The sequence below is a fragment of the Schistocerca piceifrons genome, chromosome 2 (assembly GCF_021461385.2).
Source record: "Schistocerca piceifrons isolate TAMUIC-IGC-003096 chromosome 2, iqSchPice1.1, whole genome shotgun sequence".
Classification (NCBI taxonomy): domain Eukaryota; kingdom Metazoa; phylum Arthropoda; class Insecta; order Orthoptera; family Acrididae; genus Schistocerca; species Schistocerca piceifrons.
In genome coordinates, this window is record NC_060139.1 from 950,580,029 (window position 1) to 950,652,117 (window position 72,089).

Here is a 72,089-nt window from a genome sequence, read left to right on the forward strand (position 1 = left end):
TTCGTTTCCGGAACTACGAGGGTGGGGAGCCGAGCCTTGCTGGGAGGCCAGCGGTGGAGAGACGAGGTCTTCCACTGTGAGCGCCCGTGTGTGACGGTCGCTCGGTATCAGCTTTGTTGGTACGGACGGACTTGCTGTCTTTGCTCTCAGGGCAGTTTATAGTTAGAACAGTTAGGCACTGTACTGTTGCGAACCTATACGCTTCTGGACTTCACTTCCGGGTTGGAAGCCGTCGTTGAGTACGCGGCATTGAGTAATTGAGAGCACTTCCTCTGCCTACACTTGCGTTAAGACGTTATCTGAACTCCGTCATTGTGGCTGGGAATTCGCGTTTCTCGCCTATAGAACACAGAGAGGAGAAAACAGTATTCGAGTATATTAGTCAGAGGACCGCCTTCTGCCGTCCTAGTGTTTGAAAGAGTTTATTTGTGGCTGGAGTTCTTCCACCGTCGCAGACGAGTACGAGAACCATCACTTCGACGCACCGGACGCAGTACATACGGTGATATCGCAAATTGCTTCGGCTTATTAGGGCTGTAAAAGCTAAACAGCTGTGATCACCTTAGTTTATTTCCACTGATGTTCCACACCACCGTAGAGCATATTTGAAAGTAGTGTCTTATAGTGTTTAGTACGTAGATGATGTCAGTTGTTTCGCGTTATTGATACTAGATCGCGCAGTCATAATAAGGCACAGAGTTGGGAAATTGATTAGTAATTTTACTTAGGAAATGTGAAATTTGTAATATAAAGGCTTCTTTAATCCACAATAAATATATAAGTAGGAACAACGTTTATCATTTAGTATGATTAGTTGCCTTTATCATTCATTATGTTTAGATTGCAATTTATAGAATTAAGACATCCTTAAGATCTGCTTCAGGGGGTAATCAGACAGGGCTAAATCTTAATTTTAGCGTCTTGCAATATGGGATGCCCTATGCATCTAGCTCCAACTACCATTCCGCGTTCAAAGTTTATTAATTCCCGTCTAGCAGCTGTAATCACGTCGGAAAACCGTCCACACGGGTCACCTGAGTACAAGTGACACCTTCGCCAACGCACTGCCCTTTTACAACTTGTGTGTATCTTGCGAGTGTCGGAAGTTCCATGCGGCTTTTCGGGGATGATGATGTAGAAATTGCAGCATTAGAAAATTGCAGTGAAATGCAGGAAGATCTGCAGAGGATAGCCACTTGGTGCAGGGAGTGGCAACTGACCCTCAACATAGACAAATGTAATGTATTGCGGATACATAGAAAGAAGGATCCTTTACTGTATGATTATATGATAGCGGAACAAACACTGGTAGCAGTTACTTCTGTAAAATATCTAGGAGTAAGCGTGCGGAACAATTTGAAGTGGAATGATCATATGAAATTAATGGTTGGAAAGGCGGGTGCCGTTGGGAGACTCCTTAGAAAATGTAGTCCATCAACAAAGGAGGTGGCTTACAAAACACCCGCTCGACCTATACTTGAGTGTTGCTCACCAGTGTGGGATCCGTACCAGGTCGGGTTGACAGAGGAGATAGAGAAGATCCAAAGAAGAGCGGCGCGTTTCGTCACAGGGTTATTTGGTAAGCGTGATAACTTTACGGAGATGTTTAGCAAACTCAACTGGCAGACTCTACAAAAGAGGCGCTCTGCCCAGGTTTCGAGAGAGTGCGTTTCTGGATGAGGTATCGAATATATTGCTTCCCCCTACGTATACCTCCCGAGGGGGCCACGAATGTAAAATTAGAGAGATTCGAGCGCGCACGGAGGTTTTCCGGCAGTCGTTCTTACCGCGAACCATACGCGACTGGAACAGGAAAGGGAGGTAATGACAGTGGCACGTAAAGTGCCCTCCGCCACACACCGTTGGGTGGCTTGCGGAGTGTAGATGCCTGGCGCGTTCGTTTCTTTCGGCACGCGCATGCACAACGCACGGTCCGTATCGACCTCTCGCAGCAGGCTGCCGTGTTGAACACGTCGCTCCTGCTGCGAGCTGACTGCGTTATAGCCCGCCACACCTCCCACCTACGCCTGTCCGTCACCCGCACAGTGGCGGCGTGGCGTTTATATGACGCACGTAATTCGGCAGTGTAGTGGCCTGAAGTGGCCCATTCCACTTTCTGTCCAGCCTTACAGCGCTGTCGGCTTTCGCGCCAATTACTGTTTGTGAAGCGTAGGTACAATTTACAGCAACATTCGCTTTTATAACCCACAGTCTGCAGGTTAATAGGGACTGTACGTCAGTGATGTTGCTTCGGTCGTCATCCATAAGGTAGATTGCTTTTTCCCATTCCTGTCACTTGCCAGTTGTCTATCCTCTCAACCTAACTGCTACATTGTTCTGTACTCGAATCTAGGTCTTCTCCTTGTGTTCTTCCCCTCTAAGATTCCTTAACAACCCTTTATGTCGTAATACCCTGGCACTTTAATGTGACCACCTGTCAGAAGCCTGAATATCCACCTTCTGCAAAAATGGTTTAAATGGCTCTGAGCACAATGGGGCTTAACATCTGAGGTCATCAGTTCCCTAGAACGTAGAACTACTTAAACCGAACTAACCTAAGGACATCACACACATCCATGCCCAAGGTAGGATTCGAACCTGCGACCGTAGCAGTCGCGCTCTTCTGGACTGAAGCGCCTGGAACCGCTCCGTCACAGCGGCCGGCCCACCTTCTGCAACGCGAAACGCTGTGAACGGGGCAGGAAGACTGTTAGTGAGGGTCTGTAAGGTGTGGTGTTTCAAAATACTAATCTGGAAACATCGCGTTTCTTTACCGCTTGAGCGACGCGAGGTAAGAAATGTTAATATATATACAGGGTTATTACAAACGATTGAAGCGATTTCAGAGCTCTACAATAACTTTATTATTTGAGATATTTTCACAATGCTTTGCACACACATACAAAAACTCAAAAAGTTGTTTTAGGCATTCACAAATGTTCGATATGTGCCCCTTTAGTGATTCGGCAGACATCAAGCCGATAATCAAGTTTTTCCCACACTCGGCGCAGCATGTCCCCATCAATGAGTTCGAAAGTGTCGTTGATGCGAGCTCGCAGTTCTGGCACGTTTCTTGGTAGAGGAGGTTTAAACACTGAATCTTTCACATAACCCCACAGAAAGAAATCGCATGGGGTTAAGTTGGGAGAGCGTGGAGGCCATGACATGAATTGCTGATCATGATCTCCACCACGACCGATCCATCGGTTTTCCAATCTCCTGTTTGAGAAATGCCGAACATCATGATGGAAGTGCGGTGGAGCACCATCCTGTTGAATGATGAAGTCGGCGCTGTCGGTCTCCAGTTGTGGCATGAGCCAATTTTCCAGCATGTCCAGATACACGTGTCCTGTAACGTTTTTGTCGCAGAAGAAAAAGGGGCTGTAAACTTTAAACCGTGAGACTGCACAAAACACGTTAACTTTTGGTGAATTGCGAATTTGCTGCACGAATGCATGAGGATTCTCTACCGCCCAGATTCGCACATTGTCTGTTCACTTCACCATTAAGAAAAAAATGTTGCTTCATCACTGAAAACAAATTTCGCTCTGAACGCATCCTCTTCCATGAGCTGTTGCAACCGCGCCGAAAATTCAAAGCGTTTGACTTTGTCATCTGGTGTCAGGGCTTGTAGCAATTGTAAACGGTAAGGCTTCTGCTTTAGCCTTTTCCGTAAGATTTTCCAAACCGTCGGCTGTGGTACGTATAGCTCCCTGCTTGCTTTATTCGTCGACTTCCGCGGGCTACGCGTGAAACTTGCCCGCACGCGTTCAACCGTTTCTTCGCTCGCTGCATGCCGACCCGTTGATTTTCCCTTACAGAGGCATCCAGAAGCTTTAAACTGCGCATACCATCGCCGAATGGAGTTAGCAGTTGGTGGATCTTTGTTGAACTTCGTCCTAAAGTGTCGTTGCACTGTTATAACTGACTGATGTGAGTGCATTTCAAGCACGACATCTTTCTCGGCTCCTGTCGCCATTTTGTATCACTGCGCTCTCGAGCGCTCTGGCGGCAGAAACCTGAAGTGCGGCTTCAGCCGAACAAAACTTTATGAGTTTTTCTACGTATCTGTAGTGTGTCGTGACCATATGTCAATGAATGGAGCTACAGTGAATTTATGAAATCGCTTCAATCATTTGTAATAGCCCTGTATTTATTCATTCGTAGTATTTCAAGTGGAGACTTGCGATTTAAAAAGATGTTGCTTCTTTTCTTTCATGTCGAGCGTGGAAGCAAGATGATCCAGTGGGGACCCCAGGCGCGGCGGACGACGAGAGCTAACCACTATTGCATCGTAGTCACCGGCCGGCGGCTGGGACAACCGTTGAAACATCATGCTGATCATTATTTAAATACGTTCTATTTTCTTTTTTTTTATAAAATGAAGAGAAGATCAATGTTGAATGTGGAAGGATAAAGTTTGTAATTGGATGTCGATTGGTTATCCACTGTAAATAAATCTTCGAGTTGGAAGCTGCAACAGTCAGTTGACTCTATTGTTACGTCATGCAACGGAAATATTACTAATGTGTGAGATTACCAAGTTTTATTAAAATTCAAACTTCTTGAAGTGGTTCTGGCAGGGTTTTGTCGAGAGTGTGGACGATCTTCAATGGTTGACTGGTTTGAAGTTTTATTGGTGAGAGGTCGACACGTATTCATATTCTGAAAATAATCGATACTGTGAAGTGTGTTAGGATTCTCTTTTGAAACTTTATCGGCGATTGTGGTCGGCAGGATCGGTTTCAAAGTGGAATATTTCATTGAATGAGAACAGGATTGATTCTTTAGTGACATTAATTAATTATTTGAGGAAAAATCAGGAGATTTCGATTTATTCTGGCAAAGATATCAAGGAGTGTCAGACCGCACAACGAATATATAGACACTTTGTGACTTTGTTGAACTGTCATTTTTTTTTTTTACGACAAAACTTGTCTACAACAGGGACTGGTGAATTTTGCTGCGTCTCTCATTATCTTCTAGGTTGAACCCGCTACAGCTTAATGTTTTTCTTTATGGACTTATCAAGTAACTGGGAAAGAACTTATAATTTGATCTGTGGCGGACCGTCGATATTGGGTACACGGTTAGGCAGTTGTGAAGCCTGTTGGTTTGCAGATTGCCTTTCTTTCCCCTGCTGCAGACATCGTTGCTGAGTTGCTGCGACAGGATCGGCGGTTCAGCGCAAAGGTACTGACAGAGAAGTGGAACCATGTCGACTCCAGTGCCGTGCCATCTGCGCTAGCTGTCTCCGTTGAAGATCAATGGCGCGAGTAGCACGATGGAAGTAGTCCCACAGATTCCCGATTGGGTTTATATCCAAGGAATTTGATAGCCAGGGGAGTATAGTTAACTCATCCTGGTGCGCTATGAACCACGCACGTAGACAGCGAGCTGTGTGACACGTTACATTATGATGGTGGTGGATACCATCGTGCCAAGGATAAACGAACTGCATGTATCGATGAATATGGTCCCTAAGGATACACGCATACCTGTATTCATCATTATGTCTTCCAGAACGGCGGTATCACGCAGGGAATGCTACGAAAACATTCCCCAGAGTATATCCGTCGGCCTAGAACCTTCGAACGATTGTTTCGGGGTGTTTCCTTTAGAAGTTTCACGATCCACAGCCCAACAGCCATCTATCCAATGGAGCATAAAACGCGGATCATCTGAAAAGGCCACCTCTCGGCAGTCAGTGGACGACCAGTACTGTCGTGGAAATTGCAGTACTCTTTGCCAATGAACAGTAGTGAGTGTGAGTGCATGAACCATCTGGCCACAACGCAGGAGTCGACATGGCTGCACGTCCATGACGGTGCCTTCCAGTACCTCGCTGACAGGCCTCCTGCACATCTCTCAGCGATACGTGAGGCAGAAGGTCGGTTATTCAGGTTTCTGACAAGTGACCACATTAATGCTCCTGCACACGGTTGTTAAGGAATCGTAGATGGGAAGAACACAAGGAGAAGACCTAGATACGACGCCCTGAACGATTGTTGAGGAAACACTGTTGATATCCTCTTGGTTCATCTGGGCAGACAGACATCAGGTGCATGTCTTTTCGCCCGTACACATATCTACAGCCGTCGATCACCCTTGTCATCTATGGCCCGTAGTGCACCACAGTTCCCTCGGCACGGGTTTTTCATAGCGCCATTTTGGCATACACGGTATACTTCAATCGTTCGAATGGCTCTAAGCACAATGGGACTTAATATCTGAGATCATTAGTCCCCTAGACTTAGAACTACTTAAACCTAACTAACCGAAGGACATCGCACATCCATGCCCGAGGCCCGATTCGAACTTGCGACCGTAGCAGCCACGTGGTTCCGGACTGAAGCGCCTAGAACTGCTCGGCAACAGCGGCCGCCGGTCGTAAGCAGCTCAACTGAATTGCCACATACACTGAAGTGCCAAAGAAACTGCGATAGGCATGCGTATTCAAATACAGAGATATGTAAACAGCATACGGCGCTGCGGTCGGCAAGTGTCTGCCAAGTGTTAGATCGGTTACTGTTGCTACAGTGACAGGTTATGGACGATGAGACACAGCATCTCCATGGTAGCGATGAAGTGGGGATTTTCCCGTGTGATCATTTAATGAGTGTACCGTTAATACCAGAAATCCGTTAAAACATCTAATCTCCGACAACGCTGCGGCCGGAAAAAGATCCTGGAAGAACGGGACCAACGACGCCTGAACAGAATCGTTCAACGTGACAGAAGCACAACCCTTCCACAAACTGCTGCAGATTTCAATGCTGGGTTATCAGTAAGTGTCAGCATGTGAACCATTCAACGAAACTTCATTGATAAGGGCTCGTTTACCCCTGATGAATACCCGACACAAAGCTTTACGCCTCGGCTGGTCCCGTCAACACCGACATTGGACGAGTCTCGTTTCAAATTGTACCGAGAGGATGGACATTACGGGTATGGAGACAACCTCATGAATTCATGTTCCCTGCATGTCAGCAGGGGACTGTTCAAGCCGGTGGAGCCTCTGTAATGGTGTGGGTCGTGTGCAACTGGAGTGATACGGGACTTCTGATTCGTCTAGATGCGACTGCGGCATGTGACACGTACGTCATCATATTGTCTGATCACCTGCATCCATTCATGTCCATTGTACATTCCGACGGACTTGGGCAATTCCAGCGGGCCGATACGACACCCAACATGTCCAGAATTGCTACACAATGGCTCCAATAACACTCTTCGGAGTTTAAACACTTCTGCTGGCCACCAAAACTGAACATTATTGAGCGCATCTGGGATGCCCTGCTACGTGCTGTTCAGAAGAGATCTCCACCCCCATCGTACGTTTACTCATTCATGGACAGCCCTGCAGGATTCATGGTGCCAGTTCCCTGCAGCACTATTTCAGACATTAGTGAAGTCCATGCCACGTCGTGTTGCGGCAATGATGCGTGCTTGCCAGGGCCCTAAACGGTATTAGCCAGGTGTATCAGTTTCTTTAGCTCTTCAATGTATAATGTCGTTTCATAGCGAATATGCAGTACCCGTCGTTTATGCGAATTGAGAATTCTCATCCCTTGTTTCTGTCAATCCCATTCATCTTAAAGGATTATAACAACAGATCTCTAGACAATCTCTTTCTGTGCAAACGACCACTGGACCTGCAAATGTCGTTTACACCACTGTAATATTTCTGGTTTAGTCAGTCATCATATTAGACTCCAAGAAGCTGTTCCCAGAGCAGTGTAGATGCAAGAAGTATATAGATGACGAAATGTGGTGTGAGGTACCTGTGGCAGATGTTAGATTCGGTACCAATCCCGTGAGAAAGGCCGCCTTCATAATGCTACTGCTCTGTGATTGGCTGCTGTATTCGGAGCAAGGGCGCCAAAACGTTAAAGTATAGTTATTATTATTAGTTAAACTACTCATTGGAATGACTTCACTTTTTAATATAAATATCTCTGAACAGCTGACTATCAATCAGTCATTTTAGAATTATTAAAAACAATTTAAATCTATAACAAAAAAGTGAAGAAACTGCAGACGTTGCACTTCAGAAGCGTTCGGGTCACGCCTTTTCTGGTATGGCACGCGAAGTGTTTCGGGCTGTTCGTCACTCTGGATAAGGCAGTCGAGAAGAACAGACATGTTGTCTGCCGTAGGATGTGTTTCCAATTTTTATTTAAGTTCCTGTCCGTCACTCTGGATTAGGCAGTCGAGACGTACAGTCATAATGTCTGTGGCAGGATGTGTTTGCCAGTATCCAGTATTGGCTCTGAGCACTATGGGACTTAACATCTATGGTCATGAGTCCCCTAGAACTTAGAACTACTTAAACCTAACTAACCTACGGACATCACACAACACCCAGTCATCACGAGGCAGAGAAAGTATCCAGTATTAAAAGATTCACTCCGGTAGTCATGAGGCACAGACACGTGCCACACATAGTGTAAAGATACATTTTCGTAAACATTGTGTTTGATCATGTACTTTGCTGTATCAGAAGGTGTTGTATTAAGATTATGTAGTCTTCTCGTGTGGCTACATTAAAATCCGCGAGTGGCATCCCAAAGAAGTTATACATTATTTCAGAACAGAACCTCGCTAAAAGTCAGTTTCAGCCTCAAGATACAGAACCTTCGAACTGCGTGCTGTTTCACTGCACTGGGGACACCAACTTGAAGACAGCAGGTTAGTGAACTATAACAGAAGCTTCGTATTCTACACAGTGCAGTGGAAACATCTAGGCGCCTCACGTGTACTGAATGCACAGAACAAATGTGCTCAGTGGCACGTCATCTGCAGTAATGCACAGGAGGTAAAGGAGGATGATCGTTACTAACACCAACAACCAATTCATTCTTCCTTTCTTGATGTACCACGATAAAATAGTGAAGGGTAAACAGCGCTGACAACACTATTCTGCCTAACTCAGAGAGTTGTGCCAACCGAAAAACGTAGCACCGCAATGCGAAATGAAATGTGGCGGTGTTGCGGGTACTTCGGAGTAAGACGAACCAAAGCCGAGTAACAAGCCGGGCCAAGCTCAGTCGCGGCCAGCACCCACTGTACGCCTGTAGTTCGGCACGCCTTGGACAGCCCTGGTCTACAAGCTGACTAGTCCCATGTTGTTGTTGTTGTTGTTTTTGGTTTTGTTGTTGTTGTTGTGGTATTCAGTCCTGAGACTGGTTTCATGCAGCTCTCCATGCTACTCGATCCTGTGCAAGCTTCTTCATCTCCCAGTACTTACTGCAACCTACATCCTTCTCAATCTGCTTAGTGTATTCATCTCTTGGTCTCCCTCTACGATTTTTACCCTCCACATTGCCTTCCAACGCTAAATTTGTAATCCCTTGATGCCTCAAAAAATGTCCTACCAACCGGTCCCTTCTTCTTGTCAAGTTGTGCCACAAACTCCTCTTCTCCCCAATTCTATTCAATACCTCCTCATTAGCTATGTGATCTACCCATCTAATCTTCAGCATTCTTCTGTAGCACCACATTTCGAAAGCTTCTATTCTCTTCTTGTCTAAACTATTTATCGTCCATGTTTCACTTTCATACATGGCTACACTCCATACAAATACTTTCAGAAACGACTTCCTGACACTTAAATCTATACTCGATGTTCACAAATTTCTCTTCTTCAGAAACGCTTTCCTTGCCATTGCCAGTCTACATTTTATATCCTCTCTACTTCGACCATCATCAGTTATTTTGCTCCCCAAATAGCTAAACTTCTTACCTACTTTAAGTGTCTCATTTCCTAATCTAATTCCCTCAGCATCACCCGACTTAATTCGACCACATTCCATTATCCTCGGTTTGCTTTTGTTGATGTTCATCTTATACCCTCCTTTCAAGACACTGTACATTCCGTTCAACTCCTCTTCCAAGTCCCTTGCTGTCTCTGACAGAATTAGAATGTCATCGGCGAACCTCAAAGATTTTATTTCTTCTCCATGGATTTTAATACCTACTCCGAACTTTTCTTTTGTTTCCTTTATTATTTGCTCAATATACAGATTGAATAACATCGCGGATAGGCTACAACCCTGTCTCACTCCCTTCCCAACCACTGCTTCCCTTTCATGCTCCTCGACTCTTATAACTGCCATCTGCTTTCTGTACAAATTGTAAATAGCCTTTCGCTCCCTGTATTTTACCCCTGCCACCTTCAGAATTTGAAAGAGAGTATTCCAATCAACATTGTCAAAAGCTAAGTCTACAAATGATAGAAACGTAGGTTTGCCTTTCCTTACTCTTCCTTAAAAGACAAGTTCAAATGGTTCAAATGGCTCTGAGCACTATGGGACTCAACTGCTAAGGTCATTAGTCCCCTAGAACTTAGAACTAGTTAAACCTAACTAACCTGCCCGAGGCAGGATTCGAACCTGCGACCGTAGCGGTCTTGCGGTTCCAGACTGCAGCGCCTTTAACCGCACGGCCACTTCGGCCGGCAAAAGACAAGTCGTAGGATCAGTATTACCTCACGTGTTGCAACATTTCTACGGAATCGAAACTGATCTTCCCCGAGGTCGGCTTCTACTAGTTTTTCCATTCGTCTGTAAAGAAATCACATTAGTATTTTGCAGCTGTAACTTATTAAACTGATAGTTCGGTAATTTTCACATCTGTCAGCACCTGCTTTGTTTGGGATTGGAATTATTATATTCTTCTTGAAGTCTGAGGGTATTTCGCCTGTCTCGTACATCTTGCTCACCACATGGTAGAGTTTTGTCAGGACTGGCTCTCCCAAGGCCGTCAGTAGTTCTAATGGAATGTTGTCTACTCCGGGGGTCTTGTTTCGACTCAGGTCTTTCAGTGCTCTGTCAAACTCTTCACGCAGTATCGTATCTCCCATTTCATCTTCATCTACATCCTCTTCCATTTCCATAATATTGTCCTCAAGTACATCGCCCTTGTATAGACCTTCTATATACTCCTTCCACCTTTCTACTTTCCCTTCTTTGCTTAGAACTGGGTTTCCATCTGAGCTCTTGATATTCATACAAGTGGTTTTCTTTTCTCCAAAGGTCTCTCTAATTTCCCTGTAGGCAGTATCTATCTTACCCTTAGTGAGATAAGCCTCTACATCCTTACAGTTATGCTCTAGTCCCATACTAGTGCTAAATATGAGAAAGGCGAACAAACGAAGCTCGGAGGCTGCCCCTGGGAAGACTATTTGTTTATCATCAATCTCACAGGTGGAGCGAGGCCATCGATACGGAAACAATGGGTCAGCCTTCTCGGCTACTGCTAGCACGGCCGGAGGCGGGGATGCTTCCGTATTCATGGGGGCTCCCTTCCGCGGCGCGACTGCCTTATCGATAGGGGCGAACCGGCGACCGGGCCAGGCACGCCCATTTCTCAACCCGCGCCAGGCTGCGCAGAGCCGCACAATGAAGAGCTGATACAAGGGGCACCGCCCGACAGAACAAATAACTTCGGAGAAACTCGCAAGCTTTTTCGCGGGCCGCCACGTGCTCTGAGGCCGCTAATCTTTCTTCTATACCGTGCTACAGCGAACAGTTCGCCAAACAATTTACAGATTAAATACTAACCGCTTTCTTCATATTCTGTCTTAAATACGCAAACCGAAATTCTGAGACACCTCGTAACTCATTCATACCCATGGTTTCAGGTATACCCTTGAGACAAAGCGTCTGACTCAAAATTACTCAGTGACAACGATTAAGTTTCGGTAACACAACGTGAAATGTGTCAGAAGCAAACAAATTAGTTAATATATCTAGAGGAGATTCTACAAGCTAGTAGACACCTAGAAAGAGACCACAAGGCAGTCGCACCATTTCTATTTTTTATACACTACTGGCCATTAAAATGGCTACACCACGATAACGTGCTACAGACGCGAAATTTAACCGACAGGAAGATGATGATGATGATGTGATATGCAAATGATTAGCTTTTCAGAGCATTCACACAAGGTTGGCGCCGGCGGCAACACCTACAACGTGCTGACATGAGGAAAGTTTCCAACCGATTTCTCATACACAAACAGCAGTTGACCGGCGTTGCCTGGTGAAATGTTGTTGTGATGCCTCGTGTAAGGAGGAGAAATGCGTACCATCACGTTTCCGACTTTGATAGCGGTCGGATTGTAGCCTATCGCGATTGTGGTTTATTGTATCGCGACATTTCTGCTCGCGTTTGTCGTGATCCAATGACTGTTTGCAGAATATACAGTCGATGGGTTCAGCAGGGTAATATGCAACGCCATGCTGGATCCCACGGCCTCGTATATCTGGCAGACGAGATGACAGGCATCTTATCCGCGTGGCTGTAACGGATCGTGCAGGCACATCTCGATCCCTGAGTCAGCAGATGGGAACGTTTGCAAAACAACAACCATCTGCACGAACCGTTCGATGACGTTTGCAGCAGCATGGTCTATCAGCTCGGAGACCATGGCTGCGGTTACCCATGACGCTGCATCGCAGACAGGAGTGCCTGAGATGGTGCAGTCGACCACGAACCTGGGTGCACGAATGACAAAACATTATTTTTTCCGAAGACTCCAGGTTATGTTTACAGCATCATGATGGTCAAAAAAATGGTTCAAATGGCACTGAGCACTATGGGACTCAACTACTGTGGTCATAAGCCCCCTAGAACTTAGAACTACTTAAACCTAACCAACCTAAGGACAGCACACAACACCCAGCCATCACGTCATGATGGTCCCATCCGTCTTTGGCGACATCGCGACGAACGCACATTGGAAGCGTGTATTCGTCATCGCCATACTGGCGTATCAACCGCCGTGATGGTATGGGATGCCATTGGTTACACGTCTCAGTCACCTCTTGTTCGCATTGACGGCACTTCGAACATTGCACGTTACATTTCAGGTGTGTTACGGCCCGTGGCTCTGACCTTCATTCGATCCCTGCGAAACCCTACATTTCAGCAGGATAATGCACGACCGCATGTTGCAGGTCCTGTACGGGCCTTTCTGGATTCAGAGAATGTTCGACTGCTGCCCCGGCCAGCACATTCCCCAGAACTCTGACCAACTGAAAACGTCTGGTCAACGGTGGCCGAGCAACTGGCTCGTCACAATACGCCAGTCACTACTCTTGATGAACTGTGGTATCGTGTTGAAGCTGCATTGGCAGCTGTACCTGTACACGCCATCCAAGCTTCGTTCGACTCAATGCCCAGGCGTATCAAGGCCATTATTACGGCCAGCGGTGGTTGTTCTGTGTACTGATTTCTCAGGATCTATGCACCCAAACTGCTTGAAAATGTAATCATATGTCAGTTATAGTATAATGTATTTGTCCAATGAATACCCGTTTATCATCTGGATTTCTTCTTTGTGTATCAGTTTTAATGGTCAGTAGTGTACTTACGGTACGTAAGTTCAGAACTCATAGATAACTCTCCCAAAGCAGTCCCATGCAACATTTAAAAATACTCGATCAAATCAACTTTGAAGTTTTGCGACCTTTTTCTTAATATGCTGAACTAGCAGAGCCGCTATGTGGTACAGTGTCTGCCTGCTGTGTAATAGGGCTGGTTTCAAATACTGGCAGAACAAAGTTTTTGAACGAAAGTGCACTTATGGTGCATTTAGATCAGGGCCAGTCACGGCGTGCCAAACCTCACATGTGCAGCGTGTACATGCCGCGGACGTCGCTTGGCCTGTCACTGGCTTTGCTCGGTCTTTCTCCGAACTACCCGGAACAGCGGACATTTGTTTAGAATATTGTTGTGCGAAATTTTTCGGTCGGCACAGCTCTCTGACTTCGGCAGAATCGTGGTATCAGCGCTGTTTAACTTTCGAAATTTATTCGTGGTATGAAGGACATTCACAGGTCCATTGGCTGTTTGCAGTAAAAGAGACATTCTACCGAGCTATCGTCGCAAGCCTTTAAAATGAATGGGAATGACAGAAGAGAGAAGAGAGGGACGAGACCTCTGAATTTGCTTAACGACAGGTACTGAATATTTGGTATGAAACGGCATTACAATACTATGACGAAGCAATCTGAAGATTTATTTGACAATGAAAGAACAAAAAATTACAACGATCGGCCGATGGGATTCACTGTTCTGTAAATAAAAAAATCACTTTGTGCTAAATCTGCATGCTTGGGGCACGTGAAGAAACCGATCGTACGAAGAGTAAAATTTCCGAAGTCGCGCGCATTATTCCCTAGCCAGCCGCAACCGTTTTCAATGGAACTGAACGAAGAGTATGAAGACTTCACATATTACTGCAAAGTACATTGGGTAATTCAAGGGGCATATCTGGAATAATTTGTCGTTTTCAAACTCGCTATTGTTGAATTTTTGCCAGCGGGCTTCCCGCATTTGTAACACCGATTCCCCTCAGATCGCCGAAGTTAAGCGCTGTTAGGTTTGGCTAGCACTTGGAAGGAAGATTGGGTTCAACGTTCCGTCGAGATCGAGGTCATTAGAGACGGAGCACGAGCTCCGATTCTGTCAGGGATGGGGAACGAAATAGGCCGTGCCCTTCCAGAGGAACAATCGCGGCATTTTCCTGGTGCGCTCTAGGCAAATCACGAGACACGTAGCTCTGGATGGCCGGACACTGGTTTGAACCGTCCTCCTCCCGACTGTGATAATCACTGCCTCACCTCGCTCGGTGCTAGAACTTGGACGGGAGTACAGATGTACACGAAATACTAAGAAAAACTGTTCATCATCACGGTCTGGATTCAGAAAATTATAAACTTTGAAAACGAAAATGGTTCAAATGGTTCTAAGCACTATGGGACTTAACATCTGAGGTCATCAGTCCCGTAGACGTAGAACTACTTAAACTTAACTAACCTAAAGACATCAAACACATCCATGCCCGAGGCAAGATTCGAACCTGCGACCGTAGCAGCAGCGGGTTTCCGGACTGAAGCGCCTAGAACCGCTCAACCACAGCGGCCGGCTTTCAAGCGAACTGGAGAGACTTATCCGCAGGGCAATCTAATAACCTGTAGCTTCACAACGGATCTAGTGCACTATTTCAAAGGATTCTTTCAAAGTGTTTCATTTGTGTGCTGTTTCACCGTTCTGTCGAAACAGTATGCAAATATTTAACAACGCGTGCCACTTGCAACGTGCGGAATAACTAACTAGCAAACCCCATTACGCTTCAAGTCACGAACTTGTTCCAGTAGGAATTGTACAGATCTTGGGAGAGAGCTCCTTACTTGGCTGTAACAAGCCTCCACTGAGAACAAAGAGAAACCCCTCGGCAAAAGGCATCTCTCGCAAACTTCACAGCTGTCCCTGAGATGCAAATCGAATCAGCATATAATATCGCTTAGAGGCACCAGTCGCTCCTTCTACTTGTGTGGAATTTTGTAAATTCGTTTAGTCGCGGAGCTCCTGAAATCCAGAGCTTTGCGGGTGGTGGTGGGGTAGGGGCGGGGGGGGGGGGGGGGGGGGGAACATAGGTCCCAAGTCAGGAAGATTACATTAATGTATTCTCCAAATCCCTCGTGCAAGATACGGTGAAGGAACTGGATTAAGTTACAGCAGGCGTACGGAAAAATGGGGCACTCAGAATGAGTATGAATTTCCGTTTAAGCCGATGAGAAGCAGCCCTCTTAAAATGTAATAAGCTTTCGTCCGTGGAGGACCGGAGCATAGCGTCTTTCTAAATGCTAAAGCTCGGCAAATTAAAAGGGCGTTACATACCGTAAAGTCGCCACCAGCAGTAATTATATTGTCAACGTGTCCAAAAGGCTAAATAATTGCTTAAATGCAGTTGTAGCTCTTGAGAAGTTCTTGCAATTCCCGTCGTAATCTAAGGATATCGGTGTCTTCGCTACAGTTAAGAAATTCAGGCAATGAACATTACTGTTAAAGATGAATTCCTGTTTTTGTTTTCTTCTCGTTTCAGAATTAGCAACGTAGAGACATAGATAAAGGAAGTACCAACACCAGGTTACAGCATTGGTAGCCAATATAGTGGAATCTCTGAAAGTGTTTTGTGTGCGATATTTATGCTTGACATTATTTGACAGTACAATGGTCGTTGTTAGTAATTTGTGTCCCTTTTCATAATTTGTGACCGATGCTATATTGCTGCAATCCTTTGTAGCTGTGATCGTATATAACAGAACCGCACAATTTATATTTTATCATTCACGAGATGTTCACGAGATAGTGTTCCAATTTAAGTGTGTTAGATTGACATCTCACAGTGCATTGTGATAACCTTAGTGATCGAAATAACAGGTAAATATTTATTGTTTTGTTTTGTTCCATCAGCAGCATATCTTTGTGCGTATGGCGTTCTTTGAACATTCACAACCTGTGGGGCATCTTCGTGGAACATTCAAGCAAAAATATCTTTCAACGTGTTTATTCAAATGGACTTTACAATTATTTATTTCGTATGTTATCCATAACTCTTACCACGATTTGGTGATAATCATTTGGGATAGAATTGACAGATACAATATTTAGTTTATTTTTATGCTGAGACTGTCTTTTTTTTCATTATTGTTGCATAATAAGTGCTTCAGATGATTCTCGAAAAACCTGACGGTCTTGAAAATGAGAATTACGGGCCAAGTAATGAGACTTGTAAATTCTGAAAAACCCGTACGAATGCATTTACAAAGTTAAAAACGTCATTAATAACAGATGAAAAATATTCTATAACTTTTTCCCTTAGTTACATTTCATGATAACAAAAAATATGCCCAATTTTCGACCACGTCACTCATTGATTTCATCACGTGATGAAGACACCGAGCCACATTGTCGAAATATTGTGCGTGGATGACACTGATATTTGGCAGAACATCCAATGTGTCAACAGATCGCTGGGACTGTGTGGATAATTACAATACATACGAACTTCAAGTTAAATTACTTGTTTTCTGCCGTACCAATCATAAATTTTAAATAACTTACCGAACAATTCTAATAAGGACCTGATATTAGGTACATTTAAGAAAATACACGAATAAGATATATTTATTACTTTCACCGATCAGTGTACGGTAGGTGACGCGAATAACTGTAAACTCAGGACTACTGAATGAGCCCAGAGTAATCAGTGACCATAATCTCGTGAGTTATACATGAGAAACAAAATCGTCTTTATGTGAAGAGAGAGTGACGCACAGGTATAACTACTAAGCAGTAAAGCTTCCAAATCGCATGCAATTACAGGGAAGTTAATTATTAATGGTGAATTAACAGTTAACAATGAAAGAAATCATCTGCAAATGAAAAATACAAACAATGAAAAGATTACCTTCCGCACCTAGAATTGAGAGCCCACCAGTGAAATTCCCGCACTCGAATCCTGACTAGAAAAATGAAAGATCCGCTCCAATGCACTCAAAAGGCACCCAACGAGCTTACAGAACAAAAAAACCTACCACAATAAAAGTCACATAGTAAAGACGAACTGCAAATAAAACTCCTGGGCCGTAAAAAAGGGCCCAAAAAATGCTGCGAAATTCCTTCAAATACGCCTGATAATGCTTCAGGTTTCAAATACGTAATCATAAAAAAAATGTGAAACTTACAAGAGAAGGAATAAATGTTGCTAGCTGCCGCACTCTAGTGTACACTTAGTGCTCCGTTATCAGACGAGTATTCGAATATGCTGGCCCTATATGTATGTCTCAGTACTGAACAAAACCCTCTCTGGATAGTAGCCCAAACAAGCCAGCCCACCAGCAAACAAGAACCACGACTGAAGTTTTAGAGATGTTCCCTTCAGAAGTTAAACGTCAGGGTTCTCAGATTTTCTCCCGTCCAAAGGAAGAAATTGAGATAACAACTCAAAGGAAGATTCCGAAGTGTCAATAAACGATATTGATAAAAATTGGTGGGTATGTAGAGGGGGCAAAATAACACATATGTACTTTTTTGTTCGTGCCCGATTTGAGTTTAAGTGGTAAAACGCACAACGAAAAGTAATTTGACATATTAGGTTTGTGGGCATCGAAAAGATGACATACAAAAATGTTTCTCATATAAAAGTTGATATGTAATTAATGATCTTGAAGACAGTATAAGCGAATTTTTTAATTTTGGAAATTACCCCATCACCATTAATTAGTTTGGAAAAATGAAACCATTTCTTACAGCATAAATTAAAGAAGATATCAAGCTACATACATGCACACGTAGTAAAGCCTGTTTCTGAAATACCATTTTTGGAAAAGACGCTACACACAGTGTGCTGTCGGAGTATTTTCAACACACCTGATTAAAATATAATTATCGTAGTTATTCTGTTTTCTTGTATTTGCTTTTTGTTTTAAATTGTTATTTTACTTTTTACATTCTTCCGTTTTGATTTTATATACCGTTTCACATATATGGTATTGTTAATTGAAAATACAAAGTAACTCATTATTATGACACAAAATTATTACAATAAAGATAATCTCTAAATAAACGCTTAAAACATAACGTTTTCTTATACTGCGCACATAAAACAATCGAAATTTCTCCACATGATGTACACTCCTGGAAATGGAAAAAAGAACACATTGACACCGGTGTGTCAGACCCACCATACTTGCTCCGGACACTGCGAGAGGGCTGTACAAGCAATGATCACACGCACGGCACAGCGGACACACCAGGAACCGCGGTGTTGGCCGTCGAATGGCGCTAGCTGCGCAGCATTTGTGCACCGCCGCCGTCAGTGTCAGCCAGTTTGCCGTGGCATACGGAGCTCCATCGCAGTCTTTAACACTGGTAGCATGCCGCGACAGCGTGGACGTGAACCGTATGTGCAGTTGACGGACTTTGAGCGAGGGCGTATAGTGGGCATGCGGGAGGCCGGGTGGACGTACCGCCGAATTGCTCAACACGAGGGGCGTTAGGTCTCCACAGTACATCGATGTTGACGCCAGTGGTCGGCGGAAGGTGCACGTGCCCGTTGACCTGGGAACGGACCGCAGCGACGCACGGATGCACGCCAAGACCGTAGGATCCTACGCAGTGCCGTAGGGGACCACACCGCCACTTCCCAGCAAATTAGGGACACTGTTGCTCCTGGGGTATCGGCGAGGACCATTCGCAACCATCTCCATGAAGCTGGGCTACGGTCCCGCACACCGTTAGGCCGTCTTCTGCTCACGCCCCAACATCGTGCAGCCCGCCTCCAGTGGTGTCGCGACAGGCGTGAATGGAGGGACGAATGGAGACGTGTCGTCTTCAGCGATGAGAGTCGCTTCTGCCTTGGTGCCAATGATGGTCGTATGCGTGTTTGACGCCGTGCAGGTGAGCGCCACAATCAGGACTGCATACGACCGAGGCACACAGGTCCTACACCCGGCATCATGGTGTTGGGAGCGATCTCCTACACTGGCCGTACACCACTGGTGATCGTCGAGGGGACACTGAATAGTGCACGGTACATCCAAACCGTCATCGAACCCATCGTTCTACCATTCCTAGACCGGCAAGGGAACTTGCTGTTCCAACAGGACAATGCACGTCCGCATGTATCCCGTGCCACCCAACGTGCTCTAGAAGGTGTAAGTCAACTACCCTGGCCAGCAAGATCTCCGGATCTGTCCCCCATTTAGCATGTTTGGGACTGGATGAAGCGTCGTCTCACGCGGTCTGCACGTCCAGCACGAACGCTGGTCCAACTGAGGCGCCAGGTGGAAATGGCATGGCAAGCCGTTCCACAGGACTACATCCAGCATCTCTACGATCGTCTCCATGGGAGAATAGCAGCCTGCATTGCTGCGAAAGGTGGATATGCACTGTACTAGTGCCGACATTGTGCATGCTCTGTTGCCTGTGTCTATGTGCCTGTGGTTCTGTCAGTGTGATCATGTGATGTATCTGACCCCAGGAATGTGTCAATAAAGTTTCCCCTTCCTGGGACAATGAATTCACGGTGTTCTTATTTCAATTTCCAGGAGTGTATATGATAGCGAACACAACATGAAACGACATTCAACAGGATTCCCAATTGTCGCAGGCGATCCAATACATCCTGATTTGTATCAGGAATATTTCACTACATTGTTAAGCTATGTCAAAAGAATTAATTCTGTACTAGTGACTGGAGCTTAAACATACTGTTTATCACTTGGAGATTGACATCACAATCATTCAACAGAACCAGATACAAAAATCTTCTCACAAAGTTCTTCCAATATCAAAATCTGCTCACGTCTCTCGATCGTACCTATTCGAAATTAATCAGTGGTAGTGGGGTATTCTACAAAATTTCAGATTATTTCAAACTTCGATTATATGTTTTGCAAGGACGTTAAAGTGACAAACATTCTTATATGCATCGTTTCCATGACACTACCTCCAAACCTAATATGCCAAATTATCTTTCGGGGTGTGTCTTCCCCCTTGAAACTGAAATAGGGCACATACAAAAAGATTCTATTACATTATTTTGCCGGCTCTACACACTCACGAAGTTTCATGAAGTTCGTTTATTGAATCTTGAGGATGTTCCCTTGCGAACATTACTCAACTAGAAACAAATAAAGAGATTCAAACCGCTCACTTATTGAAATCAGCGAAATTTGTAAAACGAATCGTTCCTCTCCAGAGGAAAGCATTGTTTCAAATGCTGGACCATGAACAAACAGAACGTTTAGATAGTCTTCCTCTTCTGCATTCAATATTATTTCTCTAGAGCAGCTTTCGTGAGTGATATTTGTCACACCTTGTACCAATTTTTCATCCACCTTATTTTTCTGCTTGCTGGAAAGTAGAGAAATTATCATAGCAGCAGAGTCTTTATTGTCCAACATTCCGGATCAGGGTACACTACCGGCCATTAAAATTGCTACACCAAGAAGAAATGCAGATGATAAACGGGTATTCATTGGACAAATACATTATACTACAACTGACATGTGATTACATTTTCACACAGTTTGGGTGCATAGATCCTGAGAAATCAGTAACCAGAACAACAACCTCTGGACGTAATAACGGCCTTGATACGCCTGGGCACTGAGTCAAACAGAGCTTGGATGGCGTGTACAGGTACAGCTGCCCATGCAGCTTCAGCACGATATCACAGTTGATCAAGAGTAGTGACTGGCGTATTGTGCCGAGCCAGTTGCTCGGCCACTACTGACCAGACGTTTTCAATTGGTGACAGACCTGGAGAATGTACTGGCCGAGCCAGCAGTCGAACACTTTCTGTATCCAGAAAGGCCCATACAGGACCTGCAACATGCGGTCGTGCATTATCCTGTTGAAATGTAGGGTTTCGCAGGGATCGAATGAAGGGTAGAGCCACGGGTCGTAACACATCTGAAATGTAACGTCCACTGTTCAAAGTGCCGTCAATGCGAACAAGAAGTGACCGAGACGTGTAACCAATGGCACCCCATACCATCACGCCGGGTTATACGCCAGTATGGCGATGACAAATACAAGCTTCCAACGTGCGCTCACCACGATGTCGCAAAACACGGATGCGACCATCATGACGCTGTAAGCAGAACCTGGATTCATCCGAAAAAATGACGTTTTGCCATTCGTGCACCCAGGTTCGTCGTTGAGTACACCATCGCAGACGCTCCTGTCTTTGATGCAGCGTCAAGGGTAACCGCAACCATGGTCTCCACGCTGATGCAAACGTCGTCCAACTATTCGTGCAGATGGTTGTCGTCTTGCAAACGTCCCCATCTGTTAACTCAGGGATCGAGACGTGGCTGCACGATCCGTTACAGCCATGCGGATAAGATGCCTGTCATCTCGACTGCTAGTGATACGAGGCCGTTGGGATCCAGCACGGCGTTCCGTATTACCCTCCTTAACCCACCGATTCAATATTCTAACAGTCATTGGATCTCGACCAACGCGAGCAGCAATGTCGCGATACGATAAACCGCAATCGCGATAGCCTACATTCCGACCTTTATCAAAGTCGGAAATGTAATGGTATGCATTTCTCCTCCTTACACGAGGTGTCACAACAACGTTTCACCAGGCATCGCCGGTCAACTGCTGTTTGTGTATGAGAAATCGGTTGGAAACATCCCTCAGTAGGCGTCGCCACCGGCGTCAACCTTGTGTGAATGCTCTGAAAAGCTAATCATCTGCATATCACAGCATCTTCTTCCTGTCGGTTAAATTTCGCGTCTGTAGCACGTCTTCTTCGTGGTGTAGCAATTTTAATGGCCAGTAGTGTATTATGGCAAATATTATTGACAATTTAACTGCCAATATTATACAGTAGGCTAGGGATAACATCAATAATATTGCACAATGTTAGTGCTAAATATTATTGACTGTTTACCGGCCTATTTAGTTGTGGTAGGGTCGGTGATCTTCGACAACTTCCACTAAACCGTGTGAAGTTTATTCAGCCGCTCTCTCGCACACCAGAGCATCAGTGAATGCCACGCGCTGGCAGTGTTGCAGGATGATACGCTTTGTGGCAGCGCGGCGCAGCTGCAGGGCTGAGGCGTCGCCACCGCCGCCGACGCGAGATTCACTTAGCGGCGTGGCTGCTGGCCTAGCCAGCGACTCCGCCTTCGCCATCGCCATCGCCAGCGGCAGCGTCTATCCTGGGCGTTTCTCGGGCTGTGCGCTCCGCTCCGAGCCGCCCTGCTACATCGATCGCCGGCGAACCCGATCGGTGGCCGGTGTTAATCGCGGGCCTCCGGGGGAAGGCCGTGCCACGCCACGCCACACCACGCCGGCCTGCGCTGGACTATCGTAACGCAGGGCGCGTGGGCTCTGCGCTACCCGCATATCACCGCGGCACAGACCTGACTGCTACCACACAGAATGTTAGGAGTGTAGGTCCAGAGATTGTCGCACTAGTTACTCAGTTCTCTGTGTTAGTACTTTATTCTCTACACGGTTCCCGTGAGATCACCGAAGTTGAGCGCCGTCGGGTGTGGTCGGCACTTGGATGGATGACCATCCAGGACGCCATGCGCTGTTGGCCTTTTTCGGGGTGCACTCAGCATCGTGATGCCAATTGAGGAGCTACTCGATCGCATAGGAGCGGCTTCGGTCAAGAATACAATCATAACGGCCGGGAGAGCGGTGTGCTGACCCCATGCCCATCCTATCCGCATCCTCAGCTGAGGATGACACGGCGGTTGGATGGTCCCGGTAGGCCAAATGGTTCAAATGGCTCTGAGCATTATGCGACTTAACTTCTGAGGTCATCAGTCCCCTACTTAAACCTAGCTAACCTAAGGACATCACACACATCCATGCCCGAGGCAATATTCGAACCTGTGACCGTAGCAGTCGCGCGTTTCGAGACTGTAGCGCCTAGAACCGTTCGGCCATTCCGGCTGGCAGAACGGAGCTATAATGAACGCAATAATGTGGACGCAAGAACAGGGTGATAAAACAAAATAAATTCAATCAAATTTAATTCACTCGTGGCTTGACGACGAAGTGTTTTTTTTTTTTTTTTTAAAGTCTTCCCACAAACACACCACATAATTTTCTACCTGATCTTTTTCTGCAGGATCATAACTGTGCCGTCAACTGTACTACACCTGTCAGTACCGACTTCCTGCTTCCCGTCCACGCGTCCTCACTTCGACACCAGGACTGCTGCCCAAGGGAAAGTAAACATTAATACACTGAAGCGCCAAAGAAGCTGGTATAGCCATGCGTGTTCAAAAACGGTGATACGTAAACAGGCAGAATAGGGCGCTGTGGTCGGCAACGCCTATGTAAGACGACAAGCGTCTGGCGCAGTTGTTAGATCGGTTACTGCTGTTACGATGGCAGGTTTTCAAGATTTAATAGAGTTTGAACATTGTGTTGTAATCGGCGCACGAGCGATGGGACACAGCATCTTCGAGGTAGCGATAAAGTGGAGGTTTTCCCGTACGACCATTTCAAGAGTGTACCGTGAATATCAGGAATCCGGTAAAACATCAAATCTCCGACATCACTGCGGTCGGAAGAGGATCCTGCAAGAATGCGGCCGACGACGAATGAAGATAAAGTGAATGGATTTGTGATTTCCTGTCAGAGAGGTCACAGTTCGTAGTAATTGACGGAAAATCGTTTAGTAAGACAGAAGTGATTTCCGGCGTTCCCCAAGGTAGCGTTATAGGCCCTTTGCTAATCCTTTTCTATATTAAAGATTTTGGAGGCAATCTGAGAAGCCGTCTTCAGTTGTTTGCAGATGACGCTGTCGTTTATCGGCTAATAAAGTGATCAGAAGACCAAAACAAACTGCAAAACGATTTAGAAAAGATATCTGAATGGTGCAAAAAGTGGCAGGGACCCTAAATAACGAAAAGTGTGAGGTCGTCCACATGAGTGCTAAAAGGAACTCGTTAAACTTCGGTTACACGATAAATCAGTTTAATCTAAAAGCCGTAAATTCATCTAAATACCTAGGTATTACAATTACGAACATCTTAAATTGGAAGGAACACACAGAAAATGTCGTGAGGAAGGCTAACCAAAGACTGCGTTTCATAGGCAGGACACTTGGAAAATGTAACAGACCTACTAAAGAGACTGCCTACACTACACTTGCCCGTCCTCTTTTAGAATACTGCTGCGCGGTGTGGGATCCTTACCAGATAGGACTGACTGAGTACATCGAAAAAGTTCAAAGAAGGGCAGCACGTTTTATATTATCGCGAAATATGGGAGAGAGTGTCACAGAAATGATACAGGATTCGGGCTGGAAGTCATTAAAAGAAAGGTGTTTTTCGTTGCGACGGAATCTTCTCACGAAATTCCAATCACCAACTTTCTCCTCCGAATGCGAAAATATTTTGTTGACATCGACCTACATAGGGAGGAACGATCACCAAGATAAAATAAGGGAAATCAGATCCCGTACGGGAAGATAAACATGTTCATTCTTTCCGCGCGCTATACGAGATTGGAATAAAAGAGAATTGTGAAGGTGGTTCGATGAACCCTCTGCCAGGCACTAAAATACGATTTGCAGAGTATCCATCCAGATGTAGATGAAAGTAACAGAAGTGCAACCCTTCTGCAAACTGCTGCACGTTTCAGTGCTGCGAGATCAATAGGTGGCAGCGTGCGAACCATTCAACGAAGCTTCATCGATATGGGCTTTCGCAGTCGAAGGCCCACTCATGTGTCCTTGATGACAGCACTGCACAAAGCTTTACGCCTCGCCTGGGCATGTCAACACCGACAGTGGACTACTGTTCACGACTGGAAAGATGTTACATGGTCAGACGAGTCTCGTTTCAAATTCTGTGGAGCGACTGGACGTGTACGGGTATAGAGACAACCTCACCAACCCATGGACCCTGGATTTCAGCAGGGGACTGTTCAAGCATGTGGAGGCTCTGTAATGGTGTAGGATGTGTGCAGTTGGAGTGATATGTGACCCCTGATTCGTCTACATACGACTCTGACAGGTCTGTCTCATCACCTGCATCCATTCACGTACATTGTGCATTCTGAAGGACTTGGGCAATTCCAGCAGGACAATGCGTCACTCGGACGTCCAGAATTGCTACAGAGTGACTCCAGGAACACTCTTCTGACTTCAAGCACTTCCGCTGGCCACCAAACTCCCCAGAAATGATCATTATTCAGCACCTCTATTATGCCTGGCAACGTGCCATTCAGAAGAGATCTCCACCCCCTCGTACTCTTACGGATTTATGGACAGTCCGGCACGACCTATGGTGTCAGTTCCCTCCAGCACTACTTCAGACATTAGTCGAGTCCATGCCACGTCGTGTTTCGGCACTCCTGCATGCTCGCGGGGGCCTACACTGTATGAGGCAGGTGTACCAGTTTCTTTAGCTCTTCAGTGTAGCTTGTGTGTGCCACGTCCACTTGGCGGCACTAATCAGCCTAAAAACACACTAATCTTAATATCTATAATTATTTATTAGTCTGAAAATGATCTACATCCTGATGCAATGTTGGTCAGTGTGTAGCGAAGCAGCCTACTCACGCCGTAGTAAATTCACATCAGTCTTTTCATTGTGTGCCAGCCAGTCCGCTGTAACTAGCTCTGACATCATAAATGTTGCGCAATACTTTAAAAATCAAGCAAATAACCTGAAACGGTTCTAGCATGTCAGGAGTAATACTAAATTAATATGTGCTGAATATCAGTTCGATAACTTTAACCATTTTCGAAATTTGGACGTTTTTCTGTAAAAATCATTGGCGCAACAGAAAAGAGCTAGAGACTTAAAAATTTATATTTAGATGCCTTTTTCATAATTATTTAATAGAAACAGTACTTTGGATCTCACAAATTAAAATTTTAGTTGAAATTCATGATTTTCTGGTTTTTCTCTTAAAAATTAAGGAAGCAAGATAGATTAAGTAGGCCAATAAATAAGGCTAGGATGTTTACATTTAAGTAGAATGGAGATCCGCTATAACCATAAAGATGTGAGAAGTTTGATTTGAGTAACTATAAAACTATAGCGATAGCGTATCACCAAAGGGCAAGTTCAGAGCTCGTCTACTGCGTGCAGTGTAATTAAATTAATTCTCTCGCCCAAAATAACTGACTTAGCCACGTCAAACTTTTATTATGATTACTTACCTGTGTGCTGAATGCACATTTAAATTGAGAGCTTCATCGGCCATCAGCAAAAGAAGCTATGATTTATTCGGTAACTTAATGTGGTGCATTACTAGCCCAGCAGCTAGTCGGGAGAGCCGATTTGATCAGGCGTTCCCTTAGTTTTCACGTGCCGCCGCGGGACAGACATTCTACCATTTTTTAGCGTGGCGTTTGATGAACATTATCATCAAATTATGGCGAGCATTCACTTAAACATTTAATTTGGACAATTATAGTTGCATCAGCGCATTAGACTCTGAACTGCTCTTTTAGTCAGATTGTGTGGATTCTTCTTTTTTTTTAATCTGTGACTTTCAGAATATACTGAACTATTTTTAATCAAAATCGTTTTTGATTATGAATCCCAGACAATCTCCTAATTTCTCAGAGCTATAAGTTGTAGCTATAAGGGTATTTCTCAGATGAAGTGGGCACTAGGAACTCTAATTACTGGCTTCACGTTTTGCTAATCACTTTATGGTTGCCAAAATTGTAGTTAGAGAGCCAGTGTTGAGAACGGCAAAAGACAGCATAAATAATAGGACTGGTTTCTACATTCAAACATTTATATAACAATTAATTCCACTCGCCGCCCCAAATATGGTTAAAACGGCAAGGAATGCATCTTTTCTACAAACCAAACATTTATATAAAACACAACAAATAATTTCAACCAGCCGGCCCACAAGTGCCCTGTCCTCAGTCATCAACAGTAATACAGTATATACGCTTATACCCCTAACGTTCTATCCAGCAGGCAAGACGACCGAGCGAGTCGCAACAGCAACTCCTTCGCTTCTTACCAGTACTGCAACGCTACCCACTACGAACAGCAATCACAGTTTATGAAGTCCTTGTCCTTGTCCTTCTGACTGTGAGTGGTAATATTGAAAATTGGACGTTAATAGCTCTTTGCTACGTTAACCAATGACTCTGCTATGGTGTCCATACACAAACTCTGAGTCTGAGGTATTACTGAGGTATTATTATTGCGGGTAGTAGCGAGTGAACAGTTTCTGAGAGGAGTCGGAAGCAGTCGCACGCAGCATGAACTGGAGAGAAACGACGCGACGTGAGACGTCGCAGCCTGCCATGATCGTACTAGTAACGCCGGAGGAGACTTTGGTATTAACTGAAGTTGTTGGTAATTTGCCTTTTCGTTGCACGTAGTTGTTGCTTGTCTGCGGCCTGGAGAGATTTTGTCAGATCTGTGTATGCATACACTGAGAGTAATATTCGTATCTTTATTATGACCAGGGACGTGTTTATTGAATATAGACATTGTGGAATAATTGAAAAAAATGGTTCAAATGGCTCTGAGCACTATGGGACTCAACTGCTGAGGTTATTAGTCCCCTAGAACGTAGAACTAGTTAAACCTAACTAACCTAAGGACATCACAAACATCCATGCCCGAGGCAGGATTCGAACCTGCGACCGTAGCGGTCTTGCGGTTCCAGACTGCAGCGCCTTTAACTGCACGGCCACTTCGGCCGGCGTGGAATAATTAAAGTCGGTGTGTAGTTTGTTAGTGCAAATATAGTAAATTAAAGTCTTTATTGGTTTATTCCACTTTTTTACACCGTTTAAAGCAAATTGATCAACCCCCATCTGATCATTCAATTTCTATATAAAAAGACGAAAAAACTATGCAGTAGTTGTTGCAGTTATCATGACCATGCGTTGCTCTTTGCACAGATTGCAGTATTGCTTTTGAAATATTTTTAGCATGTTGCTGATCAGTGATCACGCAGTTGCAGTGGCAAGATGAGGTAAGTTGTCCATCGCGTACGGGAACAATGCAGAAGAGTTGCTAGAGAATATTTTACAACTCGCAGGCAGATACATGAGAGTTGATTTCTGTATGATTTGTAGGAAGAGTTTCTTTCTGTTTCCAATCAGACGAAACTAGCTTTGCGTTTTAGTGCCGTAACCGGTTTTGGGCTAGCATGCCCACCTTCAGATGGCTAATATTTTTCTCTACACAGATGGTTTGATCAACAGCATATCGTCTGCTGCACAATACGATCCAGTACATGGCGATTTGTTTTGTTTGGTCCATGTGGTTTTCCAGCTCGATGTTTATGTTCTTGAAATTCCACGCACGACACATACTATAAATAAATTACTGTGGCACACTTCATATTCTTAAAATAAGTGTTGAGCACCACACACGTGCTATACACTTTGTACACAAAAACATCAAGTGTATAGCACATGTGTGGTGCTCAACACTTATTTTAAGAATATTATGAAGTGTGCCACAGTAATTTGGTTAGAATATGAGAGCTGTGTGCCAACTGTCTTGCCACAGTGGTAATTCCAGTTCCTGTCAGATCACTGAAGTTAAGCACTGTTGAGCTCGGCTAGGACTTCGATGGGCCACCTCCGGGTCTGCCGAGTGCTGTTGCAAAGCAGGGTACACTCAGCTCTTTTGAGGCCAATTGAGGAGCTACGTGACTCAGAAGTAGCGGCACCGGCCACAAAAACTCACAACGGCCAGGAGAGTGGTATGTTGACCACATTCCTCTACGTATCCACATCCGGTGACGTCTAAGGGCTAAGGATGACACGGCGGTCGGTGGTACCGTTGAGCCTCAAGGCCTGTTCGTATGATGTTGCCAGCCGGTGTGGCAGAGTGGTTCTGGGCGCTTCAGTTGAAAGGTGGCTGCGCTGAGTCACAGCGCCAGAGATTGCGCCAAAGAGTATTATTCAGCCGCCTCCACTGGCAGTGCTTGTTGAGATGTGGTGGTGGAGAGTGCTTGTTGAGAAGTGGTAGTGGAGATTTCTTGTCGAGAAGTCGTCGTGGAGAGTGCATATTGAGAAGTGGGCAGTAGGAGTTCCGATGTAGCCGTGACTAGTTGTGAGCATGTTGTATGCAGTTGTTCTGATGGGCTAGACAGCCGATGCTGTTCGATTGCGGATGTTGTAATGATCAGAGTGTATGTTTCGTCAATATATATGAAGGTAATAAATTTTTTTATTTTTATTTCAAATGTCTTAAACAATAATGCCTCTTGGTCACAGGTTCAGTCAACAAAGCATCTGGCTTGTGTTCATGTATTAGAGTATAATTCTGGTTTCTATGTGCAAGTATAGTATTTCAGTTTTATTTAATTAATTCAGTGTAAATGGTATTTAAAATATCTTGTCTTTTTGAGGGAGAACCGTGCCAGATGTGTACGTTGAATCACACTTCCACACACAGAACAGTTACACTTGTGTTTTGTTGTTTCGTAGGTTTTATAGTTGCTGGGGACTTAATTAATTAGTTGTGTTAACGGAAGTTTTCTTTCACTCTTTGTTGTTATTCTATGCAATCAGAATGCGTACTAATATCAGTCAGGGCCAACGGGTTACGAGACTGCGTAACCGGACAGACAGCTACTAAAATCAAAATTATTTGCATAATAAAATTTAATTAAGCCCTCACGCACAGTCTGGAACCGCGCGACCGCTCCGGCCGCAGGTTCGAATTCTACCTTGGGAATGGATGTGTGTGATGCCCTTAGGTTAGTTAAGTTTAAACAGTTCTAAGTTCTAGGGGATTGATGTCCTCAGCTGTTAAGTCCAATAGTGTTCAGAGTCATTTAGTATGGTATTTGTTTGCTTGTTTGTTTGTTTGCTTATTCGTGTTCTGTGTGGAACTGACGAACATATGCTTCAAGCTAGGGGAACCACATGGACCACAACAAAACAGATCGCCATCTACTGGAAGACATTGTAGAGCAGACGGCATGTTCTTTATCAAAACATGTGTGTAACGAAAAATATTACTCGTCTGAAGGTGGGCATGGCAGCACAAAACCGGGTATGACACTAAAATGAAACATTTAAAAAGTATTTGTGGTTCATTGTTTGAGGGAGTTGCTGCAACGCATGGGACGCACAACGAGAAAAAAGTGAAAAAGTTACTACCCTAAAAGACATCGGAGTAACCATCAGAAAAGACTTAAAAGGGGTTGACCACTTAAAACAAATGTAGAAAAAATAAATGCCAGGCTGAAACTCATTGCGAGGATATGCAGTTCATCCACGAAATGAGTAGCTCACAGAGCACTCCTTACACCGATATGTACTGTAAGGCGGATAATAAATGGAGACAATATTATGAAGTCTCTATCCGAGTCCATTCACGTAGTGAGCGAGAGAAAAAAATACCATTTATAAATCTGCCCGGAACGGACACCACTTGAGAGTAATCGGCCATTGCTGCCATGTTCTATGCTTCACCCCAGAAAGCAAACGAACATAATAATTGGAAAGCGCAGGCCTGAAGGCTTCATTGTGCAAGGGACAAGGCCGGCCGCTGTGGCCGAGTGGTTCTAGGCGCTTCAGTGCGGAACCGCGCTGCTGCTACTGTCACAGGTTCGTATCCTGCCTCGGGCATGGATGTGTGTGATGCCCTTAGGTTGGTTAGGTTTAGGTAGTTCTAAGTCTATTTGACTGGTGACCTCAGATGTTAAGTCCCATACTGCTCAGCGTCATTTTTGAAAGGGCCAAGTTTCATGGGCAAAGCGATGTTTGCTTCCGAGTCGGACTTGACTGCTTCGCAGCGGCACAGTATATCCAAGAGAAATGGACTGTGGCAAGAACTCGGGCGATAGTTAACGTAAAAGAACCGTCACGGTATGTCATAGAAGAGCGGAAGAGATATGTGAATTACTGCATGAATTCTAAGGCAAGTGTCATGCACATATTGTAATCGAGAAAGAACTACTCTGAATTGTGTTCTATATGTCAACGACGTCAGTTTTTACAGAGAAATAAAATGACGTGCAAGAACCACTTTAACTTCTAAACGAGAGTCTTCCGCTCCACGGCATACCAAACAATATGCGAGGACTATGTGGGGGCCGCGTGCGGGCTGAAGCTCGGCTTGTCTCGGTTTCGCTCGGTATTTCTCGGAAATACTAGGCACGACTTTTCTTCAGTTCGGTAGAATCGTGGTGTCAGCGTTCTTTGCCTTTCGCTATTTGTTCCTGGTATAAAAGAAGTTCACGGTTCCAGGAGCTCATTGCACAAAGAGAGGTATTCTAGCGATTTATCGTCACAAGCCCTTAAAAATAAATGGAAATGACTTAAGAGAAGGATAAGAATTCTCAATATCTGTTATGCGATATGCAGTCGCATAGTCGATGGGTACTACAAATTTGCTATGAAACGACGGAGCACCATGCAGAAAAATTTTAAAGATTAAGCTGACGATGAAGGAGCAAAACATCATAGCGAACGACAGACGGGATTCGTTGTTCTGTACGTCAGGCATGGAGCATGTGATGAAATTGGTGCTAAGAATAGTAATTTTTCTGAAGTCGCGCGCATTGTTCCATTGCCAGTTGCAACATTTTTTGATAAAACTGAACGAAGATTATCGAGGCGCTGTATATTACTGTAAAGTACGTTCGCAAAGTTAAGCAGCATGCATAGAACTATTTCAGATTTAAAATCCTTTACTGTTGGATTCAAGAATGGAAATGGAGAGAAAAAAGAAAATTACAACATTCAAAATGGATTACCAAAACAGTATTTTAAGTGGACTCATCTGCACACTGCTCGTAATAAGAAATTGCAAAGTGAGAAACAATCTCTTTCTGATTTAAAGAGGATGCATTTAAAAAGAAAATCGGATTGTAGAAGGGACAAATTCTACGTAGTCCAGTTCCTCAAGCTCACTAGTGTCCCAGAAAGTGTGAGGTTCTAACCGTTCATAGTGACCTTGAAAGAATGACGATGATATTTTCGAGGACACTGCCAGTTTTACATTTGTTTTCGAGCTGTTTCCGGGACCATTTGCCGTATCAGCTGGAACTGACCCTGTGCAAGTGCAGATGAGTCTAACTGATCTGCAGTTTGATTCCCGTTTTAAAGTCAAATACTTTCACATTAAAACTGTCCAAGAGGTCGAAGTTGTCTTCCTTGGGAAGAGTTTCCACAGCTCCATCATGAGGTTGCAAGCATCATAAAACATTTCTATCAACACTGGTGTGGGAAAAGCTTTTATCGATTATGAAACTAAAATAAGTTACATCTTTGTGGGAACCTGAAAGTCATAATCGGTGAAATTTTCTGTGTCTGTCCATATGCTGATAATTTCAGTGTGAAAAAAAGTAATATTGAATACTTTTTGTTTTTTTTTTAATCTATGGTACAGTGAGACTGCAATGCGTTATAAGTGTGGAACTTTAATAGTTTTGCCCCCTTCCCCCCCCCCCCCCCTTCTCCACCGTCACACAGAGAGCTTGCCATGGCAGTGGGGGAAGTGTGCAGCCATCCGACGGCATGTGATGAACAATAGCACTGCTCGTGTGCCCAATTGTTGACCATCCCCATTCAAATCAAAACAGTCGAAGATTGCACTATGACTATATCCATGAACAAAACAAGAACAATGGCTTGTATGGGAAGGAACGCCATATGAACAAAAATAATAGTGTACAATGCGGTAGTAAAACAGGTCAGCCATTTTAATCATCTAGGACATATCACAGACCAGAAAGTAGCAAAATGTTTAAACATGTTTGGAACAATAAACAGGTACTTCAGAAGTAAGGCACAAAAAAAAAACGAAATAAGTTTTATGAAGTAATGTCCGCCTCCGCACTCCTCTATGGGTCGTGTGTCATTCGTTTACAAATGAAAAGCAGGTAGCATCAAGACAGCTGAAATAGACTTTTTTGGGTTGTAAAAGGCTCTACCAAACTAAACAGATCAAAAAAAGTGCGACATATGGAGTTACTAAACCCATATTATATAAGAAACAAAACTGAAAACAACAGGAGAAAATCGAGCAAATGTCTCAAAGACTACCTTGCAAAGTCAGAAATTGCATCCCTGTGCGGCGAATAATTCTAGGAATGCGAAGGAGAAAGAACATTATAGAAGGCCAAGGTCTACCGAGCGATGTACAGAAGAAGAAAAGTAGTGGTTTTCATTGCGAGAAGAAGCCGCTCACATTTCACCATTCGCTCCGAGATGACTTCAGACTGTAGTGCGAAGCTCCATAACATATGTCGGGAGAAACTTTGGTTGCAACGACACGGTCGACGTGGGAGCGATATTTTGCGCCCGCTTTCCTCTGCGGACATCGGCCGTATCGAATATCGGCGCGGCGAATGTGCCTGGATTTCGAAGCGCTGAGCCAATCAGAGAGGCCTGGCTGGCTGGCGGCAACCTGCACAGAGGTCACGCTGAACTCCGTCTCCCAACTCCCATGGGGAAACAGACGTCGAATGCCGCGGTGCAGCTCCGCCCAGAATGCGGGTAGTGGTGGGTAGGTTTGGGAAGGGGGAAGAGGGAGGGGGGAGTCTCGGTGCGCGTGGCTAGAATTGGTCCAGCCTTCTGGCTTACGGAGGAATCCTTTTCGCCCCCTCCCTTCCCCTCCCTACCCCGCCGCACACAGGAAATGTTCCGACTTTTGGCACGATTACCACAGGAGACTAAAATACTATTTGCGACAATTTTTTACCAAATGCGACTACTGCGACTATTTTTAATAAGAGTGCCGAAAATGCAACAGTTTTACAGAACCAGACGACTATTTTTTCTCAGGTGACTATTTATGATTGGTTGTTTCGGGGGAGGACACCAAACTACGAGGTCATCGGTCTTTTCGGATTTGGAAAGGATGGGGAAGGAATTCGGCTGTGCCCTTTCAAAGGAACCATCACGGCATTTGCCTGGAGTGACTTAGGGAAATAACGGAAAACCTAAATCAGGATGGCCGGACGCGGGATTGAGCCGTCGTCCTCCCGAATGCGAGTGACTGTTTATGATTTTCATTCAAGAATAATATTTGTGTATAGTTCGTTTCTGCTTACACGTGACTTCGAAAAAGTTCATACTACTTCGTGTTATGACGTCATCTTGTAATATATTTGGCTCTGGTAACTTATACACAGTGATCTCTGGTTTAGATGTTGGCGATCATTAACGATGTAATAATGGAAATACGTAATTTATATGTTGACATAATAGGCCTAGGCACCCACTATCACAGTTTCTTTCTTTTGCAGGGAATAAAAATTCGGAAAGTACTTATAATGTCCTCCCTGAGTGGTTTAGAAGAACAGAGAGTCTTGTGCATATATTTTCTTTGTAGTGCAAAATGATTTATGAAAGAAGTAATTGTTGTGTACATAGTTACACGTAGTCAGCGCGTACACAACTTTCCCACTAGAGCGCGCCCCGCTAAGCACAACAGCGCAGGCGCAGCGTTCGTCCGTCTCCGCACTATGAGATGGCGCTGCCTTAGAGACGGAGCAAATTCTGCTTCCGCGGATCCCCGTATTAATATGCAACGCAACCAGTGAGATTGCTGCTAACGTAGAACCTTTTCTCCTTGCGGATCACACTCGCGCAGTGATACATGAACGCGCGAGGTATTATAACGAGTGTACAGACCTCAGATTAGTCAGTCTGCATTTGTCTGCACCAGTCTGTACCACTCAGCCTTAGTCTGTACCAGTCTGTACGAGTTCTACAGTTGTCTGTACCAGTCTATAGTCAAGTTTCAGTCTGCGCCTAATAAGATTACCATATTCCTGTACATAGCCATGAAGATAAATGTATAGACACTTTTGTCAAGTATCAGAGATATATGTGAGAATAAGATTAATGTACCAATACCAAAGGAACTTCAGATTGTCAATTGGAAATAGCATCCAGAACCAAGTAAATTTTATGCTTGTTATTATTTTAATAAATGTGTGTGAAAATTAATCAAGTTCTGTTTAAAGTTGGTTACCGCCAATTTGCTACTCAAATCGTGCCAAGTGGCATTTCTATCGTCTGACCTAACGACAGAAGATAAACACGCCACGATAAGACCACGAGACATATTTCAGACACTCACCTACTTCGTTAGATCGACAAGTCAAATAATCTGATGGTGTGTGTACCGAAGGTCTTACAGTACGCACACCACAGTAATCACAGTTATTTGTAACCCAAAAAAAAGTAATTGTGAAACAAAATGTTTTCCTGCTCTGAAACAGCATTTTGCTAAAACGTGCACAAACAAAAGGCGAAAGTCAAGTAGAACAGCAAACAGCGTCTGTTACAAACAACGCAGGAAATTACAGCCTCAAGAGAAACTTTAAACGCTGATATTAGAAAAGAGAACACACGTGTAACATCATTACAGTTATTTAATTCAAAAGAGGAAATAACAAAAGCTGAACTCCTTTAAGCAGTGAGTGTTGATTCTTTTTCCATTGTAGGCCAGATGGCGTATTTCTAAGTTGCAAGCTACAGTACGACTCTCACTGGATTTACCTTGATATTGTTCAACAAAATTTCGGGCGAACTGCCGGATTTTTGCAACTTCCTGCCACAATATTTCGGCGCATTGTGGCAGGAAGTTGCAAACATCCGGCAGTTCGCCAGAAATTTTGTTGAACAATATGTACGCCGGGAATGTTTTAAATATACCTTGATATTTCGTGCTTGTGTTATCAACCCCGACTTCAGAACTGCCTCTCTGGTGCCTCTACCTTTCTTAACGTCATCTAACAGACTCTCAATTTTCTTTTCCATTATGCCGAATATTGTTCTTGTTAAACACTTATATCCGTGATCTGTTACGACGACTCTGCGATTTGAGAGTATGATGTTTTAGGGCTCTTGAAAAAGTGCTAAAGGGCTACACGTTGTAAGGTACCCCTTATTTGCAGATAAGGGGGCATTTTACTATATCTCCACTTTCGCTATTTCATTTACAGTACGTGAAGTAAACGTGAATCAGCCTTGCAGTACGAACGAAGCAACAACCGAGCGGTAGGTTCCCACGCATGCTAGCAGAGGCGGTTGGCCATCTGGCGCTTTCAGAGCCAGTGAGACGAGGTGCCTATGCATAAATCGCTCATGACGTCAGCAAAGAGATATGTAGCGAAAGTACATTTATTCTTGGGCGAATCAATAAATAGCTGTTGGTAAATATTTGCTAACAAAAGTTGCCCATTGCCACTCAGACATTTGGAGTAGTCTAAACATCGTAAATACTAACTTTCAATAATCTTATAATGTCAGGAAACGTTGATATTAACAAATAAATGAGTAACTTTGGTACAGCCGAAGATATACGATTTTATACGAACTACACCGATTGAACGCTGAAGTTACAGACTGCGTCCCTAGGTGGGCAGTTGTCAATAAGATGTCTTTCGATCTAGTCATAGTATAGATCATACTCTCGAATAGTTAATAGTCAGCTTATATTCAATGCGTAAGAGCTGGTTTTACGACGTTTCTTAAATAAACGCACATTAATAGCATTCCATGTAAAATTTATTTGCCCAAAAAATTTCATCCCGCTTCATTATGTAAAACACATACAGCAGTAAACACTTTCAGAATGAGACGGTGCTGCTACGGATCTTCAAGGCGACATAAAACTACGAAAGCATCTAAACATAACAGGTAGCAAGAATTCCTACACTGAGGCTCATTATGTCAGCTCAAGGACTGACTGGCCTAATTATCGCAAATCTCGGTTAGGAAAGCGTGACCAATTACACAGAGACACCATCTAGGAGCTCACTGGCTAAACTGAGATAATTCTGGAGGTTTAGTAGGAGTTGGTGGTTCTTGCAACGTAAACGATCCCTTTTTGACAAAAGCTCAGGCACGCCATGAACAAGGTAATAATTACTAAACCTCCGCTAGCTGAGAAGGCCCCCATGAAAAACGAGTAGGACTATGAAACTTTGTGGAAATATTTGCAAGAACATGCGACAGAGAAATAACAAATGAACCATTGGAAGACACACATTTTAATTTCAACATGACAGTGTACCATTTGGTAATTGTATATCATGTTTACGTTCCAGGCTACTAAAAAAATGGTTCAAATGGCTCTGAGCACTATGGGACTCAACATCTGAGGTCATCAGTCCCCTAGAACTTAGAACCTAGCTAACCTAAAGACATCACACACAGCCATGCCCGAGACAGGATTCGAACCTGCGACCGTAGTGGTCACGCGGTTCCAAACTGAAGCGCCTAGAACCGCACGGCCACACAGGCCGGCTTCCAGGTTACTGACGTTGCTCAATGTGACGACCGTCTGCATCTACGAGAGTCTGGAATCTTACTAGAGATACCATTTCACAATATTGTTCGCAGCATATTTCGAACGGTGGGCCATGGATCATTCAGCTGTCATGACACAGATCGTGTACTACCCAGCATTCTTAGCCGTGGAAACAGTAACTTCTCCAACATTTGGCATTCTGCCTCTCTCAAGACCAATTCGCAAGTCGTCAGTTAATTAAAACTTAGGAATCATGTACTTCAACCCCGGTGCGGAAGGAGGACCTCTCAGTATTCCTGTAACGCCTCTATAGTCGCTAAGAATAACAACGCTATTGCATTCGCTTTGATAAAACCACTTTACGAGTGAAGCCCTTCTCACCTCGTCCAGCGCATTGGTGATTGTCTGCAACTGCAATGCTCACTGGTGTTTGTGGTTCAACCCTATGTCGCCGTACCAGTGCTGGAGCCTAACGGGAAGTTGTGAAACTAACAATGCTAACAACGCAATTTCTGCAGCGCACAGTCTAAACATTGTTCCTATACAGTTTGGTACCAATACGGTAAACAGTTTTCCATCTACGTTATCTCAGAGGAAGTTTAATTCTAACTACTGCGTACTTCTCCTTAACCCAAAAGGAAATGTCTGGGACTATTTGGAACAGCGGGTGAAATGTAGCTATCAGCATCCCCCAAATTTGATACCTCTACAGGATTTAATAATTACTTAGTGGCTTCAGTTTGATATAGCATGCATACAGAAACTTACGTTCGCCGTTCCTCGCCAAACTGAGACCGTAATCAGCGGTATAGGTATTAGCGTGATGTTCCCTGCTGACGAGTAGTTTTCTCCGGTGTCCGCATCTCGTGGTCTTGCGGTAGCGTTCTCGCTTCCCGCACACAGGATCCCGGGTTCGATTCCCGGCGAGGTAGGGGATTTTCTTGCCTCGAGATGACTGGGTGTTGTTGTGTCGTCTTCATCATCATCATTCATCCCCATTTAAGTCAGAGGAAGGCAATGACAAACCACATCCACTAGGACCTTGCCTAGTCGGCGGTCCGGGTCTCCCGCATCGTCCCCCTACCTCTCCTTGGATAAGGGACATTATCATTTTGTCCGGTGTGGCAATGCTGCTACTGGCTATGATATTCAAATTGTGTTAAGGCCACAGTGTCCGAAGAACAGGTAGTATACACGTACAAATGTGGGGGATTCTGACAATGTTTTTTTGCAATGATAGTAATGGTTACACAAGGGTCACACGATGATACAAACCTGGTTTGTCAACGTTGCCTGCTAATGTCCCATTATGTACTCCTAACTAAAATGCACAGCATCGCAACGCTCGCTTAAATTTTCATCTCACTGCTTTCGCAGTGTAGGAATGTGCCACCGTGTAATTGGTACAGTACAATTGCAGCGCCAGTGAGAACGAGACGAAAAAAGGACCGCACAGTTACGGAATAACAGAGCAGTGTCACCTACCATGAATGGGGCCACTTTTTTCGTGCTCAGCCGCTAGCCGAAATAACGAGCGTGAAGTCTGAAAGCTTCCAAAAGCAAGCAGTAACAGCCAAAGTATAGCCCGGCCGTTCTACAACTTATATAGCGGTTGTGTGTGTCTATTACTGAGTAACTTTCATGCACATTTTCTGAGTTGTATTAGCGCTTCCATTCACCTTTCAACTACAGTGTCACTGTGGTGTATTAACTTGCCGATCTCGAAATCATCACAGATATGAATCCAAATTCTTTTTACAGACTGAACGCCTAGCACTTCCGTGCTATTGCTCTTATTATAGAATTGGAAGGAAAATCAGCATTGGCCGTATTTTGTTGTTTTATTGTCAGCAAAATCGATTTTCAGTCACTTAGTGGCCATCCTCAGTGCTGTAATGTGCAATTAAAATTGGTAGGCACTGGTATCAAGCTATAACCGCAAGCTTACAGCGATCACATAAACTCTGAGTTTATATGATCGCTCTAAGCTTGCGGTTATAGCTTGATACCAGTGTCTATCAATTTTAATTGTATATTGCAGCACTGAGGATTGTCACTAAGTGACTGAAAATCGATTTTGCTGACAATAGAAACACCAAAATACGGCGAATGCAGATTTTCCTTCCAATTCTATCCACTATTTGGTCGTGGTGCACACAACACTCCACGGAGTCGCCAATCAATACTCTTATTACATTACGTTTCAACTCACTATGAACGGCATAGTTCTTAAACACAGAGCATAAAACTATTGACTCATATTGTCCAGGTCTGCAGAAAAATGGTTTGATCAGAGTACAGCACAGCAGAAAATTTCGTGCTGATAGTAAAAACTAAAAATCGTCACTGGGAAGCAGCTATCGGAATGCTGTCAGTAATACAAAAAGAATTCTGTCTGGATTTCGAAGTATTACTATTAATATACAGCGTGCCCAGAAAGTCTGAAATACTTTAAGCGTGTTGCATGGTACGTTGTGCTGAGAAATAATTGTTAAGAAAAAATTTCGATATGTTGCGCCATTTCCGTGTTAACTAGCAATTAAGCTAGCCAAGCAGGTCGATGCGTGTGCAGATTCAAGAAGCCTCCAAAGATGGTGCCGCCAAACGTATTCTTCTTTTGGTTCCCTGAAGTGAAACAAGAGAGGGATAAACATACTGGAAACGGACTTTCGCGTTAACTAAACAAACCCGCGACGAAACGCGCTGCTCTTCTTTGGATTTTCTCTGTTTCCTCCGTCATTCCTATCTGGTACGGATCCAAAACTAACGAGTAATAATGAAATATCTGTTGTATGAGGGTTATGTAAGCTTCGTCCTTCGTGTGTCGGACAACACTTATAGACGGTTTTTACAACAAATCTCAGTCTGGTATCTGCGTTACCAGCAATAATTGTTTTTATTTGGTCATTACACTTTAAAGCGTTCCGTGCGTATACTCTCAGATAAATAATCTATGTGACTGCTTACAATAATTGTTCAGAAATCGTGTAATCTTACGGTATCTGGGATTCTGACTATTTACGCTCAATACGTTACACGTAGTTACGTTGGAGATCAACTGCCTATTCCTGCACTTTGCATCAATCCTCTGCATTTCTTCTGCCATTTCACTAGTATTTCACATCGTTGCACCATTTCTGTATAAGTTTTCAAGCATCGTGATTTGACAAAGGCTCGGTCAAAGAACATACCGTCTTCAGGCACTAAACTGAGTCTTATTAATTTATTATCCTTCAAAATAAAATGCTGTGTAACTGAAAGTGGTGGATTTAATATAGTGATTTATAGCTATTGTGTCAGTTCACGATTTTTCAAATAAATACATGAAAGCTGTAATTTATGAACTTACGAAAATAACATTCTCCATACAGGCTGAATCAACTAAACTTTGCACCACTTTTACTTTGTTAACGATTCATAGCACTGAGACTTGACAGCAGCCAGAGGAAAGCGTGATTTTGTTGCGTGGATAATACTCGTAACTCCTGTACCATTCGAGACAGTCAAGCATTGATGTTTTTTTTATCAACTGCTTGGGCGAAGTGAAAACAAAGATACCCTATAAATCACAGAACACGCTTTTGCTCGAATGTTCATAGTCAAAAAAGGCGAGGAATTGACAAACTGGGTATGAAATTGAGCAGCCTGAGATCTAGTTTCGCCATAAGAGAGTATGTTTGATTAAAAGTAATAAGGTAATCAAGAAAGGTTTAGTAAGCGATTTGAGGAAGAATGAAACAATGAATTTTATCCGAATTTTTATTGCCGAACGAAGAATGGGAAACGGACAAATGGTGCACCAAACTGATTTGCGTCAGGTATATTTTTGCAAGCAATTGTGTAATTGCTTGAAAGCAATCAGGGTATCTGAGAAGACTTGATTATTCATTTCAGGAAATACCGAAATATTTCACAAACAAACTTCATCATGTTGATCCCACATCTGACACTAATGATAATCTATATAAATAAAAATCAGTTACCGCATGTATGAAATATCAATTAAGAACGCCTCGATAGATATGGTTGATTTTTATCTTTGTTGTTTCGCAACTGTCAGGACAGGGTCTGTATGTAAGAAAATTTTTGGATAATCCACCTGAAGCGTTGGAAATTAAACTTAGTTTTGAAAGATCATCAATTGAGAAAATATTAATTGTAGTTTTGGTATGAAAAACAAAATAAAAAATAACTTTTGTGTTCAGTTTGACAGTAGGGCTGTCATATGTTTATAACAAAAAATAAGTTTGATAGTTATGTATATAACATAAAAACACATGTGTAATATATAAAGGACAAAAAGTTGTTACCGAAACTCTCTAAAAGTTCTTGACGAATTTACTACCAATTTTTACCAGACACTCTAATGAACATTCAGATGAACATCGGCTATATATTTAATACATAATACACAATATATTTTACATGTATGTAATATATAAAGGGAAGCGTAGTTACAAAAAATCTTGAAGAGGTCTTGTTAGATTTACTTCAAATTTTTACGTGATACTCTACTCAATATGCAGACGGAAATGGACACAGATAGGGGGGGGAGGGGGGGAGGAGGAGGCTATAAAGAGAGTGATGGGGGGAGGGGGACGAGGAGAAGGAGATGTACGAGACAAGAGAGGGTATGAGAAGATGGGCAAAAAAGTTTGGATGTATATGCCACTCCTAGACAAATTTAGGAATTGCGAAGCATTTTCGGGTCCGTTAGCAATTCATTCAAACCACCTCAGCTGCACCATTACCCTTTAATTGCCTTACGCAAGATTTCTTTCTTTGAATATTTTCAGGCTGGCGAGCTGTGCTAAAGTAACGATATAAATCGTCTCGTTGTCGTAGATAATGCCTGGCGGAAGTATGAGGAGGACGCGCGACATGCTACGTACAATACGCAGCCCTTTAAATGACAAACGCTGTATAAAACAGCATCATATCCCAACAGCATCGTGGAAACACCGACGTTTTCACGGTTGGCAGGACTGATTCAGCGAGAGTGGCGCCAGCGAGCGCTTCTCGGCAGTCGCAGGAAGGACGCGTCCGTACAGAACTGGCGCCGCATCTCTGACGTAATCGGGCCGTTGTCTTTGATCAGCAGTATGCGAAACTACCGTCAGCCGCGCGGACGAGAGTGAGCGGCGTGCGGTAATGTGAGGCGCATTTAGCTGCTCGGTGCGCACGACTGCGGGCCGAGAGCGTAGAATGGGCCACCGGAGGCCGCCCGTATAGTCGATGCGGGGAGGATATATATCCACAGTGCGGCGCGCAGCGGCATGCCTGCGGCGGCCACCTGAAACGCTAAACTCTGTCCTGCAGGGGATACCCAGCGCCGCTGAATTCCAGCGACCGCTGCCTAGCCTACACTATCCCTCCTACTGGTGCCCACCGGTGCGGGTGCGGACCATCGATTCACTTACCGCTGCCGCTGCGAATAGCACTAAAATGCAACTGGCTGGCAACCGAGGGCGGCGCCCCGCCATTACGATACGGCTCAGCATCGTCAATTGCAATGAATGGGCCAAAAGCGCCATTAGTGGCCGCTGACCCTGAACTATACAATCTATCCACATTATACAATGTAAGCTTTCACGGCCGGTATTGTCTTCACTTAAATCTTCCGGGCTGAACATAAGAGGAATTGCCGCCTGGGTCACACGGATAAATCGGCCGTAGCGCAACATGTTTAACAGGAAGGTGATCATGAAATAAAATTCAGCGAGAGGAGCGTCATATCAAAAACCTCACATTACTATGCACGCTTGTATAGAGAGGCTATCGAGATTGATAAACATCGTAATAATTTTAACAGGAAAGACGAAGGTGTTAAACTGGATAAAATTTGGATGTCAGCGTTGCACCGCAAGCGTGACGATCGATTACTTTCAATGAGAGAATGTTGGCATTACCAGAGACAATCTCATAGCTGACGCCACGTGATCGACTGTGGCGCCCTCTGTACTGCCTATATAATCAGCGCTTCGTCCATTTCTCTTCGCAGTTCGCCGCTTTACCTCCGAGGATGTCTTCCGCAGTTGGAGACGAAACGTCAGGAGAGAGTTTTATACTTCGACCACGGCCTATCAGCCCGGAAGTTTTAAGTGAAGACTATTCAAATTGGTACGAAAACAGTTCAGTTCAAATTTCAGTTACATCATAAACACAAATATTTTTTAATCGCAGATGTCATTATGTAACTGAATTAATTCATTGAATGAAATAAGGAAATTTTCCATAAAAGAGTGTTTTAGTTCATACATACTCTTACATATTACACCGCTGTAACCCTCAAGACCGTTGCGTCGTCTCCTCCATCAAAATACATTTTTGTTGATGGTGTTCTACGGGTTTTAAATATTGTAGAAATGACATCATGCAACACCATTAGTTGCTCTTCAGTATATCCTTCACTGTGCCACATGTTTTGCCATTAAGACCGCTATTCAATACCTGTTGCTAGGGATTGAAAAACAGACCGGTTGAAACTGATACCGGTATTTTAGTTCTGAATAACCGGTATTTTACGGTATTTATTTGGTCTCGGTTCTAACAGGTGTTTTTGTCTCTTTCTAATAACCTGTTAGAAAATGGAAATACCAACTAGCCGTAGAAGCAGTACGAAAAAAAAAAATGTAAATGTCGTGAGACTTGGGTCTCCCGTTGGGTAGACCTTTCGCAGGGTGCAAGTCTATCGATTTGACGCCACTTCGGTGACTTGCGCGTCGATGGGGATGAAATGATGATGATCAGGACAACACAACACCCGGTCCCTGTGCGGGGAAAATCTCCGACTCAGCCGGGAATCGAATCCGGGCCCTTAGGATTGACATTCTGCCGCGCTGACATTTTTTTTAAATTTGTTTTTTTGCAGGCTAGTGCCCTACTTTTTTTCGTTTTTTTATTTTTATGTATTTATTTTATTTTATTTTTTTATTAAAGAAGGTAGGAGAAACAGAAACCTTATTATTCACAAAATAAACATAGTACGTCCTGACACATGATAACTGTCCGGGAAGGAACCTCGCTGCCGTCCTACCATGCAGCATGACATAACAACAAAATTAAAGTGGGGCCACCTCCAGCACCCTAAAGAAGGGTATTTACCACTCAACTACCGGAGGCGGACAGTACTAAAATTTTTCGTTTTTAAATAAACCTTGTTTAAAGAACGAGTACCGTAATCTTTATTCTTAAATTTTGCATTGCTTTGGAATATTGTATTATAAAAAATGGGAAAAGCAACTAGCGCTGTTGTAATAACAATGCCGACAAAAAGGAGCAACCAACACGTGGCATAAGAACTGGTACAGCATGGCTGAGGCAGAAATGTACCTGTTACCATGTGACGTGGCCTGTTAGATGGTAGGCAAGGACATCCAGTGCTCAAGACTTGCCTCATCTCTACCTGGTAGTTTCTCAATATGGTCGCCGGGCATTAGTTGTATTACAGAATGGCACCATCCGTAGTCTTCAAGTATTTTGCGGAATACAACGCTCCATTTTCTATAATAGATTAAACACAGGAGCTACAATAACCGACTTTTACGTGATATAAGGGAAACACGTAAAAGTTAACAGTTCATTTATAGTTAAAAACAAAAATAGAAATTAGCTGATCTACTGCCCTTTATCTGCTTGTAGTCGTTGGAGACGGACAAATTAACACGAGAAACAGAGTTCATCAATCCCGCTTTTCTCTATTTAGCACTGACTATTCGTAATGTACAAATAGTGGCATGAACTCCGATTAAAACACCACTTTGAGCAGAGTTTCAGAAAAAATAAAATAAATAGTAGAATACTGGTGATTTTTTTTAATAGTCAAACGCTTTCTAACTTCTCGGGCAAAGCAGCGAACGGTGGACGAACTAAGTTTACTTTTACTTGCATTTTTAATTTAGTATTTTGATTCTATGTATTTTGAAACAGAGGGAGTCAAAATTTTACAGTCTTTGTTCGATTTCTACGTTTATTACAGGAAGAAAGGAATAAAAAAATTTTCCCTTATGCATGAAGTGTGTACAGCAGGTCTTGGGTAATGGTCTCTGATCGAAATCGGTCGCACAGTAACTGAACAGCAGCAATAGGTGCTATACACTCTCATTTCTGCACAAATTGAAGGTCTATGGGTTGCAATTAAATTACTGGGTATTACAAACACTAACAAATGAAATGGGGTTTGTAAAAGAGAAAATGCAGAAGTTAAGGCGAACCGAAGACTGCATTTTAATGGCAGAAAGCTTAGAAAGTTTAACAAATCTTCTGAAGCGACTAATTACACTCTTCCATCCTCTTGTGGAGTACTGCTGCGCGGTGCAGAATGCATACCAGATAGGACTGACAGACATCGAAAAAGTTCACAGAAAGGCAGTTCGTCAGCCGGAGTGGCCGAGCGGTTCTAGGCGCTACAGTCTGGAACCGCGCGACCGGTACGGTCGCAGGTTCGAATCCTGCCTCGGGCATGGATGTGTGTGATGTATTTAGGTTTGTTAGGTTTAAGTAGTTCTAAGTTCTAGGGGACTGATGACCTCAGAAGTTAAGTCCCATAGTGCACAGAGCCATTTGAGCCAAAGGCAGTTCGCTTTGTATTATCGTGAAATAAGGGAGAAAATGTCAGGGATATGAGATAGGAGTTGTGGTGGCTATCATTACAACATACGACTTTTTCGTTACGGCTATATCTCTTCACGAATTTTCAACCACCAACTTCCTCCTCCGAAAGCCAAAGTATTTTGTTGACTGCAACCTTTATAAGGACAAATGACAGTCGAGATACAATAACACAAATATGAGATCTCTCGGTTAAATTTGCGTGTTCGGTTTTACCTCGTGTTATTCGAGAGTGGAACGGTAAAGAAAGAGTCTGTGCTATGCACTTCATTGTGAAATGCTATGAAATGTACACGTAGTTCCCTGTCGATAACCATGAAACAGTGTGATGTAACCCATTTTAGTTCTAACGTTGTCGGTTTTCGACAAAGAAAGCTACTGAACAATTAATATTCATGCTCCTCCAAAGATATCCGACGTCGTGAAATTCGAATTAACTACTTGGGGACACGACTGCTAACTACCGCTTAATTTACGAGCCAAGCGAAAAAAAAGGAATTCATCTATCATGCTAATTATTCACGTATTCATTCAATTCCGTTTCGTTTCGAAGTATTACCCACAGGCATGAAACGATGAGGTTCGCTTCAGCAGTTCACTTCTGATGTTCTAATCGGAAACTGTCAGGCTATTTCTCTTGTTTAACCGCATTATGCCGCATTGATCGACGTTAAAGGGGAGCCGTCATTCCGTACATCAAGTGGATGCACAGTTTAAAGCTGACTATGCACGTGCTAACTGACTAGGGACATTTGCTTCCGCAATCAAAACGGAGCACGTCGGTGCCAAAGATTGCAAGGGTATTTTTACCTGCTAAGGCGACTGGATAAAACACATGAAGTCATACAATGTAATTGCTCAATTTTTGACAGTACGGACACACCGGTGTGTATGAGTGTTGTGGACCATTAAGGTAAATAGAAGGAAGCACTGCAACAAGGAGATGAAGTCACGAAGTCAAAAGATGTGGGTCTGGGATTTTTTTGCCGTCTATCGCTGTGAGTCTCACCTATGGCAAGTTAAGAGCAAATATTATGACGATCGCGAGATGAAGCAAGGCATATTCAGAATTGATACAAAAACTGAAATAAGTAGGTCCTGCTTCCAACAAAATGGCTCTGAGCACTATGCGACTTAACTTCTGAGGTCATCAGTCGCCTAGAACTCAGAACTAAGTAAACCTAACTAACCTAAGGACATCACACACATCCATGCCCGAGCCAGGATTCGAACCTGCGACCGTAGCGCCTAGAACCGCACGGCCACTCCGGCCGGCTGCTTCCAACAAACAGAGAATGTATTATGCATATTAAACAGTAATAGAAACAATTATTTGACGGCTACTCCAAATGTACAGGGTGTGTTGTATCGGACGAAAATACGCTCGTAGATAGAATGGTGGGTTTTTCACTTTGCTCCGAGAGGAGACCAAGTGGATACTGTAAGACATAAAATATTAGTTCACCTTATTATAGTCCGCCCCTGGTAGCTGAGTGGTCAGCGCAACGGAATGCATACCGAAAGGCCCGGGTTCGATTCGCGGCTAGCTCGGGGGTTTTCTCCGCTTAGGGACTGGGTGTTGTGTTGTCCTTATCATCATCGTTTCATCCCCATCGACACGCAAGTGGCCGCAGTGACGTCAACTTGAAAGACTTGCACCAGGCGAACGGTCTATCCGATGGGAGGCCCTAGCCACACGGCATTTCCATTTGCCTTATTATAACGTAGATCAGAAGAATTATTTAAATTTGTACTCCTACAATCAATTTCTACATGAATGTCCTGAGTGCTTTGAACTGTCCCTTAACATTAACGTATTACCTGATACATCTAAAATACAGTTGTCACTCAGAGCACATTTCTTTATTTATTATTTATTTATTTAACCTTATCTGGTTAGGTCCATCAGACCCTCTCTTAGTATCCTATCAGGGTTGTATACATACAGTATGTTTTTCATCATCGTCACCGGAGGAATAACATTTTTAATATGACAACTACTATTACAGCGATTTGATAGTGTGAACTGTCAGTGTAAGTAAATTATACTGACTACGAAGTAACGAAGTTAATGCTGGCATTACTTGCACTATTGCACACACAGTCACTAACAGTGATGATGATGACGATGATGATGATAATAATAATAATAATAATAATAATAATAATAATAATAATAATAATGAAAATAACTGTGACATTAATAACAATACTGATAATGTCAGATACAAGAAAAATTTATAGGTCTACAAAACAGATGTTTTCTGATACAGCGGGATCCGGAAAAAAGAAATTTAAGGAGAATGCATGGGCTAAGAATATTAAGAAATGAGGAAGATCAGGCTGAAAAGAGGGATGTACAAGTGTAGCGAATACGTACAGGGACAATGGCAATCTTATTGCTGCTGTCTTCTGAAGCTGGAGATGTTACTTAGTTTTCTAATAAAATACGGTAGGTTCGTGCGGAGTCTACTTCCTGCCAGCGAAGAAGAACTTCGAGAAGATGGCTGACCCATAGAGTGAGACAGGGAGGATTATGATCTGCTGGGAACGGGTGATTCTCCAATTTTGTTTAGAGAAGAGCGTCAAGATCTAGGAGACATATGAGGGACGGTGTTCATTGATAAGACAGAGGGTACTGAAATCTCGGCGCTTGTCTGCACGCAACCAGGATTCCTGTGCATTTGATAGTAAAATGTGATCGAAGAGTCGAATAACACAGATATAACGAACACAGGCATTCACAACTAGTGTCAGGCGCCACCGTGTGATTTGCTGGGAAATGCCTTGCAAAATAACTGGAAGTATAAGGGTTTGTACAAAGATCACATAACTAATGAGGAGGTATTGAATAGGATTGGGGAGAAGAGAAGTTTGTGGCACAACTTGACTAGAAGAAGGGATCGGTTGGTAGGACATGTTTTGAGGCATCAAGGGATCACAAATTTAGCATTGGAGGGCAGCGTGGAGGGTAAAAATCGTAGAGGGAGACCAAGAGATGAATACACTAAGCAGATTCAGAAGGATGTAGGTTGCAGTAGGTACTGGGAGATGAAGCAGCTTGCACAGGATAAATTAGCATGGAGAGCTGAATCAAACCAGTCTCAGGACTGAAGACCACAACAACAACAAGTTTCTTTTCCAGTTCAAGAGGGATGAGCTTTTTATGTTTCTGTAGGGCATGGATAGATGCTGATGCCTTCTTGCACATTACAGTCACGTTCTCAGTCCAGTTTATGTTTTCACGTAGTATTACTCCTTGATCCTTTCCCAAATGAGAGAAGTTGATATTTGTCCCATTTAGGGTTAAAGATGGTACGGATTCCCGATATTTCGGGCTAATGAGCCTGGAATGAACAACCAGAACCGTTGGTTTTTTTCTGGGTTGAACTCTAACCCTATATCCTGCGCTCATTTTGATAGTGTACACAGGTCGGTATGTTGATTCTCGATAGCTGTCTTCATGTTTATAGGTTTTTCAGTTAGATACAACTGAAGGTCATCACCGTACATGTGGTATTTGCAATAGGACAATACAGATGATACATCATTTAGGTACAATGGAAAGAGTGTAGGATCTAATACCGATCCCTGGGTGACGCCAGATACAGCCAGCCTCCATTGTGACTTTATGGTGCCAAACATGTCGCACTGCTGCCAAGACTTCAGGTATGAGCGAATCCGTTGCACTGCACTTAACGAGAAATTTAGGCTGACAAGTTTGGCAAGTAAAATGTCATAGACGCCGGTGTCAAAGTCTTTGCTGAAAGTAAGAATAACTTTCATGTAGAGTTTGGTTAATACACAGATCACGCAGCTGGCCTCATAGAAGACGATATTGCCGTTTTAGGACTCTAACGCACTAGAATGCTACGGCAGATCTACTGGCAGAGACGCCAGACACACCGAGCGAGGTGGCGCAGTGGTTAGACACTGGACTCGCATTCGGGAGGACGACGGTTCAATCCCGCGTCCGGCCATCCTGATTTAGGTTTTCCGTGATTTCCCTAAATCGCTCCAGGCAAATGCCGGGATGGTTCCTTTCAAAGGGCACGGCCGACTTCCTTCCCCGTCCTTCCCTAATCCGATGAGACCGATGACCTCGTTGTCCGGTCTCCTTCCCCGAAACAACCAAACAACCAACGCTAGACACAAGCATGGGACGCAACGGAGCACCCCGCACTTGTCATCTACGTTAGTGTGACGGCTCTGCCAGCAGAGGTCGCCACGAGGTTCTGCCGGCAGGCCTGCCAACATGGCAGCTTCTGGCTGCTCCCACACCAGGAAGCCAGCAGAGCCGCCAAACGCTATCCATTCCTATTTTCATCCGCACACGTGAGCGTTGAGGATACTTTTGACACCGAATCTTTTATCTCGCAGATTCAGATGAAATCATCAACTTGGGACAATCCATCTCAGAAATATTGAAAACGAGAACTCGAAAAAAAAAGTGTTGTGGATTACGAGGGTCACGAATGAAGCTCAGTTCGAAGACTAAACATCTCCCATTATAGTCAAGTTCAAACGAGGTACTGGAAGAAGTAGAGGTGTGAGGACGGGGCGTGAGTCGTGCTCGGGTAGCACAGTTGGTAGAGCACTTGCCTGCGAAAGGCAAAGGTCCCGAGTTCGAGTCTCGGTCTGGCACACAGTTTTAATCTGCCAGGAAGGTTCAAGTTCAAACTATCGCACTTTCTCGACTGTGGCTGGCTGGTGATCGTGGAAATTATGAATCCTCAATTTCCTTACAGGCTGTTCCTGATGCTCCACTCCAACAAGAGCCTTACACCACAGACAAAGCTCGTTAGCTATCCGGGCTATGTAAGTTTTTATCGAAACCTACTTGCAGAGGTAAATCACATAGCTACACCTCCCGCTAAGGCAATTGATGCCAGTGTCCGCAGCTCGTGGTCTCGCGGTCGCTTTCTCGCTTCCCGAGCACGGGGTCCCGGGTTCGATTCACAGCGTGGTCAGGGATTTTCACCTGCCTCGAGATGACTAGGTGTTTATGTTGCCCTCATCATTTCAACATCATTCACGGAGGTGGCAAGAGAGGACTGAGAAAAAGGTTGGGAATTTGTACGGGCGCTGATAACCGAGCATTTGAGCGCCCTACAATCCAAACCTCAAGTGGTGCCAAGTCGGCCGCGGTGGCCGAGCGGTTCTAAGCACTTCAGTCCGGAACCGCGCGACTGTTACGGTCGCAGGTTCGAATCCTACCTCGGGCATGGATGTGTGTGATGTCCTTAGGTTACTTAGGTTTAAGTAGTTCTAAGTTCTAGGTGACTGATGACCTCACATGTGTTGTCCCATAGTGCTCAGAGCCATTTTTCAAAGTGGTGCCAATGGGGCAGATACAACAGACACGCTAGAATTATTTTAAGAAAAAAGGCACGTAAACAAAGCAGACAGTTTTCCAGCTTCTTGTCTGAAATGTTTATAAATTGAATTTCAGTTTGTAGTCACGTACTTTCCAAATAAAAACTGAAAAGCACTTCTATGTATACTTTACAGTTACAACTAAAACTGTTAATGCCACTGCAGACAACAAATAATTAGCTACCGAGCAGACAGGTTCAAAAATGTTTCATATGGCTCTGAGCACTATGGGACATCTGAGGTCATCCGTCCACTAGACTTAGAACTACTTAAACCTAAGTAAGCTAAGAACATTACACACATGGATGCCCGAGGCAGGATTCGCACCTGCGACCGTAGCAGCAGTGTAGTTCCGGATTTAAACGCCTAGAACCGCTCGGCCACAACGGCCGGCAGTACACAGGTAACGAAAATCTTTTTCACTGGTGAGATTACTTTCCTTAAAACACTGACCGTTCTCGTCAGTTAACCCAGAGATATCTGCATTACCTCGTCAAATGAACAGAATGGCATTCTCGGATACTGGAAAATTTAGCACAGTAATTTATTAAATGAAAAGCGTGTCAAATAACGCGTTAATGTCACGATCAGCTATGAAGGGATGTGGCCAGAACTGCTTTTTCTGGATTCACTTTTTAGTTCAAACTTGCACATAAAGCTTTTAGCTCTTCTACTGAACGGAGACAGAACTGGCGTTTCTGCTAGTGTCTTGTACTGGTAGACCGGAGCGCTGCCAGCAGACCTAGCTTGAAGAGCTGTTGCGGCGACGCAGCGGAACGTTTCTGGGCGTGGCTACGCAGGAATCGCCCATTTGTAGATGTGGCTTGCAGCGTCTATCTTCTCGTATGGTCACGCTGCGAGGTACCATCATTGCTTTGACACCTCGCTCTTCGGACAACACCACAGGGTGGACCCGAACTTCGGCGACGAAATGGCGGACGTTGTTCAGGAAAGTTTTTGACTCGCACGGACAGCCACTCGCTTCCGGGACACTGGAAGGGAAAGCTGGCGACCGGACTACCCGGATGTGGTTTCTAGGCGGTTTCCCATATCCAAGCAGGAAGATACTGGCGTGCCACCCACTTCCCGCCTCAGGTATACACTTATCAAACACTTCGAGAAACGTTTTCACACGTGACCACGAGATCAACGCTAGACACAGACAGGTGGGGTATACAGATTCCTGCGGTGGGAGTGTTGTGGCGTCAGTACAGGCAACCGGCCACCAAGTACCACTAACACTGCCAAAACGGATGTCTTACATCGCCGACTCCGTAGAGAAACGGGAAAAGGCAAACAAGGAAAAAAATTCACGGATATTTTCTGTGTATTTCGATACAAGGGACTTACTACAAAATAATAATGTGAATATGATTTTTTACCCTAATTACCTTCCGTTACATTGCTACAAGAGTGGAAAAGCCTGTAATATGTTGTCACCAAAAAATAAACCGCAATGCATATTTTCTCAGTTTTCATTCTCCACTGTGAGGAGTACGGTTGTCTATCTTACAGTAAGACCACAAGACAACCGAATTTTTATATCCATGCATGTATATGTGTGTGTATGCAGATATATTCCACATCTCCTAAGCCGCTGGAACGAATCAGTCCAACTTGGTACACATATCCCTAACTGTCAGCGAACAATCGCTGTGGGTATAAGGACCACCTGCCTATCACAGCTCAGTAGATACGTCATTAAGAACGATAAGCGTGAAAAACTGCCGCGTTGTGCATTATGTTTCAATTTATTACTTCTTTGCTACTATACTCCCAACAAATTTCGCTGACCGTATCAACATACGCCGCTGAATATATCAACAGAAAAAATACGACGCATAATTCAAGTGATATGATGTCATAAACACTGATGTGCGTTAAAAAATGCCGCGTCATGAATTAAGCTTTACTAGATTTATTCCGTACTACTAAGACACTACTACAGTCGAGTTAACTTAAGAAAATCCCTGACATCTGTCAATGCTTTTCGTCTATAGAGCTTCGAAGAGGCGTTGCCATAGAGCAATTACAAAACAGCAACGCACATCACGCAAATTTCTTTGTGCGACAGTTCCATGATTTCAAAGGTGTTTTCATGAATTCATGTAAACCAATTTTGTTCGATATTACCTTACAAATACAGTTCGTTTTTTCGTTTCTAATAGAAAACTGACAAAATGAATATCTGTGAAATTCCGCGTCTGTCAGATAGAATTTTTTGTATTTATGGTAGTAGTGTTCAGAAGTCAAATATCAGTCCCAAAAGCAGTTCAATCAAACTCTCAAAAAATTTCCAGAAAATCGACTTCGAACTTTTCAGAGCGTCGAAAATATCCTACATTAAGATGAGCTTTATGCCGAGAAGCAGCTTAGCTCTATGGTAGAATGTTTCCGCACCACGCACGGCTCGTGTGTTCGATTCTTAGCCAAAGCAAATTTTTAAACATTGATGCATGTTTTACGAGCATTTCCGTGAAGTGTAAAACACATAAATATAGAAAAAACCTCGGTAGGGCTCGAGACTTGTAATCGCTATATCGATGGTTCAAAGTTGTTTTCGTCTTATTTTTTCTGTTTATTTTTCATTCTGTTCCAATGCCTACGTCATTTAAATATAAAATTCATTAAAAATGCTAATGAACAGGTACGTAATTCTAGTCTTAATGAAAAAGAACGTCTTCTTATTTCTAATTTCACAAAATTTCACTTTAAATTACAAATATAAATCCTTAGTTACCAACAGTTTGTAAAATTTGTTAGTAAAGATTTATTAACTGAAATGACATTACAAATTAAACTTTTTTCATCGTTATGTATTTTTCCTTCCGCGAAAATGCTGATGGAACATGCACCTTTGTTTATAAACCTACCACGACAGTGAGTCGAACCCGATCCGCTTGCTTTAACTTTACAATATTAAAGGCGCTCAGAAAAGTCCAAAGTCGATTTTCTCGACAGTTTTTTAGAGTTAAAATTGTAACAAATGAGCCCTCTGACATAATTTTTTAATCTTATTAACCAGGTTTCAGCACTTCTAAGAGTGCCTTCATCAGAATTTAGACATTTAAAGTGGTCTATAACCTAATTACAAATTTGTGAGAAGAAAAATTTTTTATATAAAGAAGTGTAAGTACTGACTAACAATGCGAGACAGAGACAGCATTTTTTTATATAAAAAGTTTTCTTCCCACAAATTTGTAATTGTGTTATAGACCACTTTAAATGTCTAAATTCTGATGAAGGCGCTCTTAGAAGTGTTGAAACCTTGTTAATAAGACTAAAAAATTGTGACCGAGGGCTCATTTGTTTCAATTTCAATTTATAAACGGTCACTGAACCAAGGACCATACTTAAAACTTTGTTATTAGACTTGCATGGAGGGCTTTGGGTGACTGATATTTCACTTGTGAACTTCACGTACCGTAAATAAATAAGGCTACGGGAACAATGTTCTCAGACGAAGAAAGAAAGAAAATATCTGAAAGAATGAATAGTACTGCGTAGACAGAAAATCAAATAACCTTCATATAATAATAAGTTATAATAACCCCTATATATCCAGTGCACTATACAATTGTCATATTGAATTATTATTGAACTGACTCTAGTCAGTTATACGAAGGTTTATACAGGTTGTCGTTGTTCGTTAATACAATACATCCACACGCTCCTACTCAGTTGGGAGCTGCCTACGTCCGCAGAGGTCCTATCAATATCACGTACATGGACCCGACATCGGAGGTTTAATCAGTATCATGAACATGGACGTCGACACGCTCCTACTCAGGTAGGACTGCATACGTTAGCAGAGGTCCTAACAGCATCGTGTACAGGGACCTTGAATCCAGAGGTTTAATCAGTATCATGTGCATGGCCGTGGTCTCCTTGTTTGATCCAGTCCATTATAGAGTCGCGGTTCTTTTCAGCCAATTAGCAGGCGAAATGGTTGTGGGGCACAGAATTCCCAAGTAGGAAATGAACTGTTTGGTTACAGTCGTGTGTGTGTGTGTGTGTGTGTGTGTGTGTGTGTGCGTGTGTGCGTGTGTGCGTGTGTGCGTGTGTGCGTGTGTGCGTGTGTGCGTGTGTGCGTGTGTGCGTGTGTGCGTGTGTGCGTGTGTGCGTGTGTGCGTGTGTGCGTGTGTGCGTGTGTGCGTGCGTGCGTGCATGCATCTTTTGATCGAGTTGACGGTAGCGTAAAATAATGTTAAGAAATTTGTATGTACAATTTTCTTCCCTTTTGTATTTCAAGATGTCGTTTTAAATGATTTTGGAGATTAAACGTTTCTTTAACTGTGACACTGGACTAACCACACAAGTTTACATATGGGTTGTTTTTTGTCCTCCCTCTTCGATAAACTGCCACACACCCAAGCTCAATTCAAAAAATGGCTCTGAGCACTATAAAAAAAAAGAGTCATGTAACTAGGGCATCCCGTCGGGTAGACCGTTCGCCTGGTGCAAGTCTTTCGATTTGAGGCCACTTCGGCGACTTACGCGTCGATGGGGATGAAACGATGATGATCAGGACAACACAACACCCAGTCCCTGATCGGAGAATATCTCCGACCCAGCCGGAAATCGATCCCGGGCCCTTAGGATTGACATTCTGTCGCGCTGACCACTCAGCTACCGGGGACGGACTGAGCACTATGGGACTTAACTTCTGAGGTCATCAGTCCCCTAGAACTTAGAACTACTTAACCCAGATAACCTAAGGACATCACACACATCCATGCCCGAGACAGGAATCGAACCTGCGACCGTAGCTGTCGCGCAAGCTCAAATTTGAAGTATCTAAAAAAAGACTGTTTCCCAATTTTAATATGACAAGTAACACCGCGGCTCGTTCCCTAACTCCGTAAGGAACGTAATTCCCATGTATCAAACCCCGTCAAATTGCGTTTAAACCTCGCTGGAAGTCTTTAAAGTATATCTTTATCAAACAGTGGACGAATATAGTCTTTGGTAAGCGGGTGACCCCGTCTGAGATACGGGCTCCGCTGCAATTAAGCTTTGTCTGTTTTATTTTTATGTAACTTACCTAAGGGAGGCTAGTCGTGTGCGCCCTGTGTCGACGAACTGCGGAAACTGAAACACTGAGCGAGTATAATCTGGGTAAACCGTAAACCGTTTTAAGAAAAGATTGCTCTTCGCTCATCTCAACGTTAAGGACGTCTTGCTGGCCGTAGTGGCCGAGCGGTCCTAGCCGCTACAGTCTGGAACCGCGCCACCGCTACGGTCGCAGGTTCGAATCCTGCCGCGGGCATGGGTGTGTGTTGTCTTTAGTTAGGTTTAATTAGTTCTAAGTTCTAGGGGACTGATGACCTCAGATGTTAAGACCCATCGTGCTCAGAGCTATTTGAAACTTTTAAGGACGTCTTACATCCTGAACCATGTGTCGCACAATGATACATGGCGGGGCAAAAAATGTGGCCCGGAGGAGAGGATACGACTGGATGTGAATGTATGTATATAATCACTCCCCGTAACGCGCACAACACGTCTACGTATGCCACGTGATTCACCCATGTTCAGAGCGTAGTGCGGAGCAGTGCAAAGGAGATGTTAGTATTCTAAGTGGAGCAGCGAGTGTTTGTTGTGGAAAGTCACGTGACAACAAAGTCGCGAAAACTGTGTGGCCAATTGTTTGCTGAGAAGTTTAATGATGTCAAAGAGCCAGAACTAAAGCAAAACGTTTCGGATGAGAATGCAGCAATTCCAGCAGCTTCGATCTGCCTTCAGCAACTTGCTGACGACGGGCCAAAAGTGGCGAGAGATGAATGGTCACTTTCAACATCTACTATACTCGTGTAAGAACTGAATTTGCTTTGCTCTGTTATGTTCTTTGTACCATAGAACTCTGTTCTCCGTGCCACTTTTATATGCCGCACCCTGTATAATACTGAAGATATATAGATCGCATCACTTTACCCCTGCACCGCAAATATTTTGGATATTGAAGGAACTAACTGGTTTTCACAGAAATGAATTATAGGCAAGGGCGCGTATTTGCAGCCAATCTAAATATTTTGAGACGTTGACGAAAGAGCAGATTTTTATAACAGTTAAAAATTTTTAAATGGAACCCTGTCTAATGACAGTAAAATCCCAAATGTAGAGAAAAATTGGAATGTCGGCGGTTTTTTTTGCAGAAAGCTAGTGCAAGTATCGTACTGTGGTGAACATTGTAAACATCAACAGCTGTTTGTTCCATCCTGTTGCTTAGCCGCTAGAGGACGAAGTTATGTTTCTTTGCATTGTGTTGTGTGTACACTACGATGGCATTGTGATGGGCCAGTCGACGTAATATGGCGCATTTGGAAGACAGTATTTCCAAATGCCAGAGAAGCGGGAACGCTAATGGTTTACGTGACTGCAGGAAGTATGCTGTCGGTGGCCCGCCAAGCTAGCCATGCGGCGTGACGTGTTGCTTCCCGAGCGTGAAGGCGTGTCGGTCCCCGGTACGAAACCGCCCAGAAGATTAGTGTCGAGGTCCGGTGTGCTGGCCAGCCTGTGGAAGGTTTTTAAGGCGGTTTTTCATTTGCCTCGGCGAACGCGGGCTTGTTCCCCTCATTCCGCCTCAATTATACTATATCGGCCATAGCTGCACAAACACAGACTCCACGTACGCATACACCATAATCACTCTACCACGCAAACATTTGGACATTTGGGGTTACACGTCCGGGGTATGAGACGTTCCCGGGGGGGAGGGGGAGCGTTCCACTGGCAGGCGAACAGGACAATAGCCCTGGGTTCGGTATGGACTGCTGTGGACTGTTTTGGGATTGTGAACCACTGATGGCTATACGGCGGGACAGAGTATCTCAGTCGTTTCTAGGTCCCCGGTTCAATACACAATGCTGTTAGTTCTTATACCGTGCACGTCGAAAGACATCCCAGTAGACGTCGACCTCTTCAAACAATTACAAATGTTATGAAACGGCGTATCACTGCAGCCTGGGGATGCGGATGTGTGTGCAGCAATCGTTGCTTGGCAGATTGAAAGCGTATACTGACGCTGGTGGTGTCCATTATTACATAATTGGCCATTAAAATTGCTACACCACGAAGATGTGCTACAGACGCGAAATTTAACCGACAGGAAGAAGATGCTGTCATATGCAAATGATTAGCTTTTCAGAGCATTCACACAACGTTGGCGCCGATGGAGGCACCTACAACGTGCTGACATGAGAAAAGTTTCCAACCGATTTCTCATACACAAACAGCGGTTGACGGCGTTACCTGCTGAAGCGCCGTTGTGATGCCTCGTGTAACGAGGAGAAGTGCGTACCATAACGTTTCAGACTTTGATAAATGTCAGATTGTAGCTTATCGCGATTGCGGTTTATCGTATTGCAACACTGCTGCTCGCGTTGGTTGAGATCTAATTACTGCGTGCAGAATTTGGAATCGGTGGCTTCAGAAGGGTAATGCGGAATGCCGTGATGGATCCCAACGGCCTTGCATCACTAGTAGTCGAGATGACAGGCATCTTATCGGCATGGCTGTAACGGATTGTGCTGCCACGTCTCGATCGCTGGGTCAACACATGGGGACGTTTGCAAGACAACAACCATCTGCACAAACAGTTCGACGACGTTTGCAGCAGCACAGACTATCAGCTCGGAGACCATGGCTGCGGTTACCCTTGACGCTGCATCACAAACAAGAGCGCCTGCTATGGTGTACTCAACGACGAACCTGGGCAAAACGTCATTTTTTCGGATGAATCCAGGTTCTGTTTACAGCATCATGACGGTCGCATCCGTGTTTGGCGACATCGCGGTGAACGCACATTGGAAGCGTGTATTCGTCTTCGCCATACTGGCGTATCACCAGGAGTGATAGTATGGGGTGCCATTGGTTACACGTCTCGGTCACCTCTTGTTCGCATTGACGGCACTTTGAACAGTGGACGTTACATTTCAGATGTGTTACGACCCGTGGCTCTACCCTTCATTCGATCCCTGCGAAACCCTACATTTCAGCAGAATAATGCACGACCGCATGTTGCAGGTCCTTTACGAGGCTTTCTGGATACAGAATATGTTCGACTGCTGTCCTGGCCAGCACATTCTCCAGATCTCTCATCAACTGAAAACGTCTGGTCAATGGTGGCCGAGCAACTGGCTCGTCACAATACGCCAGTCACTACTCTTGTTGAACTGTGGTATTGTGCTGAAGCTGCATGGGCAGCTGTACCTGTACACGCCATGCAATCTCTGTTTGACTCAATGGCCATGCGTATGGAGGCCGTTATTACGGTCAGAGGTGGTTGTTCTCGGTACTGATTTCTCAGGATCTATACACCCAAATTGCGTGAAATTGTAATTACATGTCAGTTCTAGTATATTTGTCCAATGAATACCCGTTTATCATCTGCATTTCTTCTTGGTGTAGAAATTTTAATGGCTAGTAGCGTATATACTTATATGGCCAGTAGTGTACTATAAGCTTCTATGGTACATTGGTTCTTCACGTGTCAGACTCCACAGAGGTGCTACATTCATCTTTGTATGTCTTTCGTTTGTCAGGCAGTGTCCCATTTAACCATACGACACCTCCGGATACGTATTAATATCTCTGTAGTGATGCACATATGCACCCATGTGAAACTGACATTCGTTTTTTGCTACAGCATGGGACCAACAACTGTCGGTGTTTACAATGTTCCAACTACATTATCTCGTAAACTACGAATACTTGCACTAGACTCCTGCCACAAACACCAATGACATTCTAATTTAGTCCACCTTGAATGTGGCGCTGTAAGTAGGCATTGTTCCATTGATATACAGTACCTCTTTAAAGTAAATACTCATTGAAACTAAAAACTCTTTGTGTATGGACTGCATAGACGCAACCATGCCTACCATATCAATATGTGAAATCTGCATATCAATGGCGCCTTTCATAATCGAAACAGTTGCGGTGCAGGTTTTAAGTGATTCTTCCCTTATTTAGTGATATATGTGGGCACAGTCACAAAGTGTGTTGCGAATATAAAAAGTAGTAAAGAAGTAATAAATTATCACGTCGTGCTTGTTGCCGCAGTTTAATTGCATAAACAGAAAAAAATGTGTTATATTAAAAATTCATTTTTATTTCAATAATTATTCCTTGTTTTTTAATAGGGCTTGTAAAATTTTTCACTCTATTTCAAACGTTGTGGTGAGATTACACCAGAGATATATGGTCATTTTCAGGTCTGTTTGTCTCTTCAGTTGGCTCAACCAATATACTGATTCCTCCTTCGTATTTCTCCTGAAATGACCGTGAAGGTAAAAACTGCGGATATTCGAGCTCACATGGAGGCTTACCAGCAATGGTTCCTGCCAAAACCTTTTTGCAATAAGAACAGGAATGGCGGAAAATGACAGCGTTTTACAAAGTTCCCACTGCGACACATCAGAAAAGAATGCAAGGAACATTGCACTGTCATCCAGTTCCGAACTATGTTTAAAATTTTAAGTGTCTAATTCATTTGGAATTTAGTTTAAAATCAGATGCAGAATTTGGACCGAACAAACAGAGAAGACAATGATACCCATCTCATTCCCCCCCACGCCTCCCTCTACTTAGCTGAGACCATCTGCTCACATACTGCCTTGAACATATTCTGATACTAACGGCAGAACACACCAGTCCTGCAGGGCAGCCGAGATGTAAGGCGTTACCAAACACACTCCCTCCTTCTGAACATACCTGCAAGAAAGGACGTTACTGCTGCCTTTTCATCCAGATCTCAGTTATGTCTGAAATTCAATGGCTCTAGCTCATCATGAAGTTAGTTTAAGAATCAAGAGCGAAACTTTCACCGTACAGACCGACAAGATGTGGAAAAAAAGTCGGCTGGTCAGCCAGTTGCTAAAGCAGTTGGTTGTTATATCAGTAGGATAGCCACGCTGAACAGAGGCTGCGGTGCGGCAATGTCTGGCGCTTGCCGCCACCGCGGTGAGTGTTGTGGGCGGCGGAAGCCCAGCGGCCGTAATCGATATACGGCCGTGGCGCGGCTGGGGCGGCAGGTGGGCGGCGAGCCGCCCCGCGGCCCACGGTCCGTTACACGCGGATTACGGCACGCCTGCAGACGAGCGCTGTTTGCGCCGCGCCAGAGCTCGGCCTGAGGGCTCCAGAAATCACAGCCTCTGCAGTCCGCGCACTGCAGGTGGCCGCAAACCCAAGTCATCCGGTTGGACGCGTCCTAACGGTCGCAACTGAAACCACGTCATCGGCATGGAGCAGGACGACGACAGACTATACCCTGAGAATTGTAGCCGAGAGGGTGAACATTAATAAGACCAACAAACTGCTGGGTCTAACTGCTGGGTCTAACTCCTGGGACCGGCCGGAGTGGCCGTGCGGTTCTAGGCGCTACAGTCTGGAACCGGGCGACCGCTACGACCGCAGGTTCGAATCCTGCCTCGGGCATTGATGTGTGTGATGTCCTTAAGTTAGTTTGGTTTAATTAGTTCTAAGTTCTAGGCGACTGCTGACCTCAGAAATTGAGTCGCATAGTGCTCAGAGCCATCTGAACCATTTGAACTAATTCCTGACTTAGACGGGGAAAAAAGTCTTACGAACATGTGTCCAGAAATGCATGGTATGTGTCCTACGACAAGAAATCGTCCCGGAACACAGTACAGAACTGCATAGCACCCACGTCAGAACAGATGTTCAAACTGGCTTCCCTAGGATGCAGTGTACGCGTTCACACGTCGCGTCAAGGATTGCCTCACTTTTTCACACGTTCCGGCCTCTCTCTAAATAGAGCCAGAGGCGTCGTGAACGCGTTGTTGAAGGCTCTGCTCTTCAGGAACGGTTCAGCTTACACAACGCCTTTCAGACGTTCCCAGAGGTAAAAATCTAGGATTTTTAAGTCCAGTGATACAGTACGACATCCTATATGGCCTCCGCACCCAATCCGGCGTACGGGGAATATGTTGAGGCATCGGAGGACTTCAAAGCGGAAATGGGGTAGTGCTCCGTAATCCAGAAACCACATAAATCGTCTCATTGCCTGAGGCTCATTCTCAAGCACCCCAGGCAGGGTATTCCGCAATAAGTCAAGGTACGTTCCTCCGCCGACGTTTTATGGAATAATAACCAGTCCAAGTATATGGTAGCCAAAAATCCTTGCCTAACACATTAATGCTGATTATTACGGTATACTGATAATTTTTACTTATGGACCATTTGACAACAACTGAATAAAACACAATTTTAGTGCCATACTCGTTTCGCCTTTATTTTCTACAAGGCATCATCAGTGGCGGGTCGCTTGGACAATTTCATTGATATTACGCTCCTGTTGCATTTTTGGCGCTGTTCTTCTTCTTATGAACGCCAATTTGTGGTTTTTCCCCACATTCCACAGTAGTATGAACAGAACGCTTGTTTCGATATTGAAACATCGTAAACAGAAGATAGTAACGAACATATACTTCGTTAGGTTGGCAACAAATAGGTAAACATACCAAAGAAGATGAAACACCTAATGGAGTCGCAATATTTACTCTGTGAAAAGAAGTGTACGACGAAATAGTTGTATCGAGTGACAAAAGAACAATAGTCCACCACGAAAAAGAGTGAGAAACATGGTGAACAGTGTGTGGAAGGCGAGAACACAAAGGTGTGGTAATATGGAAGGGATAAACGTGGTAGTGCGACCTCCAGACCAGACGTGAGGGAACGCAGATCAGCAAATCATAAGTAATTACTGTTTTTACAAAAAAACGCGAAGTGAACTGTTTGATCATTTATAACTAACAAAACTGTATCGTTATAGAGCCCACTGATGATGCCTTAGAACAGGAGAAGGAGAAAAGCGTATGGCTCTGAGTACTATGGGACTTAACATCTTAGGTCATCAGTCCCCTAGAACTTAGAACTACTTTAATCTAACTAACGTAAGGACATCACACACATCCATGCGCGAGGCAGGATTCGAACCTGCGACCGTTAGCAGTCCCGCTGTTCCGGACTGCAGCGCCTAGAACCGCCCGGCCACCGCGGCCGGCGAGACGCGTATGGGATAAATAAAGTAACTAGCAGCAGGAAAAGGCAGTTTGATTTGCAAAACAAGTATATACACCTGGATGTCTTTCTCTGCGCGGTTTAGCGTAAGTCATCTCTCTCTCCCAGACAAAACCTTTTGACCGTTCTGAAATAATACAGCCCCTGAGCTCGGGGGGTTGTAACAGACGTAAGGATTTATTACCAGATGTAAGTTATGCAGCTGTTGCATAAATCGATAGTCTGGCGACAACGTGTTTGACATCATTGACTGGAATTATAGGAATAAGGTACGACACTGTATTCCATAGTTTTGTCGACTTCGGTCACACTGCGGGTCACATGCTATATGAGAAGCGGTGTCGGCGCCAGCCTATTGTGTTCGCTGCTGGGGCGTCATTAGGGCGCCGACTGCGAGGTGCATTAATACGGCCGCCGACAGAGGCACTGCTGTGCCCGGCCGCCCGTCGCGGGCGGAGCGCTTCGCCGCGCTGCGCTAATAGACGCAGCACCGCCCGTGATGGAACGCGCGCTGCCCACTATAATGCCACCTGCTGTCCGCGATGGATGCACCACACCAGCTCAAGGGCGAGCTTACCTCGCTGCGACCACGCTGCGCCCTACCTCATTAGCCCTGTACGGCCGAGCGCTTCCCACCTCACTCAGTCTCTGATTTCCGCTACATCTACTCCAATGAGTAGCGTCGACTAGAAGCGCTCATTTGTTAAAAGGCATCGAGAATTAACAATATACCTATAAAGTTCCTCAAGGGGCTCCGGAACGCCCTATACTTGCAATGTTAAAATAACGCTTATAAATTACATCTTTCCTCACAAAGTATTTGAGGTAGGAAGTTGAACTTCTTACAGATTATTTATTGGAATATGGGCTACAACTTAACACAGGGATTTTACAAAATTTTAGTTCAGTTATTAAAGATGTTTTTTTTCCAATTGTAATGAAAATTCACAAAAATATTTGCAATTTTTTATTTATATATTCAAAAATATAAAGTTTTTTGGAAAAAGGCTGTGTTAAATTATGCAGAAGGTACTGTGTAACATTTACCGAAAGTTTGAAACAAATATGTTTGGAAGATCCTTAGAAAACATGTAATTAGTATGAGAAAATAAAAGTTTTGGGAATCGGGCGACAAAGATTGGATTAACTTTTTAGTGCATTCCAGGTCCATAGGATGGATTATCTTCATCCTCTGCAAACTCCTCCTCCAGCTTCCTCTTGTTCCTCCTCCTGTTTACTCTTGCTTGTATTTCTAGACTCTTTACAGCCCTGTCTGCAGCCCGAAGGCGTTCCTTCTCTAAAGCAAGCATCGTTCGTTGTTGTGTTCGTAGATTTTGCTACCATTTTCTTCAGTTGCAGTTACTGCAAAACTGTTCCAAAAGGTAGTCATGTATGAACACTTATCACATTTCAGTCGTATTTCACTAGCAAGTCCTACGTGCTTTATTATGGAGAGTTCCAGACCAACTTCACTACAATGAATACATCTTACACAGTTTGAAAAAATTCCTTTGAGAACCGACATATCAAATATTTCATTCACATCCGATTCGCCCATAAAACATTCATAGTTTTCACTCATTGAACCAAGCTTCTTCTGTGAAGTATTTTCTTTCCCACTTTCACTGCTATGGGCAGGTGTACTTGAGAGGTTAGGTTCACTCACTTGGTTATCGTCTTTATTGTTTACAGTAATAACACATACCTTTGGCTTTCCAACATTTCTCCTTTTCTTAAAAACCTTCAGAGGATTTCTAATAACTTTACTTTTACTCATTATTATACTTCAACATAACAGAGACTCAAGAAACAGAATTAATTACGAGTATTTTCGAGATAACGACAGAGTAAATAAACATGAAACAATCGACAATCACACCAGCGATATATATTGAACCATCACAGGTTAGCCACAACACGTACTTTATCTCACATCACTAAAATGTACCTGATGAACACGGACGTTAATAATAACACCATTTGACAGCAGTTTAACAGCGCCACAGTGGGTCACGCCCACGTAGAACACATTTCAAAAAAAATTTAAAAATAGTTGTAGTCTTCGGAATTGAATAAATTATATATCTATTAAAAGGTAATAGTCTGCAGATTCAGAAAACGCAAAAAAATAAAAATTGAACTTTTCATGATTTTGAGCCTTTCCGGAGCCCCTTAAGCCGTCGGCACACGGACCGTGCTGTCGAACGTTAACCGTTGAGCGTGCCAAGTTCAACGTGCTGCTGAACGCTCAGGAACGATGCGACTTGTGCATACGGTCCGTGGGCACCAACGTGGTATACACGATCGCAACGCACTCCAGCGGCAGACGAGGAATGCTTCTAGTTCGTAAATCACACTGTTTACTCAACGGGTGCGCGTAAAATTCCCACGTTAGCTCCGTTAAAACGCACATTTTCCTGCATCGTCCACGAAAAGGAAAGTACCATGTCCAAACAATAAGGACACAGTCTTATAAAACTTCCATTACAAACAGTGCGGTACGAATCTGCAATACTTCTCCGCGTAAGATAAACATTATTTCATTATTCCCACATTTTAGTAAAACCCCAAGGTCAGTCTTACTTGATCACTGTTCCTACTCAGTAGCAGAATCTTTGCAACATGTGGATTACGAAGCATAAAAGAAAAAGGAGCAAGCTGTCCTGTAGATTAAGCCAATCGAGCAAAGTCACCCCTCAAAAAAGGTGAACTTACATTTACGTAATGTCAAATATTATAGTATATACTTATATTAAACTAATAATAAAGTATCAGAACCTAATAAAAACGCAAATGTAGGGAAAAAAATTCGGAAGTGTTAAGACGCGAACCACCGCCCCAACTAACAGCTCAATACAGGGCAGTAACGATACCCACTACGCTTTTTTTTTTCTTTTGACTATATGAACCTATCTTTTTTTTTTTAATCTCATTTTGTTCGCTTTTGTTCGTTGCATCTGCTCGGGGCGGACGTCGTAAAACATCCGTTTAAATTCGTTATTTATCGATGAACTCAGTTTTTTTTTTATTACAGAGGGCAGCTAACCCTGTGACCGAACACGCATTTTTTTTTCGATATAGTTTGTTGTGTTTGGCCTGGGCGGACGTCACAAGACATCGGTTCAAGTTGATCGTAGATTCCTTGACTCAGGTTTTTTTTTTATTACAGAGGGCACGCAGCCCTCTGACCGAACACGCTGAGCTACCGTGCCGGCGACACGCTGAGCTAAACCAACAACACGCCCCTTGTATCTAACCATATTATGTTACCCTTGCTGAAAAGCTTAATCGTAGATATGTTACTAATTGAAATTTAATTGTAACAAATTGTACCAACAACTATGCGTTTTGGGTGGATCTTCAGCGTGTCGCTGCCTCCAAATAGCCTACACTCATAATAAGCAAGTTACAATAATTCTTTTGCCACGAATATGATGTTTCTTATTATTTTATTGGAACGAATCACACAGTTAACAATGGGTTTTCCAGTTATTCCCAAGTTCAGAAACGGCGTATATACATATAGGCTTGAAATGAATGCCAATTGGCGCCACGCATCTCTATACTCAAGAGAGACGGCGTGCGAGTGACGTAGGTGGCGTTGTGCCATGTCGTTGGTCAACGCTCAGACGCACGCTCACAATATATGACATGCCAGATACTGCTCAGCACGTTCGGAAAGACTCCCCAACGTGCTATTCCACGCTATGACTCGGCACGCTCAACGCTCAACGTTCGGATGCACGGTCCGTGTGCCGCCGGGCTTTACAGATTATACGAAAGTCTTGGCTCGCCATTTGTCAGCAATTTCTCGTACATTGCTGAATTAATGAATGGTACAATGCGGTTGGAAGAAAGCTCTAACATTACTGCCTCTTGTAGCCAGGGTCGGTAAGAAAACATCTTTCTTCGCAAGCCATCTATTAATTGGCGCCCTCACCCCGTCAGACATTACTATCCATCCCTTGGAATCTTGGTAAGACCTTTAAAAATAAATCTAAATATTTATGGAGTACTCTGTCGGTTCATGGAGGAACATTTTACATATGATAAACTTGAATACACGGTATTAATGTTCCACAATAAAATTTATTTAATACATTATTGGCCATTAAAACTACTACACCAAGAAGAAATGCAGATGATAAACGGGTATTCGTTGGACAAATATATTATATCAGAACTGACATGTGATTACATTTTCACGCAATTTGGGTGCATAGCTCCTGAGAAATCAGTACCCAGAACAACCACCTCTGGCCGTAATAACGATCTTGATACGCCTAGGCATTGAGACAAACAGAGCTTGGAAGGCGTGCCAGGTACAGCTGCCAATGCAGCTTCAACACGATACCACAGTTCATCAAGAGCGGTGACTGGCGTATTGCGACGAGCCAGTTGCTTGGCCACCATTGACCAGACTTTTTCATTTGGTGAGAGGTCTGGAGAATGTGCTGGCCAGGGCAGCTGTCGCACATTTTCTGTATCCAGAAGGGCCCGTACAGGACCTGCAACATGTGGTCGTGCATTAACTTGCTGAAATGTAGGGTTGTGCAGGGATCGAATGAAGGGCAGAGCCACGGGTAGTAATACATCTGAAATGTAGCGTCCACTGTTCAAACTGCCGTCAATGCGAACAAGAGGTGACCGAGACGTGTAACCAATGGCACCCCATACCATCACGGCGGGTTATACGCCAGTATGGCGATGACAAATACAAGCTTCCAACGGGCGCTCACCACGATGTCGCAAAACACGGATGTGACCATCATGATGCTGTAAACAGAACCTGGATTCATCCGAAAAAATGACGTTTTGCCATTCTTTCACCCAGGTTCGTCGTTGAGTACAACATCACATGCGCTCCTGTCTGTGATGCAGCGTCAAGGGTAATCGCAGCCATGGTCTCCGAGCTGATAGTCCATGCTGCTGCAAACGTCGTCGAACTGTTCGTGCAGATGGTTGTTGCCTTGCAAACGTCCCCATCTGTTGACTCAGGGATCGAGACGTGGCTGCACGATCCGTTACAGCCATGCGGATCAGACGCCTGTCATCTCGACTGCCAGTGATATAAGGCCGTTGGAATCCAGCATGGCGTTCCGTATTACCCTCCTGAACCCACCGATTCCATATTCTGCTAACAGTCATTGGGTCTCGACCAACGCGAGCAGCAATCGCGATAGGCTACAATCCGACATTTATCAAAGTCGGGAACGTGATGGTACGCACTTCTCCTCCTTATACGACGCATCACAACAACGTTTTACCAGGCGACGCAGGTCACCTGCTGTTTCTGTATGAGAAATCGGTTGGAAAATTTCCTCATGTCAGCACGTTGTAGGTGTCGCCACCGGCGCCAACCTTGTGTGGATGCTCTAAAAAGCTAATCATTTACATATCACAGCATCTTCTTCCTGTCGGTTAAATTTCACGTCTGTAGCAAGTCATCTTCGTGGTGTAGCAATTTTAATGGCCAATAGTGTAGTTCTTTATGAGGTAGCTTTCGTCTTCTTAGGGGTTCGTCAGATAAGTTAATACCTAATAGATAGGCCACAAAACTTCAGCCAGAGTTCGTAGCTATACAAAGACTGTTACACAAACATGTGTGATTTTTATGACTATAACGATACAAAACACCGAACAAGTAAAACTGATATTACAGTATTTTCAGAAATTAAACTATATGGATGCATAAGCCAAATAAGTTGTACAAGTGAGTAATGCCATAGGCTGCTAGTCCCATGAACAAACTGGTGAATGTGTTGAACTGGCAGAAAAGGGGGGACCGGGAGAAGGAACTCAGTGGAATATGGGCGTGGAACAGTTATAACAGGCTTGTTATCTGGAAGGTGAGAGAAGTACTAGCTGCCAGCTGCTGCTTTAGTCAGCGTTAGTAGCCGAAATGTGTTTAATCATTAATGAACAGTTTTCTGCCTTTAATTCCTCTACGGAGAGCGCCACATTTCATATCATATGAATGACGTTCATTCAGAGCAAGTTCAGCAAAGGTGGAGTCATTCTTTTTCATTAAAAGTGGATTACAAAGTCTCGACTGCGAAAACATTTACTTCGATGGCAACAGGTTTCGGTCAGTATCTGACCACAGTCAGGCGCTCATACGACGATGGTAGGCGGTGACGGTGAATGAAGCGGGAGTTGTAACTCCACGATCGTCAATTGCTCAGTGGAGTCAACAGCTTCGTGGAGTTACAATAGCCTCTCCATTCACAGCCACCGTCTGAGGATGGTCATGTACTGGCCGAAACCGGTTACCATAAAGATAAATGTTTCTGCGTCTGGACTGTTTATGGCCTATTTTTATAGTACTTTTAGACAGACCGCTGTTTCTCTACGAGGAATGTTCTGAAAAATTACTTTCATTTACAGTCTCCAACTCGTTTCATGCTAAATCAGTCTAGTAGTTACAGCCCTACCTGGTTGACCTACATGTAAATTGCCATATAGATTTCAGGAAATCCTGTTAACTCCACTGTGTTCTTATGTTGGAATCTTATTATTACCGAACAGAAGGTTGGTAACAGTATTCCTAGTGTAAAAATTTAGCATACATATCCTGGATTTTAGTTTCCTGACAAGAATCTGTGAAGTCCTACCCACATATAGCATGGGGGCCCATTTGTTATCAGTGTGATTTTGTGCTGTCTGAGGAGCATAAGTGAGTAGTGTTATCCTCTGTCTCTTCTTTCTACTAACTGTGTTGCCAATAATGTAGGTCAGTCGGGGCTTCTATTAGGCCTACTAGACAGAGTGAGCATGAAAAGAGTTGAAGAGTAAAACAGAAGGACTCCGCACCCAAATTGCGTAGACTTGGCTTATGGAATAAGTTCACGTATATGTGAGTGGCTCTAGTTTCTTAAGCATAGCCAGCTGCTGTGGCCGAGTAGTTCTAGGCGCTTCCGTCTGGAACCGCGCTGCTGCTGTTGTCGCAGGTTCGAATCCTGCCTCGGGCATGGATGTGTGTGATGTCCTTAGGGTAGTTAGGTTTAAGTAGTTCTAAGTTCTAGGGGACTGATGACCTAAGATGATAAGTCCAATATTGCTCAGAGCCATTTGAACCATTCTGATAAACTACACGCTCATGTGTTTTTTTGCGGTAGTGTTTCACGCCCAGCATGCTTCAGGATTTTTTTTGGTCCGTCTGCCTGTCTGTCTGTCTGTCTGCCTGCCCGATTATTAAGACCCTATTTTCTAACGAGCAGACAGAGGTATGCAGCTGAAATTTATGTCACATGCTAGACTCTACGGTTCCTTGGCGCGGTGAGAAACTTGAGCTAAGTCAATGTAGTCAAAAGATAAGGCTATTTACGTCACATATTATAACACATCGTGTTACGAGCCTTCCCAAGTACACCACGTACTGCAACGAGCGCGTGAGCTGCTTTGTAAGGCCAAACACAATAAATGAGTCGAGAAGTAATTTAAGAACAAGGAATCAGGTGACAGATTCGGGATATTTTTATAACGAACAAACCGAAGCTCTATCCATAATTTGCATATAACTTATTTTCCGACGTATCTAAAGATTCAACCGGAAATTAAAGCATCTACATAATTACATAGCCGGCCGCGGTGGCCGAGCGGTTCTAGGCGCTTCAGTCCGGAACCGCGCGACTGCTACGATCGCAGGTTCGAATCCTGCCTCGGGCATGGATGTGTGTGATGTCCTAAGGTTAGTTAGGTTTAAGTAGTTCTAAGTTCTAGGGAACTGATGACCTCAGATGTTAAGTCCCATAGTGCTCAGAGCCATTCGAATTTTAATTACATAAACCAAGAAACGCTTTAATTTTCGAGATAAATTAGTAGTCCTACATTGTTCAATATGGTGACGGCCTTTAAAACCATCCAAGTTCAAACCGAGCATCCTCTTGGACTTGAGGCACGCGCAGACACAGAAAGGCCGGCCTTCCAACTAGGCAGCAAATTAGGAAATCACTGGCGCGGCCAGTTCTGTGGCGCAGCGGGCGGCAGCTAGCCGTTTGACCACTCAGAAAGATGTCACCGGAACTACCCTTTCACAGCCGTGGTGACACTAGCGTGACGTTCCGACCAGCAAACAAAGGCCCTGACCACCACTGCACCGGCCCGTTCGGGAACGGCTTCTTGGAAGATTCACTGGCTGCTATCTAGCTCGCTACCACCCGTTATCCATTGGTACGATCCGACATGCGGCTGTAAATTTAAAGGCTCGTTGCTTCGGGCACAGTCTAGTAACGATAATGGGATTCGATGGGCGTTTCGGTTGTCTGACGATCGACAGTATTTTGCGATACTACGGGAGAGCAGCAGCAATAGCCGTGCGGTAAGGTTTACCGAACTCTGCCACCCCTCCATCCCCCATCCACATCGTCCCTCCCCCCATCACTCCACCCCCCACCCCCCCCCCACCACTTTGTTGCCGATACCTAGTTCTCATAGTCCAGTATTTTGTCCCAGAGGTTTTCTTACTTAAATTTGTGTAGTTACGGCTGAATGTTATTT